This window comes from Salvelinus fontinalis, chromosome 40 (assembly GCF_029448725.1).
Source record: "Salvelinus fontinalis isolate EN_2023a chromosome 40, ASM2944872v1, whole genome shotgun sequence".
NCBI classification, from domain to species: domain Eukaryota; kingdom Metazoa; phylum Chordata; class Actinopteri; order Salmoniformes; family Salmonidae; genus Salvelinus; species Salvelinus fontinalis.
In genome coordinates, this window is record NC_074704.1 from 26,932,674 (window position 1) to 27,004,762 (window position 72,089).

The window sequence follows — 72,089 nt, forward strand, 5'->3', positions numbered from 1 at the left end:
GTGTGGTTCAATGCAAATATGTAGTGGGTGTAAAGTTTGTTTTAAATTCTCACTCATTAAAAACGAATCAATCAACACATGCTTCTCTTTGAACGACTTAATATAATATTAACCTTTTATGAAATAAATGAAAAATAAACTTTTGGTTCCTCAACTGCGTTGCCCACTCCAGTCAGCAGACGGCGATGTGCGTCTTTTAGGTTCAGGCGATGCTGCCAGTTTGAGGTCTAATCTAGTCGACGGGACGCTCCTTCAACAACAACAGCTAGTCAGACCCATCGGTAGCTTTCGAGCAAACATAGCTACAACATTCACGCTCTTTACAATGTTTTGGTGTATATTAGTCGCTGTGTATTAAACACACTTCTGTCGTATGTACTTGTTGGCCCATTTAATTATATATTTACGTTGTTTGTCAGCTATCTGGTTTGCTAAGTTATCTTAGAACTGGGCTAGTCGCTAATGCTAGCTAGCTAACATCCCCGACCATGAGTTCACTTAGCTACTCTCCTACTGCTAAAGAAGAGGCGGTCTGCTGGACGGAGAAAGAAGCACTCCCCAAAGAGGAGGAGGAAGAGAAAGATGTTACAATACAAAAACAAGTAGAGGGTGAGGCTGTTACAGTGAAAGAAGAAGAGAAAGACGTTTCAGTGAAAGAAGAGGAAGACGCGTTCAGAGTGAAAGAGAAGGAGGATGTTACAGTAAAAGAAGAGGTGGCAGAGAAAGAGGAGGAGGATGCCGTTTTTGGAGTGAAAGAGGAGGAGGGGGAGATTACTGTCACATTGGAGGAAGAAGAGGAGGTTGGAGATCCGTTTAACCCCAGTAAGTACCGTCTCTGCAGTCGTTGAACCAATATGCAGTAAAGGGGTTCTACACTTTAACGTTGTTCTGTAGGAATGGCTGAAGCTACACTGTAACGTGTAGAACATCAAGAGTGGACCATCAACAAAACGTTAACAATTGATCAAATGCATCCAATGACAATACCTGAAATACTGTAGTCCTCAATATCTCCTATTAGATTAGCCCAATATGTAGTCTTAAAGGGGCAATCAGCCGTTGTTACATCCATTTTGGGACTTATACATTAATGATATGTACCCATTGTTTCTTTAAGAAATCACTTAAAGTGACTCATAGATAATAAACAGAGTAGCAGCAGCGTAAAAGAGGGGTCTTCTACACTACCCACAATGCACTATTTCTCAACGTCATAATGGAGGATCTACTCTGTTCAACCGAGTTTGTATGTTAGCTTGGTAGCTAGCGAAAGCGTGCAAACGTTGGCCACACCTCATGCTTTTCATGCACTGTGTGGTTGTGTTATCTAGTGGGAACGCGTTAGCACGGTAGGTTCTGGTGCCTTCATCCCGTGGACTCAAAATGAAAGAGAAAGTCATACCTGCTTGCTCCTTTTATTCTGTGTTTATATCGAGTAAAAAAGTGTATATTGTAGCGACCCGCACAGACAGCTGTGTGGTATGTGTTAGGCTAGTAGGTGGTTGTGTTGTACTGACCAGTACCCAGTGTTCGCGGGGTCCGACATGTCAATCAACCTGCTATCTGCCAATCACGGGAATGGCTGGAATGTTCTGATGCCGGGCATCCTGGCGGTTGGCGGAGTGGCGTGGAGTGGGGTTGGGCAGGGGGATGGAGCATTGGAAGTTAAGACCAGGTTTCGCCTTTGTTCTCTCTCTTACGTCTGGGCTTCACAAGAGAAGGTCACGATTGGCTTGTGGGTTATCTGTCATTTATTTGGCGTGTGCTACGGCCCAAACAGTAGCCTGTGTAAAGTTGGTTTAATAAACCGTCAATTCGCAAACTCAAGCCTCTTTCTGGACAATTGTTCATTTATGATCTAGTCAGGTCATTACATTGGTGTCAGAAGTAAAAAAAAAAAAAAGTAAAAAAGTTAGCCAGCTAGCTAGCGGACTTATGTGGCTAGCTACCGTAGGTGAGAACGGTAGTTGAAAATGCTTCGAGGGAATCCGAAAGTGAAGGTGGAGGTAGGGGACGATTATGGCCAAGGAGGTGCGTGTGCATGGACGTCGGAGGTTCTGGCTGAGGAGATCGCCAGGGCGTCGGAGCGCAGAGGCCGCTTGAGGGAGGACGCTAGAGTGATGGCGGCTGAAGCGGGCATGAGCGCCTCGTCGACTGTGTTTCGCGCGGATTCTGGTGGGCGGGCCGAAGTGGTGACGTCGACGCGGCGGGACGAGGAATCTGGGGCTCAGGGTGTAAACAAACATGGAGGCGCCCAGTTCCCGGCTGCGTCCGTATCTGTTAAGACCCCGAAGTATTCCGGTAAGGCGGATTGGGAAGCTTTTCATGCTCAGTTTGAACTGTTAGCTCATTTTAGGGGGTGGTCGGATGAAGAAAGGGCACTGCAGTTGGCTTTATGCCTCACGGATGAAGCTCTGGCCTGTTTGATATTGATTAGCCCCGAGGACAGACATGATTATGGTGCTTTAGTGGGAGCACTGAGGAGGCGCTATGGACAGTGTGTACAGCCCGGGCTACTGCGCTCCGAACTGAGTAATAGACGCAGGCAGCCTGGAGAGCCTCTACGGGTGTTAGCTAATGACATTGAGAGCCTCTCTCGGCGGGCATATGCTCACATGCCCCCCTCCGTGCAGAGCGAGCTAGCACGGGACCAGTTCATACAGGCGCTCTCTCCTACGGAGCTGCGCATACAGACCCAGCTGGCTCATCCTGAGTCATTGCAGATAGCCTTGGAGATGGCTTTGGAGAGGGAGCTGGTGTGGGCTGGGGCTTCAGCTGGGGCTTTGGTGGGGGTGCAGGGAGACACACCCTCTGTGCGAGCTGGGGGGCAGAGCAGCCCGGAGCCGGAAAAGCCTGCATGGGTGGCTGAAATGACAGAACTCATTCGTGCTGTGTCGCTACAGGCGGCACGAAACACACACCCTGGTCCCAGGGTCTGCTGGGGTTGTGGCCAGCCAGGCCATCTGCGCCGAAATTGCCCCATGTCCCCCAGAGCTCAGGGAAACGGCTCGGGGTCCGCATAGACCGGGTAGTGCGGACCCCTGGCTTTCTATCCCAACCATCATCATCGTCAGGAGGAGCCCACCGGCACAGACGGGGAAGCAAGGCTCCACTTCCCCCAGAAGCAGACGAGAGCAAGCAGATGGAGCCTGTTGTTGTGGTGGGCCGGACCTGTGTTGGGGACTTTTGTCATGTCCCTGTCACTGTGGAGGGTGTGCCCTGCTCCGCCCTGGTGGACACTGGGTCCACAGTAACCCTGGTGAGGCCAGATATTGTGCCAGGTTGGACTCAGTGTGAGCCTACAACTGTGCAGCTCCGCACAGTCACAGGTGAGCTGGCACCCATGAAAGGGAAGGGAATAATGACTCTGACAGTAGGGGGCAGGACTGTGCGTTACCCTGTGTGGGTGGCGGCTGTGCAGGACCCTTGTATCACGGGGTTGGACTTTCTTAGGAGCACAGGCTGCCAGTTAGAACTAAATAGGGGCACACTGAGCTTCCAGGGAGGGCTGGAAGTCACCATGGCCCCCCCTAATGTCACAATCACTCAACCCAACAAACCCTTTACTCCAACAGTTAAAGCAGCAGAGACTCATGGCTGCCCCCCCTCCCCCACAGCTGTGTGTAACTTTTCCCCAGCTCCCCTGTCACCTACGGCGGTGTGTTACATTCCCCCAGCTACCTCCATGACACAGCCCTCTGTGAGCCCAGGCCGCGCCCCCCCAGCCCAGCTACCCCAGATGGGAGAGGAGAGGACACTGTCTGCAGTGAGGGAGATATGGGGGAGGAACTGTGTTGGTCTTGACCCCGAGCAGCAGGAACGGTTGTGGCAGTTGCTGTTTGAATTCAGAGACAGCTTTGCGCTGAGTGAGGAAGAGGTGGGTCAGACTCATCTGGTGCAGCATGAGATCGACACAGGTGATGCTCGACCCATCAAGGTGCGTCCCCGCCGTATCCCGCTGGCACGCCAGGAGGCGGCAGACAAGGCTGTGTTGGAGATGCAGCGGGCAGACTTCATTGAGCTCTCAGACAGCCCCTGGGCGGCGCCAGTCGTCATGGTTCCGAAGAAGGGGGGCAAGCTGAGGTTCTCTGCGGACTACAGGCGGCTGAATGAGGTAACCAGGAAGGACTCATACCCCATACCACGTATCAATGAGTCGCTGGACCTGGTTAGGGGGTCCTCCTGGTTCTCCTCACTAGACCTCCGCAGTGGCTACTGGCAGGTGCCCCTCTCCCCAGAGGCCAGAGCCAAAACTGCATTCTCCACTAACAGAGGACACTGGCAGTTCAAGGTCCTGTGCTTTGGCCTGTGCAACACTCCAGCTACTTTTGAGCGTTTGATGGACAGGGTGCTGGATGGCATCCCCAGACAGCAGTGTCTGGTATACCTCGATGACATCCTGGCCCATGGCAGCTCCTTCCAGTCAGCCCTGGGGGCGCTACAGCGTGTGCTGGAGAGGGTGGCTGCCGCAGGTCTGAAGCTCCACCCCGAGAAGTGCCACTTCATGAGGAGAGAGGTGTCCTTCTTGGGCCACCGAGTGGGGAAGGAGGGGATCAGCACCATGGAGGACAAGGTAGGGGCTGTCAGAGACTGGCCCACCCCCACCGACCAGCGTCAGCTGAAGAGCTTCCTGGGCCTGGCCTCGTACTACAGGAGGTTTGTACGGGGCTTCTCAAGCGTTGCTGCTCCACTGAACCGCCTGCTGCCGAAGGACAAAGCTTTCACTTGGACAGTGGAGTGTGAGGAGGCGTTCATCACCCTCAAACGTGCACTGATCGAGGCCCCCGTGCTCGCCCCCCCTGACCTCACCTTGCCCTTTATCCTGGACACAGACGCGAGCAATGTGGGCATGGGTGGGGTGCTGGCCCAGGTGGGGCCAGAGGGGGAGAGGGTGGTGGCGTACTTCAGCAAAACATTTGACAAACATGAGCGCCGCTACTGTGTCACCCGGCGGGAGCTCTTGGCTGTTGTGGCTTCCGTCAAACACTTCAAGTACTACCTGGGTGGTCTGCCCTTTACTGTAAGGACTGACCACTCTGCTCTCCAGTGGCTCATGTCTTTCAGAGAACCAGAGGGGCAGGTGGCACGCTGGTTGGAGGAGCTTCAGCCGTATGACTTCACGGTGGTGCACAGGGCAGGGGCACGCCACTCCAACGCCGACGCCATGTCCCGTCGGCCCTGTACTGCAGACGGCTGCCGCCACTGTGAACGGAGAGAGGGACGGGAGAGAGAGCTGTGTGCAGAGGGGGTCTGTGCCACAGTGTGTCGGGCGAGCGGGCCTGTCTGCTGTGAGCTGCAGACTGTCGACGTGGCTGAATGGCGGCAGCAGCAGGGACGGGACACAGACCTACAGCCAGTGCTACAGTGGGTAGAGGCGCAGGTGAGGCCACCATGGGAAGAGGTGACAGCGCTCTCACTCGCGACCAAAGGGTTGTGGTCAAAGTTTGAGAGACTGCGGCTGGCTGATGGCGTGCTACAGCGGGCATGGAAGGAGTCAGCTACGGGAGAGGAGAGGTGGTGGTCCCAAAAGCATTGCGGGAGGCTGTGCTCCAGAGTACTCATGGCGGGGTGGGGACTGGACACTTTGGGGTCACAAAAACACTGCGCCGTCTCCGTCAGGGCTTCTACTGGGGGCAGCACAAGAGGGATGTGGAGGACTTTTGTCGCCGCTGTGACAACTGCACAGCGAGAAAGGGCCCCCCAGGCAGCTCTCATGCTCAGCTCCAACAGTTCCCAGTGGGGGCTCCCATGGAGAGGGTGGGAGTGGATGTAGTTGGGCCGTTCCCCACCACAGACACTGGAAACCGCTGGGTGCTCACGGCCATGGACTATTTCACAAAATGGCCCGAGGCCTATGCTCTGCCTGACCAGGAGGCAGAGACCATCGTCGACGCCCTGACAGCAGGGATGTTCAGCAGGTTTGGAGCTGCAGAGTCCATCCACAGCGACCAGGGCAGAAACTTTGAGTCCCGTGTGTTCGCCACCATGTGTGAGAGGCTGGGTATGCACAAGACCCGCACTACTCCTCTCCATCCTCAAAGTGATGGCCTTGTGGAGCGCTTCAACAAAACGCTTGGACAGCAGCTGGCCATCGTCTCTTCCAAACACCAGTGTGACTGGGACAAGCACCTGCCTATGGTCCTCATGGCATGCCGCTCCGCTGTCCAAGACTCCACCTCCTGCACGCCTGCCCTCCTCATGCTGGGGAGAGAGATCCGCACCCCTGCGGAGATGGCGTTTGGTCGGCCCCTGGATAGCCGTCATGTTCCCCCGGGGCCGGAGTATGCCCGGAGACTCCAGGACCGCCTGGAGACAGCCCACACCTTCGCCAGAGAGCAGCTGGTGAATGCAGGTGTGAGGCAGAAGAGGAACTATGACGTGCACACCCGGGGAAGGCACTTTGTGGCTGGGGAGCTGGTCTGGGTCTACAGCCCGCTAAGGAAAAAAGGCAGATGCCCCAAGTTGGACAGTCACTGCGTGGGACCCTGCAGTGTCCTGGAGAGGGTAGGGGAGGGTGTTTACCGGGTGCAGCTTCCTCCCAGGGGGAGAAAGGTGGCACTGCACCGGGACAGGTTAGCCCCATACAGAGGGGCCTCTTCTCCCCAAACCCCAGGAACCCCCACAATTCCCCTCTCTGGCAATTCCATTCTCCAGGCACCCTCCCCCAGGTGCCGCAGACAAGGCTCCAGACAGCCCACTCCCCCTGTCTCCCCCCCTATGTCACCGCATGGTTCCCCAGAGCCACGGACTGTATTACCCGTTCCCGCTTCCTTGTCCCCCATATCCCTGCCTTCATCCCCTGGTTCCCAGAGGGGCACTCTGCGACCATCACGGCCACGCAGGCAAAGGAGACCTCCGGGTCGCTTCAGAGACTTTGTTTGTTCCCTCGGGGACGAGGGACTTTGTGGTGGGGGGGCTGTGTAGCGACCCGCACAGACAGCTGTGTGGTATGTGTTAGGCTAGTAGGTGGTTGTGTTGTACTGACCAGTACCCAGTGTTCGCGGGGCCCGACATGTCAATCAACCTGCTATCTGCCAATCACGGGAATGGCTGGAATGTTCTGATGCCGGGCATCCTGGCGGTTGGCGGAGTGGCGTGGAGGGGGGTTGGGCAGGGGGATGGAGCATTGGAAGTTAAGACCAGGTTTCGCCTTTGTTCTCTCTCTTACGTCTGGGCTTCACAAGAGAAGGTCACGATTGGCTTGTGGGTTATCTGTCATTTATTTTATCGTGTGCTACGGCCCAAACAGTAGCCTGTGTAAAGTTGGGTTAATAAACCGTCAATTCGCAAACTCAAGCCTCTGTCTGGACAATTGTTCATTTATGATCTAGTCAGGTCATTACAATATTTTGGGTTCTGATCGGGTACGACAGTTTAACATTTATAGGCATTTATAACTCTACCTACATGTACATGTTACCTCAATTACCTCGATTAACCAGTGCCCCCGCACATTGACTCTGTACCGGTACTCCCTGTATATAGCCTTGCTATTGTTATTTTACTGCTGCTGTTTATGTTACTTTTATTTTGTATTTTTTACTTAACACTCATTTTTCTTGACTTCTTTGTTGGTTAAGGGCTTGTAACTAAGTCTGTAGCCTTGAGCACCGAGATGCAGTGTCTTAGATATATAATATTCAGCCAATGTTTTTTTTAATGCAGTTATATTAAAGGCAAAACATACGTAGATTCAATTCCATTCATGAATTGGTTTGAAACTTTTGTTTTTGAACCTTCTCAAAGTTGGTTCCTTGACGGATTTGTAAAAAACGGTTTGTCAAAAAACACTTAATTATTTAAATGTAACCTTTATTTAACTAGGCAAGTCAGTTAACAACAAATTCTTATAGACAATGACTGCCTAACCCGGACGACACTGGGCCAATTGTGCGCCGCCCTATGGGACTCCCAATCACGGCCGGTTGTGATAGCTTGGTTCGAATCCAGGCTGTTTCTGTAGTGATGCCTTGAGCACTGAGATGCAGTGTCTTAGACCGCTGCGCCACTCAGGAGCCCCAAAATCATGTTCTTGTGCTGTCCCCAACTAAAATAAATCAACTATATGTACATAACTTGTCTGATGCTTTAAGCTCACTGTTTGATTAAATAATTACAGATAGACAAATTACTAGAGGGAGCCAGTCATCCATATAACCTAACCAGAAGAAGAAAATTATACAAATCTAAAATAAAATTGTATTGCCATTGCCAACTATGTAAAAATAACCTACATAAAGCCAACAAATAAAAACATTGCAGGTAGAAAATATCAGGATAAAAAATAAATACTCTATAAATCACATTGGCTGCACGAACTTGAAACATTCTATCAACTGGGTCAGCTGAAACCCGCGATAGCAAGCTTGCGACATTGTATAAAATATTCTGGGCCCTCAGTTTTCCAGTGAGTTCGGGACAGACACAGCTTTTGGCTATTTTTGCAAAGGATAAGAAGTCATCTTAAATATGGGATCTTGTTGTCAAACAATTTTTTATATTCGGATCTCTGAAATGCACTCGAACTACCTAACATTTAGTGTCTCCTTATGTTACACTGGGAAAACAGTTTTCATCAGAAATTATAAATCATTTCAGAGTTTGGATTTAGCAATGGTTTTAACCGAGAGTTATCTGAAGTTGATTGACAACAGAGAGAGAATAAAGTAGACGGCACACGTCAAACGTTTGATTTATGACCCTATGTCCGGATGACGTGTGCAGGCCCATATTTGGGCATCCGGTCAGGACATCCTGGCGGGAAGTTATCACGTGGTTATGCCCATATAGGGGCATCCTGCCAGGACATCTTTTCCTGTTCTCACGCCTTAGAGTGAGTGTTAATTTATGTATATAATGCATTTATTCCTTTTGAAGTAGTCATGATTGATGTCTAGGGACCTCGTTGAACAGGGGGGATGTGTTTGAACATTTCAAAGAGTATGGCCCCACACCCACCCTATTTTATTGCCCTTAGGGTTGTTGTCTATGAAGCAGGAATGTCTGCAAGGGGGATTGTGTGTGTGTGTGTGTGTGTGTGTGTGTGTGTGTCTCTACAGGGTTGTTAGAAACAAGGTCCCTTCTCATTGTGTACATTTCAAGCTTTCAACAACAATAAAACAATGTTTCTCGGCCTAACACACTGTTGAGTTTCCTATTTAGTTCTCTTATTTGTACATGCGCCGAGCTTCCAGGTGGCTCCAGCCTATGGATGTTCGGTGCATGTACACCGGGGGGGATCAATCATCATGACAACTTCAAAGGAATAGATGCATTATATACATAAATTAACACTCACTCTAAGGCGTGAGAACAGGAACAGGATGTCCTGACAGGATGCCCCTATATTGGCACTCCCTAGAGCACATATGTCAGAGTCAAGGCCCGCGGGCCACATCCGGCCCGCGAAAAGGTTTTTTACGGCCCCTGGGATGATCTTGATTTATTATTAGAACCGGCCCGCAGACCGCAGCAAGCCGGCAGCCCGCAGATCTTTTACACGCACCAATACTACATTTCCCACAATGCAACGGTGACGCACCGAGCAGTAGGCTGCTTCATTTCAATATTTATTGGCACAGCAGTCGTCAGCATCACAGTAAAATTAACTTTCAGATACCCATCAAAAATGGCAAAACGGAAGGTGGACACTGAGAACCGGGGGTTTCAAACAAGGTGGGAGTCGGAGTATATGTTCACGGAGGTAGCTGGAAAACCTGTGTGTCTTCTGTGTGGAGAAAGTGTGGCGGTACTGAAAGAGTATAATCTGAGACGACATTATGAAACGAAACACGCGGACAAAAACAAGAATATGGACATGGAACAAAGGCTACAAAAGGCAGAGGAATTAAAACGAGGCCTCAAATCTCGACAGGCTCTGTTCAAAAAAGCCAAATCACAAGGCCAGGCTGCTGTCAAGGCCAGTTTTATTTTGGCAGAAGAGATCGCTAAATCAGCCCGGCCATTTACGGAGGGGGATTTCATCAAAAACTGCATGATTAAAGTTTGTGACGAAGTTTGCCCAGAAAAAAGGCTACTCTTTTTAAATGTGAGTCTGAGCAGAAACACCATTGCCGAGAGAGTAGACCAGTTGTCCATCAATCTAAAAGAGCAGCTTGTGAAAAAGGGAAAAGATTTCATTGCATATTCCTTGGCTGTGGATGAGAGCACCGACATTTCTGACATTGCCCAGTTGTCAATTTTCATCCGCGGAGTGGACTCCAGCCTAAGCGTGACAGAGGAGTTTTTGGCTTTACGTCCTATGCATGGCACAACTACGGGGCATGATTTGTATGAAGAGGTGTCAAGATGTGTAAATGAGATGGAGCTGCCTTGGGAAAAACTCGTGGGTTTGACAACCGACGGAGCACCTGCGATGTGTGGACACAGGAGCGGACTGGTGGCGAAGATACGGGAAAAGATGCAAGAGGAAAACGCGACAGGTGAGCTGACAGCTTATCATTGTATCATACACCAGGAAGCGTTGTGCGGTAAAGCCTTGAAAATGGAGCATGTAATGAGCATCATCACGCGCACAGTTAACTTTATCAGAGCCAAAGGTTTGAATCACCGCCAGTTCAAGGCATTTCTGACGGAGTTAGAAACGGAGCATGGTGATTTGCCTTATCACACAGAGGTGCGATGGCTAAGCCAGGGAAAGGTGCTTCAAAGATGTTTCGAGCTTCGTGAGGAGATTTGTCTGTTCTTGGACAGCAAAGGGAAAGACACAACACAACTCCGAGACGAAATGTTTCTGTGTGAAATGGCTTTTCTGTGTGACATTACGAGTCATCTGAATGCAATGAACTTGCAGCTGCAGGGTCGGGATCATGTCATCTCTGATATGTACAGTACAGTGAAGGCATTTAAAACCAAACTGACTCTGTGGGAGACGCAGATGCGGAAAGAAAATTTGAGCCACTTTCCCAGCTGCCAGACCATGAAAGAGAAGCTCTCTACCAGTGCGTTCCCGAGCGCACAGTTGGCTGATAAAATAGGTATGCTTGCCGCTGACTTTCGACGCCGATTTGCTGACTTTGAAGCACAAAAAAGCAGGTTGGAACTGCTCGGTAACCCATTTGCTGTTGACGTGGAAAGCTCACCACCAAACCTCCAAATGGAGTTGATTGACCTCCAATGCAATGATGCACTGAGGGCAAAATATGCGGCAGTGGGTGCTGCGGAGTTCGCCCGTTTCCTCCCCGACACAATGCCCCAGCTGCGCATCCAGGCTGCTCAAACGTTGTCTATGTTTGGCAGCACATACCTGTGTGAACAACTGTTTTCTTTGATGAACCTGAACAAAACATCACACAGAAGTCGACTTACTGCTGAACACCTCCACTCAATTCTGAGGATTTCCTCAGCTCAGAGCCTTACCCCGAACATTGATGAACTTGTGGAAAAGATGGGACACCACCAAGTATCACCCTCAACCTCAAACAAGTGAACATTACTGTGCAATCACATATTTAGAGTTTTTACTCAGTTCAAGTTTAAAAGTTAAAGTTTAATATTTGTTTTCACTGCATGTTACTTCTCCTTAAACAAAGTGTTGTTTTTGATTAATAGATTTTTGCACTTTATTTTATTGTATTTCAATCCAATTATATTTTAAAAATATTTCAGTTGAGTGGATGATAGAAAATTGCTATTATTGTTTTTTTCTTTGAAGTAAATTTAGCCCACTTTTGCTAAAATAGAAAATAAAGGCTACTGATGGTGCCTTGAATACCGGTTTCTTTCATTTAATGTTCATGTTATGGGGATTTTTATATAAAGGAAATTTGTCTTTTGTGTCTGTTGAAAATTAAAGATTACTGACAGAGCCATAAGAAAATATTGCTTTATTTATCTGATCATATTGGAATATATTTGTTAGGTTTTCAGTAGGTTCAATTAGGTTCACTAGACTATATGCGTCATTTAAAAATTTTTCAATGAACATTCGAACAGTCCGGCCCTCGGCTTGTAGCTAAATTTTTTATTTGGCCCTCCGTCCATTTGACTTTGACACCCCTGCCCTAGAGCATGTGATAACTTCCCGCCAGGATGTCCTGACCGGATGCCCAAATATGGGCATGCACACGTCATCTGGACATAGGGTCATGAATCAAACGTGTGCCGTCTACTTTATTCTCTCTGACAGCACCAAATGGATACTGTCATTAACGTGCTTCTTCAATAATTACACATCATTCTTAATACTGTAGCTGTTTCGTTACAGTCACATGTTCAACTATTCACAGCTGATTCAAGAAATCATTTTCTGAATGACTATCAAATGACAAACATCACGGCATAGGTATATTTGTTGTTTGGTGGCCTTATGGGTCCTACAGTAGGTCTATGTTATTGTTAGGTGAAGTTATGGGCCAATTTGGCAAACACTTACAAACCCTTATTGTCAGGCTGATTGATGGCAAAGCTAGCCAAAGAGCATTTTTCTAGTTGAAGTATTTAACTATAAATCAGTTGATTTGCGACAATAACACAAACATATTAAGCAGGTGATTCAAGCCTTACAATTATAATCCAAAAGTAATGTGAAATGCACTCATAATCAACCTGTAAATGGAGGTTACTCCCCTGAGTTTTCCCCCACGTTGGTGAACTAGTGAATAGACAGAGCTTAACTTAGGGCTAGGCCCCTTTTTTCTCATTTTCCACCTGAATGACATGCCCAAAGTAAACTGCCTGTTGCTCAGGCCCTGATGCCAGGATATGCATATAATTGGTACCATTGGAAAGAAAACACTTTAAAGTTTGTAGAAATGTTAAAGAAAATCAAAAAAAAAATCTAAATATTTTTTTGTTGTTGGGAGACCATCCTCTTAGAATTGCAATAGAAAGGGCATACTGGAAGTTTGCTCCCATGATGCCTAATCCCTATGGCTTCACAGGGTGTCAGCAGTCTTTGTTCAAGGTTTCAGGCTTGTAACTTCCAAAACGAATAAGAAATATCAGTTTTAGTACAGGGACACAGTCTTGGAAATTCGTGTTTGCACGCACAACATGAAGACAGGACGCACCTGCTAAAATCGGTTTCCTATTGGACATACCTCTTTCCGTAAGAAATATTATAGTTTGATTACATTTAGGGTATCTGAGGATAGCTTTTTGGATTTCTTTGTCTGCATGTTGAGCGAGTGGATTACTCAACCAGTGGGTCAGAAGTTTACATACACTAAGTTGACTGTGCCTTTAAACAGCTTGGAAAATTCCAGAAAATTATGTCATGGCTTTAGAATCTTCTGATAGGCTAATTGACATAATTTGAGTCAATTGTAGGTGTACCTGTGGATGTATTTCAAGGCCTACCTTCAGACTCAGTGCCTCTTTGCTTGACATCATGGGAAAATCTAAAGAAATCAGCCAAGACCTCAGAAAAACAATTGTAGACCTCCACAAGTCTGGTTCATCCTTGGGAGCAATATCCAAATGCCTGAGGGTACCACGTTCATCTATACAAACAATAGTACGCAATTATAAACACCATGGGACCACGCAGCCATCATACCACTCAGGAAGGAGACGCGTTCTGTCTCCTAGAGATGAACGTACTTTGGTATGAAAAGTGCAAATCAATCCCAGAACAACAGCAAAGGACCTTGTGAAGATGCTGGAGAAAACCGATACAAAAGTATTTACATCAATCAATCAATCAAGTTTATTTCATATAGCCCTTCGTACATCAGCTAATATCTCAAAGTGCTGTACAGAAACCCAGCCTAAAACCCCAAACAGCAAGCAATGCAGGTGTAGAAGCACGGTGGCAAGGAAAAACTCCCTAGAAAGGCCAAAACCTAGGAAGAAACCTAGAGAGGAACCAGGCTATGAGGGGTGGCCAGTCCTCTTCTGGCTGGGCCGGGTGGAGATTATAACAGAACTATGCCAAGATGTTCATAAGTGACAAGCATGGTCAAATAATAATCATGAATAATTTTCAGTTGGCTTTTCATAGCTGATCATTAAGAGTTGAAACAGCAGGTCTGGGACAGGTGGCGGTTCCATAACCGCAGGCAGAACAGTTGAAACTGGAATAGCAGCAAGGCCAGGTGGACTGGGGACAGCAAGGAGTCATCATGCCTGGTAGTCCTGACGTATGGTCCTAGGGCTCAGGTCCCCCGAGAGAGAGAAAGAAAGAGAGAAGGAGAAAATTAGAGAGAGCCAAGATTTTCAAAATGTTCATAAATGACAAGCATGGTCAGATAATAATCAGGAATAAATGTCAGTTGGCTTTTCATAGCCGATCATTAAGAGTTGAAAACAGCAGGTCTGGGACAGGTAGGGGTTCCGTAACCGCAGGCAGAACAGTTGAAACTTGAATAGCAGCAAGGCCAGGCGGACTGGGGACAGCAAGGAGTCATCATGCCCGGTAGTCCTGACGTATGGTACTAGGGCTCAGATTCTCAGAGAGAGAGAAAGAAAGAGAGAACGAGAGAATCAGAGAGAGCATACTTAAATTCACACAGGACACTGGATAAGACAGGAGAAGTACTCCAGGTATAACCAACTGACCCTAGCCCCCCGACACCTAAACTACTGCAGCATAAATACTGGAGGCGGAGACAGGAGCGGTCAGGAGACACTGTGGCCCCATCCGAAGATAACCCCGGACAGGGCCAAACAGGAAGGAAAAACCCCACCCACTTTGCCAAAGCACAGCCCCCGCACCACTAGAGGGATATATCCACAGTAAAACGAGTATCGACAACCTAAAAGGCCGCTCAGCAATGAAGAAGCCACTGCTCCAAAAGCGCCATAAAAAAGCCAGACTACGGTTTGCAACTGCACATGGGGACAAAGATCGTTCTTTGTGGAGAAATGTCCTCTGGTCTGATGAAACAAAAATAGAACTGCTTGGCCATAATGACCATCGTTATGTTTGGAGGACAAAGGGGGAAGCTTGCAAGCCGAAGAACACCATCCCAACCGTGACGCATGGGGGTGGCAGCATCATGTTGTGGTGGTGCTTTGCTGCAGAAGGGACTGGTGCACTTCAAAAAATAGATGGCATCATGAGTGAGGAAAATTATGTGGATATATTGAAGCAACATCTCAAGACATCAGTCAGGAAGTTGAAGCTTGGTCGCAAATGGGTCTTCCAAATGGACAATGACCGCAAGCATACTTTCATAAGATGAGGCAAAATGGCTTAAGGACAACAAAGTCAAGGTATTGGAGTGGCCATCACAAAGCCCTGACCTCAATCCTATAGAAAATGTGTAGGCAGAACTGAAAAAGAGTGTGCGGGCAAGGAGGCCTACAAACCTGACTCAGTTACACCAACTCTGTCAGGAGGAATGGGCCAAAATTCACCCAACTTATTGTGGGAAGCTTGTGGAAGGCTACCCGAATTGTTTAACCGAAGTTAAACAGTTTAAAGGCAATGCTACCAAATACTAATTGAGTTTATGTAAACTTCTGACCCACTGGGAATGTGATGAACGAAATAAAAGCTGAAATAAATCATTCTCTCTACTATTAATCTGACATTTCATATTCTTAAAATAAAGTGGTGATCCTAACTGACCTAAGACAGGGAATTTTTACTAGGATTAAATATCAGGAATTGTGAAAAAACTGAGTTTTTAAATGTTTTGGGCTAAGGTGTATGTAAACTTCTAACTTCAACTGCATATGTACCTAAATGTATAATATCCATAATTTTTATGATTATACATTTGAATTGCGCGCCCTCCAGTTTCACTGGAAGTTTCAAGCTAGCGGGACACCTAGGCTTAAGAATGTGAGTTTAAATAGACTGAAGAAGTTCATGTGAGTTTCCTTGAGTAGCACTCCTGATCTTGCACTGATAGTGTGCTGTAATATTCAGAATACATTGTGAAAAACACATCTTCGCTCACCATTTTTGCTACAGGCAGAGATGCTACATCCAAACTAGCGGTTTCCTCATTAGCATGGAGGAGTTTCTGCAACCAAATTGTGTGTGTATCGCCCTCGTGGTGCAATGTTAGCAAACAACACAGAAAGGGGCCTATATTGGAAACCAAACGTTGTCTGGCACACTGCTTAGGATTTCAACAACTTAAATAACTTTTTTCTAGCCTACAATCATCAATGTTACTACTAATGTGAAAACAAGATGAAAATATTACTATTCTTTCTCATTTTAAGACATTTGTTAAATAATTTTAACATTCATTACAGACGTCAATTGTTGTACAACGTCATGGCTACGCTGTCGGCATCACCATTTACAGTGGAGTTCTGCTGTTGTGGACCTTTAACCATCTGTCTGACTTTGTTGTTCACACAGGAGAGAGACGTGACTATTGTGGATCCTCTGGGGAGCCTCAACAACCTCATGATGCTGACAAGGCAGAGAAGAGTCTCTCCACATTAGAACACCTCAAGAAACACCAGCAGAGATCGAAAGGGAAGAGAACTCACTGCTGCTCTGATTGTGGAAAGAGATTCACCTCATCAGGCATGACAATTCATCAGAGAATCCACACAGGAGAGAAACCTTTTAGCTGTGATCAATGTGGGAAGAGTTTTACTCAGTCAACCAGCCTGAAATCACACCAGAGAATACACACAGGAGAGAAACCTTATAGCTGTGATCATTGTGGGAAGAGTTTTACTCAGTCAACCATCCTGATATCACACCAGAGAATACACTCAGGAGTGAAACCTTATAGCTGTGCTCAATGTGGGAAGAGATTCACCTCCTCAAAAGTTGTTAAAGTACATCAGAAAATCCATACTGGAGAGAAACCTTTTAGCTGCTCTGACTGTGGAAAGAGTTTTCTTCTCTCAGGACAATTAAAATCACACCAGAGAACACACACAGGAGAGAAACCCTGTAGCTGTGATGAATGTGGGAAGAGTTACACTACATTTAACAATCTGATGGTACACCAGAGAACACACACAGGACAGAAACCTTACTGCTGTGGTCAATGTGGGAAGAGTTTTACTCAGCCACAGACCCTGATATCACACCAGAGAACACACACTGGAGAGAAATCTTATAGCTGTAGTCAATGTGAGAAGAGTTTTACTTGGCCACACACCCTGATAGCACACCAGAGAACACACACAGGAGAGAATCCTTATAGCTGTGATCAATGTGGGAAGAATTTTACTCAGTCAAGCCACTTGATATCACACCAGAGAACACACACAGGAGAGAAACCTCATAGCTGTGCTCAATGTGGGAAGAGTTTTACTACATCTAGCCAGCTAACTACTCACCAGAGAACACACACAGGAAATAATCCTTATAGCTGTACTCAATGTGGGAAAGGTTTTACTCAGTCAAGCCACCTGATATCACACCAGAGAACACATACAGGAGAGAAACCTTATAGCTGTGATCAATGTGACAAGAGATACTCTGATAAAAGATATCTGATTAAACATCAGAAAATACATGCATGAAGGAGTTTTTTTTATTATATCAAACATTGTAGAAGGAGTATTTGGTTGCTGATTGTCTCAGTGGGCAGTCAAAAGGTTTTGTGTTTTGCTTTTAGCCAGTGCATCACAATTTATTCTCGGTCCAAGGGGACGAGAGTTCTAGAAGCTAGTGGAGTTTTTTTCAAAATTTGTTTTAGGATTCTATAGAAAGAAAAAGGTGAGAAATAATACTATTGTATATTATTTAGAAATAAATGTTTTTTCTTGTTTTTAATTGTTGACAGCCAGTAGACACCATGTTAATATTGTAGAAGGTGAAGCATTGTAGTTGATTATAATGTGAAATGTAAGTTGTTTTCTGTTGGTGGTGCGCAAACTTTGCCAACAAAAGTATAGGATATATTTATTGTTGTCTTAAAGGGGGAAGGTGTTACTGGCTTTGGTTTTTCCATTTATGTTTTGAGGTTGAATTTTTAGCACGTATAGCTCGTTAGCACGTAGGACACACTGATTGGTGTCACCTCGTTAGTCAGTATGTGTTACACCAGTTCTTTTGTTTGCCTCTTCTTGGGCAGATTTAGTGGGTCTCATGGTGGGTGACTTTTATGTCCCAGTTGTTGTTACTAGTCAACTTTCAGTGGACACAGAGCAAAACTGCAACATTATGTTATAATACTTTTATTGCATCAAATGGTTGTTTTATGCAACAGAATAGAGGGTTCTTAGAACTATTGTGTCTGTGTGTTCTACTGAGGATGGGCCTCTGGGAGATAACACTGACAGGAGATTTACAATGTCTTTTGGGTGATGAAACATAAAGAGACCGCATTCCAGAGCATGAGTTAATGTTGCTGTTCTATATGGGAGCAGGGAGAGATGACCCCAGGGCCAGACCCTGGTCCCTACACAAAGAGTAGTGTTTTTACAGCAGATACTGTCTGCTGAGAATTATAAGTGTCTTTCATACAAATCTTAACCTTGTGACCCGTTCTATACATCTGTTGTTCGTCATGTAGGTTGAAAGGGGTGTATCTTGGCTATAAAATACCTTTGTACTTTTGTACACAGTTTCTCCTGTGATGGGAGGCAGTCTGTGCTGTGTTCCATGTAGGACTAAAGATCAAGACCACCCATCAAGATCAAGACCACACAACAACATGTGGGAATCATTATACATTCAGGATGCAACACAACAACATGTGGGAACCATTATACATTCAGGATGCACCACAACAACATGTGGGAACCATTATACATTCAGGATGTAACAACAATATGTGGGAACCATTATACATTCAGGATGTAACAACAATATGTGGGAACCATTATACATTCAGGTTGTAACACAACATGTGGGACAAGTCAAGGGGGAACCATTATAAATTCAGGATGTAACACAACATGTGGGACAAGTCAAGGGGGAACCATTATAAATTCAGGATGTAACACAAAATGTGGGAACACTTTCTGAATGCACTGTATATATGAAATTCCCCCACCCAGCAATCTAATAGCATCAGTCAGGCTGTAATTGTTAAGATTATCAATGGATTTTCCTTAGAATGCCGATTAGACTTTGTTGTTATTCTTCTGTTTTTTGTTGTTCCTTGTAGTAAATATTTCAGTTCATTTTCATTGTTTTTCATTAGTTTTTTCCTGTGAAGCCATTGTGTTGCATCCATGTCTGAAATGTGCTGTATAAATAAAGCTTCATTTGATTTGAACATATTGTAAAACAAATTAACCCAATGATTGACCAATCAACAGACTCTTGCAAAACCAATGAACAAATATGTGCAAAAGCAATACATATCTTGGTTCATCTTAGTATGAAAAACAGTATAAATTCAGTATATCTTCCACTATGTCAACATAGTGCATGGTATGTACGTTTAGTGTCACTTTTCAACCAACCCAGTGCATTTGTTGGAAATGAAAAATGTTGAAATCAACAATACGTCAAAGGATTCAACTACTGAAAACTGAAACAAACAGATCGATCCCACTTTTCCAGCCTGCTGAAGGCATGGTGGAGTGGTAAACACCACCCCCGGCTCTACCAGTGGCTTGAGGTGGTCTCCCACAGCTCTGCTTATGTCATGTTCTGTGGCCTTGCTGTTCCATTTCTTGATTGCCCCTGCAAAACAGAAATAAACACATTTAGTCATATTATATAAAACACTCAAAGTAATGGATATGGAGCATCTACAGCCTCAGTTACACTTGGCACCTAAATGTGACTTCTGTCATCTGATCACTTCAAGCTGCATTAGGTTCAGATCTACCAGGATGGTCCTTTGACATAGTCTGGATGCAGTCAGGCCACTGAATATAAATAAGCAATGTAAAGAGATGGGGTGAATGAGTGGAGAAAATAATATTTTACACATGACCTTATTTGTCACATACACTTGTTTAGCAGATGTTATTGCAGGTGTAGCGAAATGCTTGTGTTTCTAGTTCCAGTCCAGTAATATCTAACAATACAAAGGAATGGAATTAAGAATATATAAATCTTTGGCCGAGCGATGTCAGAGCGGCATAGACTAAGATACAGTAGAATAGGATAGAATACAGTATATACATATGAAATGAGTAATACATAGACTAAGATTCAATAGAATAGGATAGAATACAGTATATACATATGAGATGAGTAATACATAGACTAAGATACAGTAGAATACAGTATATACATATGAGATGAGTAATGCCAGATATGTAAACATTATTAAAGTGACTAGTGTTCCATTCATTAAAGTGGCCAATGATTTCAAGTCTGTGTATGTAGGCAGCAGCCTCTCTTTGTTAGTGATGGAAAAACAGCTTCTGTCTCTCGGTCCCAGCTTTGATGCACCTGTACTGACCTCGCCTTCTGGATGATAGCAGGCTGAACAGGCAGTGGCTCGGGTAATAACAAAGAACAAATGTGTGTGCCTGAGGGGAAATTAACTTTCATACAGCCAAAAGGAGTGAGAAATTACACCAATATCAGTGGACAATTTGCACTAATGTTAATAAACATAGATGGAACATATTCCTGTTTGCTGACGTGATGAACCGCTAAGGGGACATAAATATTTACCATCTAAACCATGTGTGACCTCTCACCTCTCTGGCTGTAAAAGTGTTCTTCCTAACCAGTCCCTCAACAGCTCCCTGACTGAGCTCCACCCTGACTGGGTCTTCAGAGGAGAGGAAGGCTGAGGAGGGATGGGAGGATCAGTCAGTCAATAAAGTGTAGAGCTGCTGTCTGACAAAATCACTATTTTAGTAGTTCATTAAAGTAAATTAGGCTTTATGACTGCTGAATACCAACTATCAATCACTTAGATCATGTATTTTCAGGTAGAGATACATCCTTGGGACGTCCCTAGCCCATTGAGTTGACATTTAAAATGGTTATGCAGGGTTTAGGGTAGGGATGTCCCAAGGATCCCGGATAGCATTGACCATTGTGCATTCTTCTGTCTCTTTTACATAGCAGGTGATGGGTTCTGACTTCTGAACTTGAAAATATGAAATATCCTTATTATGTGAAATTGAATGAAACAATAATGTATGTTGATGCTAATTTGATGTACAATATTCCATGATGTTTCTATATGATAACAATAGAGTAATATATTTAATATGCCATATACTAATGTTTAACAGTTTCACTAATTCATTTTAATTAACCTAATCATTATGATTCAACGTCAGTTCATCGTCTCACCTCATACTGTATTGGAGGAGCAGCAGCAGCTGACTGCCCAGTTCAACGTCAGTTCACCGTCTCACCTCATATTGTATTGGAGCAGCAGCAGCTGACTTGATCCTTGATGCTAATCATCATGTTTTGAATCTGAGAGTAAATAGAGCGACTACAACTCTAAAAATGAAGGGTTCAACTGGAATTGTTCTCAGATCCCCTAAGAACCGTAGGGTTCTTGGTCAATGAAAAACATTCCCAAAAGGTTCTTCAAAGAACATGTTAGAAGTTGGGTTCATCGAGGAACCTCCGTTGTTGCTGGACTTCCTCCGGGAACTTCGCAATTACAACTGAAAACGATAATGGCAAGTTTGGATGCGACAACAAGTTAAAAAGGTTAAGTTTGGGTTGATGTTTGGCTCTGAATACGTCTCGAAATGATTTATATAATAATATAACATACTAATAATGAATAACGAAGACAATGATGGTTTTCTGTGAATAGCTTCCATAACGTTACGATAGTTAATTACCGTAAATATTAGAAAGCCGGGTTTGACCGTCGGCGTTGTATGAGCTACAGTACAGTACCGTTATCTAGCTAGCTAACGTTATGTCCTAACTAGGCACAACTAGGTTTGGATTATTTCGTCAACTATAATCTTTCCCATATATTATATATCGTTTCCATAAAGCCAACGTGGCTTTACACTCATTAACGTAAGTTTCTAATACAGAGCAGTTCTCACTTTTGTGAGAATTAACTAGCTAACTTTAGTTTCGTTAACTAACTAACTAACTAAGGACGGTGACCTCTCCAGACGAGATGTTACAACGAACTGAATCGTCAATGGAGGGCTTCCTCTTTATATAGCCTGCTACAGCATGCAATACTATTCCATTTTGGAAACGTTACATGGACAATATTATCCCATTTTGGAAACGTTACATGTACAATATTATCCCATTTTGGAAACGTTACATGTACAATACTATCCCATTTTGGAAACGTTACCTGTACAATACTATCCCATTTTGGAAACGTTACCTGTACAATACTATCCCATTTTGGAAACGTTACATGGACAATACTATCCCATTTTGGAAACGTTACCTGTACAATACCATCCCATTTTGGAAACGTTACATGGACAATACTATCCCATTTTGGAAACGTTACATGTACGCCCCCTTGTGGAGGGAAATTAATATCTTAGATGGTATCTGTAGATGGGATTCAAATGCATAATGGTATTAATACAGTGTCTAGACTACCTGTTTTGTATAAATGCACTTCAGAATCCAAACACAGTATTTCCACGCAGCAAAATGTTGCGTATAATCTTTCAAGTCAGTCTGATGAAATATTGAACAATTTGTGTACAAAGATATCTTGAAATGTGATATTAGGCCTGTATGGCAGTACTGTTACTGTATGGCAGTACTGTATTGGCTAGTGCTTTCTCCAATATGTTCTTCTATTTTGCATGCAATTGTATGTCGATGCCATTTATCTTTCAATATTTATTTAATATACACTGCTCAAAAAAATAAAGGGAACACTTAAACAACACAATGTAACTCCAAGTCAATCACACTTCTGTGAAATCAAACTGTCCACTTAGGAAGCAACACTGATTGACAATACATTTCACATGCTGTTGTGCAAATGGAATAGACAAAAGGTGGAAATTATAGGCAATTATCAAGACACCCCCAAAAAAGGAGTGATTCTGCAGGTGGTGACCAAAGACCACTTCTCAGTTCCTATGCTTCCTGGCTGATGTTTTGGTCACTTTTGAATGCTGGCGGTGCTCTCACTCTAGTGGTAGCATGAGACGGAGTCTACAACCCACACAAGTGGCTCAGGTAGTGCAGTTCATCCAGGATGGCACATCAATGCGAGCTGTGGCAAGAAGGTTTGCTGTGTCTGTCAGCGTAGTGTCCAGAGCATGGAGGCGCTACCAGGAGACAGGCCAGTACATCAGGAGACGTGGAGGAGGCCGTAGGAGGGCAACAACCCAGCAGCAGGACCGCTACCTCCGCCTTTGTGCAAGCAGGTGCACTGCTAGCGCCCTGCAAAATGATCTCCAGCAGGCCACAAATGTGGCAAAACAGCTGCATTTGAAGTGTACATTTAACCTACATAGCAGTCAATACAAACTGAAATCTATTAGCATACAAATGTGTACAAATTATCTTTTCAGGTCTTGTCAGAAATGAATCAAGTCCATGGAATGGATATAGACAAAAAGATAATTCAAGGACTATCAGAGATAGAGATGCAAGGCAGGGGTGAGGACATGTAAATGTCTCTCGTGCTAATTTGGCGCTATTTTGACAGTCCCTGAAGGACAATACAGAAGAGGTATTTGCTCTTATTCCTTCCCTTTCTCTAATGTATTTTGTAATAAAATGATCAAGTGTAGTAAGATCATTGCTTTACTTTACTGGGACTGGAGACCACAGCAGCGATTCTGCTCTTGCCCTACCTCTTCAATGAGGACCCGAGTGGCCTTTATGTCCGTGACAAGGTATGTCTATGCACCAATCATCTGTTTCTTCATAAACATAGGTGTGCATGCTTATATAAAACTACAGCTGAACATTTATGTTCTTTGTTAATTGTATGTGTATTAATATTTTCTTACTTTTGTTGACACAGATTTCACTGCTCTTCACTCCTTTACTGCACATCAGCGGAAATCCATTTCACCATGAGAGTGAAATCCCGCTGGCCTTTGATGGGGTGAATATCCACGCCCTCGAGGACGTCCCCATGGGACTTGGGGCTCTGCTAGGGCTGTATATTTTATTTTCCCTTCAATTTCCCCAAAATGTCAGAAAAACACATATGTTCTTAAGTTACTGCGTTCTGGGGATAAGAGAAGTTAGGGTGAAGTTACCAGGGCCGGAAATAAAGATGGCGAACTTCCGAACATAACTAAGTGGATACGATATACACACTAAAGCTGAAAAATCTGTATTTAGCATCAAGTCTACAATATTGTTAGTTTACCAATGATTCATTTTTAATGTATGTTATTTTTATTGTACATCATTATTTGTATATATTTTTTAAATATCATGAAAAGCACTATACAAAGTAAATGTATTATTTATTATGGTCTGACATGTCTGCAGAAATGTTGCAATTTTGTAATGTGTTTTGTTTGGTCAATTGTTTTGTAAATATGAATTCACATTTGTTGTGCCACTAAATAAACAATTAATTATTTAAATCAATATTGTCAATATTATTATTTAAATATGTTTTTATAATGCAGGGAGGGTGGACAGAGAGTTTAAAAAATGAACCCCAAAAGGTTTTTTGAGGAACCATGATAAAGGGTTCTTCAAAGAACTTATAGGGGTTCCCACAAAACGTTCTTCAAATAACTTTTAGGGGTTCCCCCACAGTTTCAATTTGAAGAAGCCCTAAAGGACAATCCAGGAACCAGGTACAAAATAATCCAGGAACCAGGTACAAAATAATAAAACGCAGTACTACAGGATATTTCTTAACGTAGCTCTTTATTAGCTAGCTATAAATAAATAAACGTTCGTCTACATATGGGTAATCGATTATAGACACATACAATTCATCATATTTTCACAGAATCCATATAAAACGTAAGAAATTCTCAGGTACTCACAACAACCATTCCATTTGCTTTTTCAATGACTTTCCATAGCTACGAAGCAGCTCTCCAAACATACTCCCAGCAGAACAAAAAATAAACTTTTGTTTCCCGGACAATGACCATGGGATCTCCAACAGTTTTCTAACCTCCCAGAGACCACGGCAAAATCAAGCCTCCCAGGAACTATAGACCTTCCGCTGCTTTCTAAAATATCATCTCGCTTATTTTCCAAATTTCAATCATCTGATTAAGCATATTTCTATATGTTACTATCCAAACGTCAGATTAAGACTCATTTCCATATTCACACAACTCATATCACAGTCACACAATGCTATTCTCAAACATACCTAATCAATTAGTTGTTTTCAACAATATTTTAACCTGCAGGAATATTTTCACATTTCTATCTCATGGTTAGCTCCTAGGATAATGCAACTCTTACATTTACATCTTTCAATACTTCTAAAATTGGGTCCAGGTTTAAAACAATTACAGGCGCAGCTTACTATTATACTATATCATAAATGGTCTTAACTAGTAATCACAGATTCTAGTTTTGATCCAGTTCACACAGATAGCTAACTCAGCCTCAGAGCCTCCTGACAGGGCCCTGTTTACACCTCCACACAGGAATACACACTCAGAGCCTCCTGACTGGGCCCTGTTTACACCTCCACACAGGAATACACACTCAGAGCCTACGAGGCTTAACTCCACTTTGCGAGTTTCCTCTTAATTTAAAAAAAAACACTTTTGAGATGTGCTATTCACTCGGCTCGCTGCCTCTCAGATCAAAGGTGGGTCCATCTGCTCCGTTCCCAAAGTGTGGTCTCCCTGAGATCCCAAGTTTGAGCGATCCCTTGTGCACCATTTACCCAGGTCGTCAGGAGCCAGGTCATTTACTCAGGTCGTCAGGAGCCAGGTCATTTACCGAGGTTGTCAGGAGCGGTCAACAAGTGAAGATTCACATCCCCATCGCCAAATGTGGTGGTTAACTTCTTTAATATCAAATGAGGAGAGATACTTATCACACAAGTCAGAGTTATTCTTAAACTAAATCTTTATTCACGTATTAATTAGGGAGCAGGTCAATACAACACACAAACATAAAGTTAATCAATTAAGTGCTCTACGATAAAGACGGCTGGTCGGCAAATCACCCCCAGATGATTCGTTGAGAGCCCAGAGACAAAAGTACAAATGTCTTTTATAACCAAGATACTCTCCTTTCAACCTACATGACGAACAATAGATGTATAGAACAGCAGATGTTATAGAACGGGTCACAAGATTAAGATTTGTATGAAAGATACCTATAATTCTCAGCAGACAGTATCTGTAAAAACAGTACTCTTTGTGTAGAGACCAGGGTCTGGCCCTGAGGTCATCTCTCCCTGGTACCATATAGAACAGAAACATTAACTCATGCTCTGGAATGCGGTCTCTTTAGGTTTTATCACCCAAAAGACATTGTAAATCTCCTGTCAGTGTTATCTCCCAGAGGCCCATCCTAAGTAGAACACACAGACACAATAGTTCTAAGAACTCTCTATTATGTTGCATAAAACAACCAGTTGATGCAACAAAAGTATTATAACATAATCTTGCAGTTTTGCTCTCAGTCTCCACTGAAAGTTGACTAGTAACAACAACTGGGACATAAGTCACCCACCAAATCTGCCAAAGAAGAGGAAAACAAAAGAAAAACCCACATCAAACTTAAAGACAGGAAGCAAACCAAAACGGTAGCGCAACTAAAGGTGTTGACTCACCACATCTATCAAGACAACTAGAGCACTGGGCCAGACACTCTTAAATAGAATCTGGACCAGCTCAGGTGAAACACCTTCCCACTAACGAGATGGACAAGCCAGCACAGGTGTAACACATACTGACTAATGAGGTGACACCAATCAGTGCGTCCTACGTGCTAACGAGCTATACGTGCTAAATGTAAGATGTATATACGTGCTAAATGCAAGATGCTATACGTGCTAAATGTAAGATGTAAGATTGTTAATACAATTGATTATATACCAATTTATTATACTGCGTCCATGTGTTTAGGCTGCAAGTATGTTGAAATTAAGTAATTGAAAAAACATCCCGAAAACTACAACCGAACATATATTGGAAGTCGGGCAAAGTCTTATTTTCAACGTCTTTTCAATGACATTTGCTAAACTGGAATAGCGCAATGTCAAAACACAGTTTTAACGTGTCCAAATCAATAACCAATATGCAGAAACAGTTTGGGATATACTGAAAACCTAAACATGTTGAAGTGTTGCGTTTTGATTCAAGTCGGTCACCAACGTGGTAAGTGTAACACAATTTTTTTTGTCACTTTTTGTTAAATAAATAGTACTCTTTCAATTCAGGGTCTAGATTTTTCCTGCTGTGCCTAATATCAACTGAACAGGGGACAAACGTTTAGGGTTCTACATTTTGACATTCATTCAAATACTCCTTCTACAATGTTAAAACATTCTACATTGTGACATTATTTCATTGATATCATGAAACAAATCCTTCATGTATGTATTTTCTGATGTTTAATCAGAGATCTTTTATCAGAGTATCTCTTCCCACATTGATCACAGCTATGAGGTTTCTCTCCTGTGTGTGTTCTCTGGTGAATAGTTAGATAGCAAGATGTAGAAAAACTCTTCCCACACTGATCACAGCTATAAGGTTTCTCTCCTGTGTGTGTCCGCTGGTGTACTATCAGGCTGCTTGGGTGAGAAAAACTCTTCCCACATTGATCACAGCCAAAAGATTTCTCTCCCGTGTGTGTTCTCTGGTGTTTAGTGAGACAGCTAGACGTAGTAAAACTCTTCCCACATCGATTACAGCTATAAGGTTTCTCTCCCGTGTGTATTCTCTGGTGTGATTTCAGGGTTTGTAGCCCAATAAAACTCTTCCCACAGTGATCACAGCCATAAGGTTTCTCTCCTGTGTGTATTCTCTGGTGTATAGTTAGACAGCTAGATGTAGTAAAACTCTTCCCACATTGATCACAGCTATAAGGTTTCTCTCCTGTGTGTGTTCTCTGGTGTACTACCAGGTTGCTTAGCTGAGTAAAACTCTTCCCACATTGATCACAGCCATAAGGTTTCTCTCCAGTGTGTGTTCTCTGGTGTATAGTTAGACAGCTAGATGTAGTAAAACCCTTCTCACATTGATCACAGCTAAAAGGTTTCTCTCCTGTGTGTCCGCGCTGGTGTACTATCAGGATGCTTAGCTGAGTAAATCTCTTCCCACATTGATAACAGCCAAAAGGTTTCTCTCCAGAGTGTATTCTCTGGTGTGATTTCAGGGTTTGTAGCAGAATAAATCTCTTCCCACATTGATCACAGCCGTAAGGTTTCTCTCCTGTGTGTGTTCTCTGGTGTATAGTTAGATAGCTAGATGTATTAAAACTCTTCCCACATTGATCACAGCTATATGGTTTCTCTCCTGTGTGTGTTCTCTGGTGTATAGTTAGATTGCTAGATGTAGTAAAACTCTTCCCACATTGAACACAGCTATAAGGTTTCTCTCCTGTGTGTGTTCTCTGGTGTGATTTCAGGGTTTGTAGCAGAGTAAAACTCTTCCCACATTGATCACAGCCGTAAGATTTCTCTCCTGTGTGAATTTTTTGATGCATTTTAAGTTTTACTGAAGAGTTGAATTTTTCCCCACAGTCAGAGCAGCAGTGAGATTTCTTCCCTGTGGGTCTCTGCTGGTGTTTCTTGAGGTGTTCTGATATGGAGAGACTTTTCTCTGCCTCATCAGCATCATGATGTTGTTGAGGCTCCCCAGCTGATCCACAATAGTCCCGTCTCTCTCCTGTGTGAACAACAAAGTCAGACAGATGGTTAAATCCCACAACAGCAGAAATCCATTGTATATTTGAGGTAAAGGGTGATGCCCAGAGCGTACCCATGAAGGTGTACAACAATTGACATCTGTTGTATTTAACAATTAAGACAGTCAAGATAGCAACAATAGCCAGATTTAGTCTTGTTTTCACATTAGTATTAACATCGATGATTGTAGGCTAGAAATAAGTTATTCAAGTTGTTGAAATCCTAAGCAGTGTGCCAGATGACTTTTGGTCTCCAATATAGGCCCCTTTCTGTGTTTGCTAAAATTGCAGCAATTTGGTTGCAGAAACTCCTCCCTGCTAATGAGGAAACCGCTAGTTATGTATGTAGTATATTTTTTTTGCCTGGAGCAAAAATAGTGAGCTTAGATTTTAACAATGTATTCTGAACATTACAGTGCAAGATCAGGAGTGCTACTCAAGGAAACTCACATTAAGCTCTGTGTCTATTCGCGGCAGGGTAGCCTAGTGGTTAGAGCGTTGGACTAGTAACCGGAAGGTTGCAAGTTCAAATCCCCGAGCTGACAAGGTACAAATCTGTCGTTCTGCCCCTGAACAGGCAGTTAACCCACTGTTCCTAGGCCGTCATTGAAAATAAGAATTTGTTCTTAACTGACTTGCCTAGTTAAATAAAGGTAAAAAAAATAATAATAATAAATAAATAAAAATCACCATCGTGGGGGAAAACTCAGACAGCAATAATATCCACCATTTCCAGGTTGCTTATAAGTGCATTTCACATTAAATATGGATTATAATTGTAGGGCTTGAATCACCTGCTTCAATTTATTTATACTTAAACACTTCAACCAGGAAAATGCTCTTTGGCTAGCTTTGCCATCAGCCTGACAATGAGGGTTTGTACACTAAGTGTTCAACAAATTGGCACATAACTTCACCAAACAACAACATAGACCTACTGTAGGACCCATAACTTCACCTTAGCAATCTCACTAGGATAAAGACCTCCATTCCTGCCATTATTGAAAGAGATCGTGATACCTCACATCTCAAAATAGGGCTATTTAATGTTAGATCCCTCACTTCAAAGGCAGTCATAGTCAATGAACTAATCACTGATCATAATCTTGATGTGATTGGCCTGACTGAAACATGGCTTAAGCCTGATTAATTCCTTGTGTTAAATGAGGCCTCACCTCCTGGTTACACTAGTGACCATATCCCCCGTGCATCCCGCAAAGGCGGAGGTGTTGCTAACATTTACTATAGCAAATTTCAATTTACCCCCCCCAAAAATGACGTTTTCGTCTTTTGAGCTTCTAGTCATGAAATCTATGCAGCATACTCAATCACTTTTTATAGCTACTGTTTACAGGCCTCCTGGGCCATATACAGCGTTCCTCACTGAGTTCCTATCGGACCTTGTAGTCATAGCAGATAATATTCAAATTTTTGGTGATTTTAATATTCACATGGAAAAGTCCACAGACCCACTCCAAAAGGCTTTCGGAGCCATCATCGACTCAGTGGGTTTTGTCCGACATGTCTCTGGAACTACTCACTGCCAGTCATACTCTGGACCTAGTTTTGTCCCATGGAATAAATGTTGTAGATCTTAAATGTTTTTCCTCATAATCCTGGACAATCAGACCACCATTTTATTACGTTTGCAATCGCAACAAATAATCTGCTCAGACCCCAACCAAGGAACATCAAAAGTCGTGCTATAAATTCTCAGACAACACAAAGATTCCTTGATGCCCTTCCAGACTCTTTCTGCCTACCCAAGGACGTCAGAGGACAAAAATCAGTTAATCACCTAACTGAGGAACTCAATTTAACCTTGCGCAATACCCTAGATACAGTTGCACCCCTAAAAACTAAAAACATTTGTCATAAGAAACTAGCTCCCTGGTACACAGAAAATACCCGAGCTCTGAAGCAAGCTTCCAGAAAATTGGAACGGAAATGGCGCCACACCAAACTGGAAGTCTTCCGACTAGCTTGGAAAGACAGTACCATGCAGTATCGAAAAGCCCTCACTGCTGCTCGATCATCCTATTTTTCCAACTTAATTGAGGAAAATAAGAACAAACCAAAATGTTTTTTTTTCCTTAAATTTTACCCCCTTTTCTCCCCAATTTTCGTGGTATCCAATCGCTAATAATTACTATCTTGTCTCATCGCTACAACTCCCGTACGGGCTCGGGAGAGACGAAGGTCGAAAGCCATGCGTCCTCCGAAGCACAACCCAACCAAGCCGCACTGCTTCTTAACCTCTACTTCCTCACAATCCCGGATCCGGGAGCACCCCCATCAGTAAAAAAGCTGACTAGCATAGCCTAGCATAGCGTCACAAGTAAATACTAGCATCTAAATATCATTAATTCACAAGTCCAAGACACCAGATGAAAGATACACATCTTGTGAATCCAGCCATCATTTCTGATTTTTTAAATGTTTTACAGGGAAGACACAATATGTAAATCTATTAGCTAACCACGATAGCAAAAGACACCACTTTTTTTCCCCACTATTTATTTCCTGCATAGGTAGCTATCACAATTTCGACCAAATAAAGATATAAATAGCCACTAACCAAGAAACAACTTAATCAGATGACAGTCTGATAACATATTTATTGTATAGCATATGTTTTGTTAGTAAAATGTGCATATTTCAGGTATAAATCATAGTTTACCATTGCAGCCACCATTACAACTCTCACCAAAGCAACTCGAATAACTACAGAGACCATCTTGTATTACCTAAATACTCATGATAAAACATTTCTGAAAAATACACAGCGTACAGCAAATGAAAGACAAAGATCTTGTGAATCCAGCCAATATTTCAGATTTTTTAAGTGTTTTACAGCAAAAACACAATATAGCATTATATTAGCTTACTATAAAAGCCAACCACACAGCAGCATTGATTCATGCACGTTAGCGATAGCGAATAAACCAGCAAAAGATATTACATTTTTGACTAACCTTCTCAAAACTTCATCAGATGACAGTCCTATAACATCATATTACACAATACATATAGAGTTTGTTCAAAAATGTGCATATTTAGCGGCACAAATCGTGGTTATACAATGAGAAAAGTAGCCAGGCTGCCAACAATATGTCGGGAGAAATCTTGGGAGAGGCACCTAGTCTAATCAGTAACTAATCCTAAACTTGACTAAAAAATACAGGTTGGACAGCAAATGAAAGATACATTAGTTCTTAATGCAATCGCTGTGTTAGATTTGTACAATTAACGTTACTACAACATACAGCGTGCGTTAAAGCGAGACCGCACCGAAATTAATGGCGGAATATGAGTTATACATTTTTCAACAGAACAACGAATTAACATCATATATAGTTCTTACTTTTTGATGAACTCCCATCAGAATCTTGGGCAAGGTGTCCTTAGTCCAAAAGAATCGTTGCTCGGTTGTAGATTGTCGCCTTCAACGTTGGAATTAGCAGTAAACATTAGCCATGTGGCAAAGACGTGTCCGACTCACTAAAACGCAGCACAAATAAATATCCGAAAATCGCAATATACCGATATAAACTGATATAACTCGGTTTAATATAACAACATTATGATGTCTTTAACACCTATATCGAATAAAAACAGAGCCGGATATATCTAAGGGCTATACCTGGAGCATTCTAGAACGACAGCCAGAGGTCCTTTCTGCGTCCTGGCCAGGAGAACAAAGGCCGGTCCTCACGTTCCCAGCCCATTTATAAGCTCTCAGATCTGCCTAGCAACACCATTTCAATTCTCACTATTCGCTGACATCCAGGGGAAGACGTATGCAGTGCATCTCAACCAATAGAAGACAGGTAGATTTATAAACCGACCACAGAACAGCCAGCAGATTTCAGCATTCTCACATCCTCAATTGCTCTAACTCCAGTTCTGTTTTACTCACAGATATAATTCAAACGGTTTTAGAAACTAGAGAGTGTTTTCTATCCAATAGTAATAATAATATGCATGATGTACGAGCAAGAATTGAGTACGAGGCAGTTTAATTTGGGAACGAAATTATTACAAAGTGCAAACAGCACCCCCTATTGAGAAGAAGTAACACTTAACACAGCGCGCCTCCAACCCGGAAGCCAGCCGCACCAATGTGTCGGAGGAAACACCGTGCACCTGGCCCCCTTGGCTAGCGCGCACTGCGCCCAGCCCGCCACAGGAGTCGCTGGAGGGCGATGAGACAAGGATATCCCTACCGGCCAAACCCTCCCTAACCCGGACGACGCTAGGCCAATTGTGCGTCGCCCCACGGACCTCCCAGTCGTGGCCGGCTGCGACAGAGCCTGGGCGCGAACCGAGAGACTCTGGTGGCGCAGCTAGCGCTGCGATGCAGTGCCCTAGACCACTGCGCCACCCGGGAGGCCCCAAAATGTATTTTTGATACTGTCGCAAAGCTAACTAAAAAGCAGCATTCCCCAAGTGAGGATGGCTTTCACTTCAGCAGTAATAAATTCATGAACTTCTTTGAGGAAAAGATCATGATCATTAAAAAGCAAATTACGGACTCCTCTTTGAATTTGCGTATTCCTCCAAAGCTCAGCTGTCCTGAGTCTGCACAACTCTGCCAGGACCTAGGATCAAGAGAGACACTTAAGTGTTTTAGTACTATATCTCTTGACACAATGATGAAAATAATCATGGCCTCTAAACCTTCAAGCTGCATACTGGACCCTATTCCAACTAAACTACTTAAAGAGCTGCTTCATGTGCTTGGCCCTCCTATGTTGAACATAATAAACGGCTCTCTATCCACCGGATGTGTACCAAACTCACTAAAAGTGGCAGTAATAAAGCCTCTCTTCAAATAGCCAAACCTTGACCCAGAAAATATAAAAAACTATCGGCCTATATCGAATCTTCAATTCCTCTCATTTTTTCCCGAAAAAGCTGTTGCGCAGCAACTCACTGCCTTCCTGAAGACAAACAATGTATACAAAATGCTTCAGTCTGGTTTTAGACCCCATCATAGCACTGAGACTGCACTTGTGAAGGTGGTAAATTACCTTTTAATGGCGTCAGACCGAGGCTCTGCATCTGTCCTCGTGCTACTAGACCTTAGTGCTGCCTTTGATACCATCGATCACCACATTATTTTAGAGAGATTGGAAACCCAAATTGGTCTACACGGACAAGTTCTGGCCGTGGTTTAGATCTTATCTGTCGGAAAGATATCAACTTGTCTCTGAATGGTTTGTCCTCTGACAAATCAACTGTAAACTTCGGTGTTCCTCAAGGTTCCGTTTTAGGACCACTATTGTTTTCACTATATACACTGCTCAAAAAAATAAAGGCGGAGGTAGCGGTCCTGCTGCTGGGTTGTTGCCCTCCTACGGCCTCCTCCACGTCTCCTGATGTACTGGCCTGTCTCCTGGTAGCGCCTCCATGCTCTGGACACTATGCTGACAGACACAGCAAACCTTCTTGCCACAGCTCGCATTGATGTGCCATCCTGGATGAGCTGCACTACCTGAGCCACTTGTGTGGGTTGTAGACTCCGTCTCATGCTACCACTAGAGAAAGCACCGCCAGCATTCAAAAGTGACCAAAACATCAGCCAGGAAACATAGGAACTGAGAAGTGGTCTGTGGTCACCACCTGCAGAACCACTCCTTTATTGGGGGTGTCTTGCTAATTGCCTATAATTTCCACCTTTTGTCTATTCCATTTGCACAACAGCATGTGACATTTATTGTCAATCAGTGTTGCTTCCTAAGTGGACAGTTTGATTTCACAGAAGTGTAATCGACTTGGAGTTACATCGTGTGGTTTAAGTGTTCCCTTTTTTTTTTTGAGCAGTGTATTTTACCTCTTGGGGATGTCATTCGAAAACATAATGTTAACTTTCACTGCTATGCAGATGACACACAGCTGTACATTTCAATGAAACATGGTTAACCTCTACTTCCTCAGAATCCCGGGTCCGGGAGCACCCCCACTAGTAAAAAAGCTGACTAGCATAGGCTAGCATAGCATCACAAGTAAATAGTAGCATCTAAATATCATTAAATCACAAGTCCAAGACACCAGATGAAAGATAAACATCTTGGTAATCAAGCCATCATTTCTGATTTTTAAAATGTTTTACAGGGAAGACACAATATGTAAATCTATTAGCTAACCACGTTAGCAAAAGACTCCACTTTTATTACTCCATCAGTTTGACTCCATCAGTAGCTATCACAAATTCGGCCAAATAAAGATATAAATAGCCACTAACCAAGAAACAACCTCACCAGATGACAGTCTGATAACGTATTTATTGTATAGCATATGTTTTGTTAGAAAAATGTGCATATTTCAGGTATAAATCATAGTTTACCATTGCAGCCACCATCACAAATCGATTAGAATAACTACAGAGAGCAACGTGTATTACCTAATTACTCATCATAAAACATTTCTTAAAAATACACAGCGTACAGCAATGGAAAGACACAGATCTTGTGAATCCAGACAATATTTCAGATTTTCTAAGTGTTTTACAGCGAAAACACAATATAGCATTATATTAGCTTAGCACAGTAGCAAACCAAACAACAGCATTGATTCCAGCCAAACATAGCGATAACGTATTCACCACCAAAATATATTAATTTTCACTAACCTTCTCAGAATTCTTCAGATGACAGTCCTGTAACATCATATTACACAATGCATATAGAGTTTGTTCGAAAATGTGCATATTTAGCGGCACAAATCGTGCTTATACAATGAGAAAAGTTGCCAAGCTCCCCAGAAAATTTTGGGCGCCATCTTGGAGAGTCACCTAGTCTAATCAATAAATAATCATAAACTTGACTAAAAAATACAGGGTGGACAGCATATGAAAGACAAATTAGTTCTTAATGCAATCGCTGAATTACATTTTTAAAATTAACCTTACTGCGCAATACTGGGTGCAATACAGGGTGCGATAGCGCAAGGCCACACGGAAAATAATTGCGTCTTATGCATTTTACTTTTTCAACAGAACAACGAATTATCAGCATAAATAGTACTTACTATTAGCTGAACTCCCATCAGAATCTTGGGAAAGGTGTCCGTTGGCCAAAAGAATCGTTGCTGGGTTGGAGAATGTTTCCTTCGACGTTGCAATTAGCAGTACACAATGGTATTCGAGAGAGAGATACCCAACTCAATACAACGTCAGAAAATGAAATGCCCGAAAATCGCAATATACTGACATAAACTGATATAAATCGGTTTAAAATAACAAGATTATGATGTCTTTAAAGCCTATATCTAATAAAAACAGAGCCGGATATATCTAGTTTCTAAAACCAGAGCTTCTAAAAAGACATTCCAAGACCCTTTCTGCGTCAGCGCGAAGGTCCAAAAGGCTGGACACCTCGATTCCAACCAATTTATCAACTCTCTGAACTGCGTAGAGACTCCATTTCAACTCTCCCTATTCGCTAACAACCAGGGGAAGGCGTATGCAGTGCATCTCAACCAATAGAAGACAGTCAGGGTTATCTACAGGTCTGGGAACAGCAAGCAGATTTCACCATTTTCAAATCCTCATAGGAGAATTGCTCTAAGTCGAGTTCTGTTTCACTTACAGACATAATTCAAACGGTTTTAGAAACTAGAGAGTGTTTTCTATCCAATAGTATAATAATATGCATATTGTACGAGCAAGAATTGAGTACGAGGCAGTTTAATTTGGATACGAATTTGTGCTATGTCGAAATGGCACCCCCCTAGTGGCAAGAATTAAGCCCTAAAATTGCCCTCGCTAGAAGCCTGTGTTTCAGACATAAGGAAGTGGATGGCTGAAAACGTTCTACTTTTAAACTCGGACAAAACAGAGATGCTTGTTCTAGGTCCCAAGAAACAAAGAGATCTTCTGTTGAATCTGACAATTAATCTTGATGGTTGTAAAGTCGTCTCAAATAAAACTGTAAAGGACCTCGGCGTTACTCTGGACCCTCTCTTTTGACGAACATATCAAGATTGTTTCAAGGACAGATTTTTTCCATCTACGTAACATTGCAAAAATCTGAAATTTTCTGTCCAAAAATGATGCAAAAAAATTCATCCATGCTTTTGTTACTTCTAGGTTAGACTACTGCAATGCTCTACTTTCCGGCTGCCCGGATAAAGCACTAAATAAACTTCAGTTAGTGCTAAATACGGCTGCTAGAATCATGACTAGAACCCCAAAATTGTATCATATTAATCCAGTGCTAGCCTCCCTACACTGGCTTCCTGTTAAGGCAAGGGCGGATTTCAAGGTTTTACTGTAACCTACAAAGCGTTACATGGGCTTGCTCCTACCCATCTTTCCGAGTTGGTCCTGCCGTACATACCTACAAGTACGCTACGGTCACAAGACGCAGGCCTCCTAATTGTCCCTAGAATTTCTAAGCAAACAGCCGGAGGCAGGGCTTTCTCCTATAGATCTCCATTTTTATGGAATGGTCTGCCTACCCATGCCTACCCATTTACTGAAGACTCATCTCTTCAGTGGGTCAAATGATTGAGTGTAGTCTGGCCCAGGAGTGTGAAGGGGAACGGAAAGGCTCTGGAGCAACAAACCGCCCTTGCTGTCTCTGCCTGGCCGGTTCCCCTCTCTCCACTGCGATTCTCTGCCTCTAACCCTATTACAGGGGCTGAGTCACTGGCTTACTGGTGCTCTTTCATGCCGTCCCTAGGAGGTGTGCGTCACTTAAGTGGGTTGAGTCACTGACGTGATCTTCCTGTCTGGGTTGGTGCCCCTCCTTGGTTTGTGCCGTGGCAGAGATCTTTGTGGGCTATACTCGGCCTTGTCTCAGGATGGTAAGTTGGTGGTTGAAGATATCCCTCTAGTGGTGTGGGGGCTGTGCTTTGGCAAAGTGGGTGGGGTTATATCCTTCCTGTTTGGCCCTGTCCGGGGGTATCATCGGATGGGGCCACAGTGTCTCCTGACCCCTCCTGTCTCAGCCTCCAGTATTTATGCTGCAGTAGTTTATGTGTCTTATCCGGTGTCCTGTGTGAATTTAAGTATGCTCTCTCTAATTCTCTCTTTCTTTCTCTCTCTCGGAGGACCTGAGCCCTAGGACCATGCGTCAGGACTACCTGGCACAATGACTCCTTGCTGTCCCCAGTCCACCTGGCCGTGCTGCTGCTTCAGTTTCAACTGTTCTGCCTGCGCCTATGGAACCCTGACCTGTTCACAGGATGTGCTACCTGTCCCAGACCTGCTGTTTTCAACTCTCTAGAGACTGCAGGAGCGGTAGAGATACTCTTAATGATCAGCAATGAAAAGCCAACTGACATTTACTCCTGAGGTGCTGACTTGCTGCACCCTTGACAACTACTGTGATTATTATTATTTGACCATGCTGGTCATTTATGAACATTTGAACATCTTGGCCATGTTCTGTTATAATCTCCACCCGGCACAGCCAGAAGAGGACTGGCCACCCCTCATAGCCTGGTTCCTCTCTAGGTTTCTTCCTAGGTTTTGGCCTTCCTAGGTTGTTTTTCCTAGCCACCGTGCTTCTACACCTGCATTGCTTGCTGTTTGGGGTTTTAGACAGAGTTTCTGTACAGCACTTTGAGATATCAGCTGATGTACGAAGGGCTATATAAATAATTTTTTGATTTTATTTGATTCACCTAACAACAACATAGACCTTGGACTATAAACAATTTAATATTTCAGGTGAAACATGGAAACTAAAAATAATTTGTCATAACATTTCATAACCAGATAATTTAGTGAATAATCCCACTACGCTACTCTGTAATGGGTTTTTATTCTAAATGTCCTGAATAAAGGAAAATAGCTCTGTGTGTTGTACAATAGCCTATGTAACGGATGTGAAACGGCTAGCTAGTTAGCGGTGGTGCGCGCTAATAGCCTTTCAATCGGTGACGTCACTTGCTCTGAGGGCCACGGCTTTTGTGGAGCGATGGGTAACGATGCTTTGTGGGTGACTGTTGTTGATGTGTGCAGAGGGTCCCTGGTTCGCGCCCGGGTCGGGGCGACGGACTAAAGTTATAGGCCTTACTATGACATCAATCACTCCTTCTAGTTTGCAGTTGTCTAAAAAAACACTATTTAGCTCAAAACATTTAGTTTCCCTTTAGTGTGTTTATACTTTACTGTATTTATATATCACTTTTCAACAGGAAAAGTGTTTTAAAAAATCACTGGAGGACGTCATGAACAATTCCGACAGTACAAAAACATATTCAAGTGTAGAATTCCCTTTTAAAAATCACACATTAGTTCAACAACTGCAGAGTTTGTGTCCCTGTTAAGATAGTACTCACTGTATTTACTGGTGTTAATCAGATCAATGTCCCGGTTTTATAAGATAGTACTCACTGTATTTACTGGTGTTAATCAGTTCTCCAGTCTTCTCTTCTTCCTCTAACGTGACAGTAATCTCCCCCTTTTCATCATCCACTCCAAAAACGGCATCTTCCTCCTTTTCCTTCACAGTAACACCTTCCTCCTCTTTCACTCTGAATGCGTCTTTCTCTTCTTTCACGGTAACAGCCTCAACCTCTACTTGTTTTTGTATTGTGACATCCTCCTCATCCTCTTTCACGACAACGTTCAGCCACAGACCCTCTTTCTCCGTAAAGCAGATTTCCTCTTCTTTAACAAGAGGAGAGTAGCTTAGTGAGCTCATGGTCGGGGATAATAGCTAGTTAGCATTAGCGACTAGACTAGTGCTAACTTAACCAGCCAGGTAGTTGACTTACAACGTAAATATTACATCAAATGGGGTAGCTAGTTGTTTCCACATAAGTATGTTTAAATCATAGTGGCAATTAAACCACGAAATTGTCTAAATAACTTGAATGTTCCGACTTTGTTGGCTAGCGAGCTACCGAGATGGCTGCAGTTGTTGAAGAAGCGTTCCGTCCACTAGATCATACGACACACTACAAACCTCGCCTGAAAGACACATATCGCCGTCTGCTGTCTGGAGGGAGTAAACGCAGTTGAAGAGGGAACACTTTTTATCTTCTTCATTGAATTATAATATTATAAAGCAGTTTAGGGAAACGTTTTTTTCCCTCTCCATTAAATATGAATATTATATCAACACGTACAAAGAGCAACAAGTGTTGTTGGATTAGTTCAGATTTTTTATGAGATTTTAAAACAAACTCTACATCTACTCCACATCTGTATTTTTGATTCAGTTAAATAACTAGATATCAAAATAAGCACCTAGTCATTGATACCCTTGATAAAGATGAGCAAAAATGACTGTATGAAATAAATAAATAAACTTTACCCACTACCAGGATATTTTATCCCAAAACCTGGTTACCTCTGAAAGGAGGCTGAAACTTGGCCATAAGTGGATCTTCCAGCAAGACACATCAACATCCACGAATAAATTGTTATTTGCCCACAAAATCAACATTTTCAATGGCCATCTCAGTCTTCGGTGTGAACTCCATTGAAAACCTGTGGTTTGAAATGAACAGGGCAGTCCACAAGCGCAGACAAAACAAATCAAGGACCTGGAGAGATTCTGTATGGAGGAATGGTCTAAGATCCCACCCAATGTGTTCTCTAATCTCATAAAACATTTCAGTGTCGTTAACCTCCCAAGGGGAAGGTGCTAAAGTATTGAAAACATGGGTAGCAATAATTCAGACACCTTCCTTTTGAGAATTACATGTTAAACTAAATCTCTTTCTCTGAGCAATTGTATCAGTATACAATAATCTAATTCCCCCTTATTTTTTTACATACAAGTATTTGAATTCTTTATTTTATAGAGTTGATTTTGCTCATCTTTATCAAGGGTGTCAACAATTTGTCCCCCACTACCTCCATACTGCTGCTACATTGTGTAACAATACATCATGTAGATGTATATAATGAACAGACTAGGTCTATACTGCTCCTACATGGTGTAACAATACTTCATGTAGATGTATATAATGAACAGACTAGGTCTATACTGCTCCTACATTGTGTAACAATACATCATGTAGATGTATATAATGAACAGACTAGGTCTATACTGCTCCTACATGGTGTAACAATACATCATGTAGATGTATATAATGAACAGACTAGGTCTATACTGCTCCTACACGTAGATGTATATAATGAACAGACTAGGTCTATACTGCTCCTACATGTTGTAACAATACATCATGTAGATGTATATAATGAACAGACTAGGTCTATACTGCTCCTACATGGTGTAACAATACATCATGTAGATGTATATAATGAACAGACTAGGTCTATACTGCTCCTACATGTAGATGTATATAATGAACAGACTAGGTCTATACTGCTCCTACACGGTGTAACAATACATCATGTAGTTGTATATAATGAACAGACTAGGTCTATACTGTTCCTACACGGTGTAACAATACATCATGTAGATGTATATAATGAACAGACTAGGTCTATACTGCTCCTACATGGTGTAACAACACATCATGTAGATGTATATAATGAACAGACTAGGTCTATACTGCTCCTACATGGTGTAACAATATTTCATGTAGATGTATATAATGAACAGACTAGGTCTATACTGCTCCTACATTGTGTAACAATACATCATGTAGATGTATATAATGAACAGACTAGGTCTATACTGCTCCTACATGGTGTAACAATACATCATGTAGATGTATATAATGAACAGACTAGGTCTATACTGCTCCTACACGTAGATGTATATAATGAACAGACTAGGTCTATACTGCTCCTACACGTAGATGTATATAATGAACAGACTAGGTCTATACTGCTCCTACATGTTGTAACAATACATCATGTAGATGTATATAATGAACAGACTAGGTCTATACTGCTCCTACATGGTGTAACAATACATCATGTAGATGTATATAATGAACAGACTAGGTCTATACTGCTCCTACATGTAGATGTATATAATGAACAGACTAGGTCTATACTGCTCCTACACGGTGTAACAATACATCATGTAGTTGTATATAATGAACAGACTAGGTCTTGACTGTTCCTACACGGTGTAACAATACATCATGTAGATGTATATAATGAACAGACTAGGTCTATACTGCTCCTACACGGTGTAACAATACATCATGTAGATGTATACTACTGTTCAAAAGTTTGGGGTCACTTAGAAATGTCCTTGTTTTTGAAAGAAAAGCAATTTTTTTTGTAAACAGTCTGCTGGTTTTCTTGTTCTTTAATAACGCTTTTGTAAACAGTGCTTTTGAATGCAGCAATTCAACCACGAAGGCCTGATTCACGTAGCCTCTGAACAGTTGATGTTGAGATGTGTCTGTTACTTGAACTCTGTGAAGCATTTATTTGGCTGCAATCTGAGGTACAGTTAACTCCAATGAACGTATCTTCTGCAGCAGAGGTCTACACATCTGTAACCACGCAGAAACAGACTAAGACAGTGTTCTATGTGAGAACATTGCACACCGTTTAGCTTTGTCTTCTCCTTTTTGTTCATTTCAGCGATCCTAAAGTCCACATCATCGTGGAGAGAGCTGTGAGGAGCATTCTGGGCGAGCAGTCCAATGAGCCCCGTAGCAACCTGCTCAGCCCATCTCAGGTGGTGGTAGAGGTGGTTCCCAGGCTTCTCCTGGCCCTGTGGCTTCAGCCAGAGGAAGGCCATTCAGAGCACCCAATCCTTATGAGCGGGATGGCCGTGGGCATGGTGGCGGCCGTGGTGGAGAAGCTCTCTTGCATGTTAAAGAACCCTTCCCCTCACATCCCTTTCTCCCGGGCTGCTGCTTTAGACTCTGTGCGGTCGATCCTCGGGAGAATAAGTCAGTCCTTCTCCACGGATGACCTCCAGAGCCCTTTTTATATGAGCTCTGCCTGTGCCTTTGTGGCGGACGAGGTGCAGAGCTGCTTCCAGCCCCCTGCAGCCACCCTACCAGTCCCCCCTGTCCTCGCGGTGGCCGTTTCCACCACACTACCAGCTGACATCCAAGCAGGTGAGTAGCAATGATAGAGAGCACTCTGACAGATGCCTGTTGTGGTGACATCTTGGCGCCTTGTAGTATTAGAGCTCATCAGGATTGTTGTTGTCACCCATAACACAGACGCAGACCCGGCTTCCTCCCACCTGGAGGTTGTGGACATCACCCCTAACACAGAGGTAGACCAGGCTTCTTCCCACCTGGAGGTTGTGGACATCACCACTTACACAGAGGCAGACCAGGCTTCTTCCCACCTGGAGGTTAAAGACATCACCCCTAACACAGTGGCAGACCCGGCATCTTCCCACCTGGAGGTTGTGGACATCACCATTTACACAGAGGCAGAGCCCATCGCTTCCCTCTTGGAGGTTGTGGACGTCACACCTGAAGAAAGGACTCTCACGATGGCCGTCTTCATCACTCTGCCAGCTGACATCCAGGCAGGTGAGTAACACTTAGAGAGCATTCTGACAGGTGCCGTTTGTCATGACATCTTAGCAGAACATTTCAACTGGCCAGTGTTTAGAAGCTATGGTTTGCATTTGTTTACATTCTGTTCCTCTTTTTTCCCTTTCCAGAGGATGTTGCTGTGGTCATCCCGGATGTCACCAAGGACGTGACACTGGATGTTCCATGCAGAGCTAGGAAAGGGTGTCACACTGGCGTGTATAAGTGGCAGAGGAAGTCAGGCGCAGGAGAGTCAAAATAGAGTGTAGCATGGAGTACTTTAATTGAAGTCCCAGTAATTTGCTCCATAACACTCACGGAAAAATATAATACACATCTGGGTACGAAGACCCATCGCACACCTATACACAAAACACACAACACTTGACAACGAACAATCTCTGACAAACACATGAAGGGAAACAGAGGGTTAAATACACAACAGGTAATGAATGGGATTGACAACAGGTGTGTGGGAAGACAAGACAAAACCAATGGAAAATGAAAAGTGGATCGATGATGGCTAGAAGGCCGGTGAAGTCGACCGCCGAACACCGCCCGGACAAGGAGAGGTAACGACTTCGGTAGAAGTCGTGACATTACCCCCCCCCTGACGCGCGGCTCCAGCAGCGCGTCGACACCGACCTCGGGGACGACCCGGAGGGCGAGGTGCAGGGCGATCCGGATGGAGGCGGTGGAATTCTTTTAACATAGAAGGATCTAAAACGTCCTCCACCGGAACCCAGCATCTCTCCTCCGGCCCGTACCCCTCCCAGTCCACGAGGTACTGAAGGCCCCTCGCCCGACGTCTCGAATCCAAAATGGATCGAACAGAGTACGCCGGGACCCCCTCGATGTCTAGAGGAGGCGGAGGAACTTCACGCACTTCAGCCTCCTGGAGCGGGCCAGCCACCACCGGCCTGAGGAGAGACACATGGAACGAGGGGTTAATACGGTAATTAGTGGGCAGTTGTAACCTATAACATACCTCGTTCACTCTCCTCAGGACTTTAAACGGCCCCACAAACCGCGGACCCAGCTTCCGGCAGAGCAGGCGGAGGGGCAGGTTTCGGGTCGAGAGCCAGACTCTTTCCCCTGGTGCGAACACCGGGGCCTCACTGCGGCGACGGTCTGCGCCAATTTTCTGGCGCCTTATGGCACGCTGAAGGTGGACGTGGGCTGCCTCCCAGGTTTCCTCAGCGTGCCGAAACCAATTGTCCACCGCAGGAGCCTCGGTCTGACTCTGATGCCAAGGAGCCAGAACCGGCTGATACCCTAATACACATTGAAAAGGAGTAAGGTTAGTGGAGGAGTGACGTAGCGAGTTCTGGGCCATCTCTGCCCAGGGCACGAACTTCGCCCACTCCCCCGGCCGGTCCTGGCAATAGGACCGCAGAAACCTGCCCACATCCTGGTTAACTCTCTCCACCTGCCCATTACTCTCGGGGTGAAAACCTGAGGTAAGACTAACCGAGATCCCCAGACGTTCCATGAACGCCTTCCAGACCCTTGATGTGAACTGGGGACCCCGATCAGACACTATATCCTCAGGCACCCCATAGTGCCGGAAAACGTGTGTAAACAGGGCCTCTGCAGTTTGTAAGGCCGTAGGGAGACCGGGCAAAGGGAGGAGACGACAGGACTTCGAAAACCGATCCACAACGACCAAGATCGTGGTGTAACCCTGTGAAGGTGGAAGATCAGTCAAAAAATCCACCGACAGGTGCGACCACGGCCGTTGAGGAACAGGTAAAGGTTGAAGCTTACCTCTAGGCAGGTGTCTAGGAGCCTTGCACTGGGCGCACACCGAGCAGGAGGAAACATAAATCCTCACGTCCTTAGCTAAAGTGGGCCACCAGTACCTCCCATCAAGACAGCGCATCGTCCGACCTATCCCAGGATGACCAGAGGAGGGTGACGTGTGAGCCCAATAGATCAATCGGTCGCGGACAGCAGACGGAACGTACAGACGACCAGCTGGACACTCAGGAGGAGAGGGCTCTGCACGTGACGCCCGCTCAATGTCCGCGTCCAGCTCCCACACTACTGGCGCCACCAAACACGAAGCTGGGAGTATGGGAGTGGGATCCATGGACCGCTCCTCTGTGTCATACAGCCGAGACAATGCGTCTGCCTTGACGTTCTGGGAGCCTGGTCTGTAAGTAAGAGTAAACACAAAACGAGTGAAAAACATGGCCCACCTTGCCTGGCGAGGATTCATTCTCTTCGCCTGCCGGATGTACTCCAGATTGCGGTGGTCAGTCCAGATGAGAAAAGGGTGTTTAGCCCCCTCAAGCCAGTGCCTCCACACCTTCAAGGCCTCTACGACAGCTAACAGCTCTCGGTCCCCCACATCATAGTTTCGCTCCGCCGGGCTGAGCTTCTTCGAAAAAAAAGCACAGGGGCGAAGCTTCAGTGGCACACCCGAACGCTGAGAGAGCACTGCTCCTATCCCAGCTTCGGATGCGTCCACCTCTACCATGAATGGCAAAGAGGGATCCGGATGAGCCAACACAGGCGCCGAGGTAAACAGAGTCTTCAGGTGTCCAAAAGCCCTGTTCGCCTCAGCCGACCACTGCAAGCGCACCGGGCCCCCCTTTAGCAGTGAGGTAATGGGAGCCGCAACCTGACCAAAACCCCGGATAAATCTCCGGTAGTAATTGGCAAACCCCAAAAAACGCTGCACCTCCTTTACCGTGGTTGGAGTCGGCCAATTACGCACGGCTGTAATGCGGTCGCTCTCCATTTCCACTCCTGAAGTGGAAATCCGATGCCCTAGGAAGGAGATGGATTGTTGGAAGAACAAGCATTTCTCAGCCTTGACATATAGATCATGCTCCAACAGGCAACCAAGCACCCTGCGCACCAGGGACACATGCTCGGCGCGGGTAGCGGAGTATATCAGAATATCATCTATATACACCACTACACCCTGCCCGTGCAGGTCCCTGAAGATCTCATCTACAAATGATTGGAAGACTGATGGAGCATTCATCAACCCATATGGCATGACCAGGTACTCATAATGACCTGAGGTGGTGCTAAATGCCGTCTTCCACTCATCACCCTTCCGAATACGCACCAGATTATACGCACTCCTGAGATCCAATTTTGTGAAGAATCGTGCCCTGCGCATTGATTCCATAACTGTATTTATCAGAGGTAGCGGGTAACTATATTTCACCGTGATTTTATTGAGACCTCGATAATCAATGCACGGGCGTAAACCACCATCCTTCTTCTTCACAAAAAAGAAACTCGAAGAAGCGGGTGAAATGGATGGCTGAATGAACCCCTGACGCAGGGATTCAGAGATATATGAATCCATAGCCACCGTCTCCGCTTGCGACAGGGGATACACGTGACTCCTGGGATATGCAGCGTCTACCAGGAGATCTATCGCACAATCCCCCTGTCGATGGAGTGGTAATTGAGTCGCCTTCTTTTTACAGAAGGCGAGTGCCAAATCGGCATATTCAGGGGGAATGCGCACGGTGGAGACCTGGTCTGGACTTTCCACTGTAGTAGCACCAACGGAAACCCCTAAACACCTACCTGAGCACTCTCGCGACCACCCCGTGAGAGCCCTCTGTGGCCAAGAAACAGTGGGGTTATGACACGCTAACCAGGGTAGACCTAGCACCACAGAATACGCAGGGGAATCAATAAGGAAAAGACTAATCTTCTCCTTGTGACCCTCCTGCGTTATCATATTCAACGGTGCGGTGACCTCCCTGATAAAACCTGACCCTAATGGTCGACTATCTAAGGCATGAATAGGAACAGGCATATCCACAGACACAATAGGAAGCCCTAAACTATGAGCTAAATTTTTATTAATGAAATTTCCAGCCGCGCCTGAATCTACTAGCGCCTTATACTGGGACTGCAGGGAAAAATCCGGAAAAGTGACAGAGACAAACATAAGTGCAACAGAGGGCTCTGGATGAGAATGGTGCCTACTCACCTGGGGTGATGCCAGAGTGCCCTGCCTGCCTTCTCTATTCCCAGAGGAACCAACCCGGCACCGACCAGCAGTGTGATCTCTGCGACCATAGATGGTGCTCGAGCGGGAACCCCCTCCGGTCTCCCGGCGCACCGTCCCTCCCAATTCCATTGGTTCGGGAGAGAGGGTGCGGGAGGATGGAACAACCAGACCCCGATCTAGACGTCCACGAGTAGCCAGCATGTTGTCCAGCCTGATGGACATGTCCACCAGCTGGTCGAAGTTAAGGGTGGTGTCTCTACAGGCCAGCTCCCGACGGACGTCCTCGCGTAGGCTACAATGGTAATGGTCGAGCAGGGCTCTGTCGCTCCATCCAGCGCCGGCAGCCAAGGTCCTAAACTCCAAAGCAAACTCCTGGGCACTCCTCGTCCCCTGCCTCAGATGATAGAGGAGCTCACCCGCCGTTTTTCCTTCGGGAGGATGGTCGAATACTCTCCTGAAATAAAGGGTGAACTCCTCAAAATGGTCCAACGCCGCATTCTCCTCTCTACACACAGCGCTGGCCCACTCCCGGGCTTTCCCGGTGAGGCATGAGACGAGGGCGGAACTCTTCTCCCGGTCGGATGGTACTGGGGAGACCGTGGCCAGATATAAGTTCAGTTTAAGGAGGAAACCCTGGCAGCCAGCAGTATCTCCGTTGTAACCCGTGGGTAGGGGTAAACGGATTTTGTTAGGTTCGGGTGGGGAAAACGCGTTAACGGTAAATCCCAGTTGTGGCAGTGGAGGCGCTGGAGAAACTCCCTGTCTCTCCCAGCGATCCATATTCTGGACAATACGATCCATGAGGGCGCTCAAACAGTCAATCTCCTTTGCTTGTTCCATAACGCGCTTTTCCACCTCCATGGCCGTCGTGTCCTCTCCTGCTGACTTCATATATTATTTGGTCAGAGATTCTGTCACACTGGCGTGTATAAGTGGCAGAGGAAGTCAGGCGCAGGAGAGTCAAAATAGAGTGTAGCATGGAGTACTTTAATTGAAGTCCCAGTAATTTGCTCCATAACACTCACGGAAAAATATAATACACATCTGGGTACGAAGACCCATCGCACACCTATACACAAAACACACAACACTTGACAACGAACAATCTCTGACAAACACATGAAGGGAAACAGAGGGTTAAATACACAACAGGTAATGAATGGGATTGACAACAGGTGTGTGGGAAGACAAGACAAAACCAATGGAAAATGAAAAGTGGATCGATGATGGCTAGAAGGCCGGTGAAGTCGACCGCCGAACACCGCCCGGACAAGGAGAGGTAACGACTTCGGTAGAAGTCGTGACAAAGGGGCAGTCTGGCGATTTTTCTGCAGGCTTTGGAGGGCAGTGTGCTGCTGCGCCTGCCACAAGGAAGAGGAGGAACAATATTAATTATTCATCAGACCTTCAGAAATGGGATTGAACCAGATACCATTAAATGATTTGCATTATGATTGGATTAAATTCTGCTTTTCTTCTGTTTACTACTTAATTTCAGAACTTTTCTATAAACTTTCACTTTGCAAGTGTGGAGTAGGTTGTGTAAATACCCAATTTTAATGCTTTTAATAATTTACTTAGTACATTTAAAAAGAAAAAACGGAGGGCGCTCATCCAACGTTGAGGTGAAACAAATTTTTATCATCATAGAAAAGGAGAAAGCACAACTCTTGCTCACTATTTAAAAAAAGCACTGTTTTATTCAGGCAAGTTTAAAAGATTAACGTTTCGGCCTAGTCTATGACGATATGCAAGTTATGTTTGCCCAGTAAAAGGGTGACCCAGACTCACCCTGGTTCTTGGGGGTTGAAGACAGTGAGAAATGATCATTAAGTAAATGGGACTTTTCAAATCTTGAATAAAAATCTTTAATGAACATGAATTTAAATACAATTGACTTGAGGATCAGAGTAGGCAGGCTGACTGGCTAGCCCTGAAGGCTCTCTGACTCTACCTCTGTGTGGTTCATCTCAACCAAGAGGTTGTGTGGGTTGTCTTTCTCTCTGTGGGTGTGAATCACTATGACCTCTCCCTCTGCCTGCCATTTGGCTGATCAGAAGCCTTCTGCTCTTTCTTGCTCACATGAACAGGAGGAATGGCCTCTGGGGTAACCTCCTCCTCTATCTAACGCCTCTTCCACCTCCTCTTTCTGACTGCGTTCGGCTGAGGTCACTCGTCCTCTCTCCCTGGGTGTTGGATAGTCCCTCCTCCTCTGTGTCTTTGTGAGTTTGGAGGGAGTTATCCTGTTCCGGCTCCCTCTAAGGGTGTGCACCGTAACCTCTTTCGGTGTGTTGAGGGGTTCAGTGGTTTTGGAGGGAGTCTGAAGTTCAATCTCTAGCGATGAGTGTGGGGTCTGTCCCATGGTGCTGTCCCCCTCCCTGCTAAGGAGGAGCCACTGAGACATGTGATGAGGCCAAGGAAGATCACTCTGCAAGGACGGGATAGGACACATCACAACACTGCTGCTCATATTCAAATGCACCTCAGAGTACGGACACAAACATGGACGCTAACCGCCCCACACACACAATGAACTTACCTGTACATATCAGAATCATACATTCGACAGCCACCTCTACCCCTAAAGGTATTGATCCGTGACAGTCAATCACGTATTACAAAAAGAAAACCAGCCCCGTCGCGGAGCAGGATGTTTTGCTCCCAGACAGACTCAATAACTTTTTTGCTCGCTTTGAGGACAATACAGTGCCACTGTCACGGCCCGCTTCCAAAACCTGCGGGCTCTCCTTCACTGCAGCCGAGGTGAGTAAAACATTTAAACGTGTTAACCCTTGCAAGGCTGCAGGCCCAGACGGCATTCCCAGCCGCGTCTTCAGAGCATGTGCAGACCAGCTGGCTGTTGTGTTTACGGACATATTCAATCAATCCTTATCCCAGTCTGCTGTTCCCACATGCTTCAAGAGGGTCAACATTGTTCCTGTTCCCAAGAAAGCTAAGGTAACTGAGCTAAACGACTACCGCCCCGTAGCGCTCACTTCCGTCATCATGAAGTGCTTTGAGAGACTAGTCAAGGACCATATCACCTCCACCCTACCTGACACCCTAGACCCACTCCAATTTGCTTACCGACCCAATATGTCCACAGATGACGCAATCGCAACCACACTGCCCTAACCCATCTGGACAAGAGGAATACCTATGTGAGAATGCTGTTCATCGACTACAGCTCAGCATTTAGCTCAGCATTTAACACCATAGTACCCTCCAAACTCGTCATCAAGCTCGAGACCCTGGGTCTCGACCCCGCCCTGTGCAACTGGGTACTGGACTTCCTGACGGGCCGCCCCCAGGTGGTGAGGGTAGGTAACAACATCTCCACCCCGCTGATCCTCAACACTGGGGCCCCACAAGGGTGCGTTCTGAGCCCTCTCCTGTACTCCCTGTTCACCCACGACTGCGTGGCCATGCACGCCTCCAACTCAATCATCAAGTTTGCGGACGACACTACAGTGGTAGGCTTGATTACCAACAACGACGAGACGGCCTACAGGGAGGAGGTGAGGGCCCTCAGAGTGTGGTGTCAGGAAAATAACCTCACACTCAACATCAACAAAACAAAGGAGATGATTGTGGACTTCAGGAAACAGCAGAGGGAGCATCCCCCTATCCGCATCGACGGGACAGTAGTGGAGAGGGTAGTAAGTTTTAAGTTCCTCGGCGTACACATCACGGACAAACTGAATTGGTCCACCCACACAGACAGCGTTGTGAAGAAGGCGCAGCAGGAGGCTGAAGAAATTTGGCTTGTCACCAAAAGCACTCACAAACTTCTACAGATGCACAATCGAGAGCATCCTGTTGGGCTGTATCACCGCCTGGTACGGCAACTGCTCCGCCCACAACTGTAAGGCTCTCCAGAGGGTAGTGAGGTCTGCACAACGCATCACTGGGGGCAAACTACCTGCCCTCCAGGACACCTACACCACCCAATGTCACAGGAAGGCCATAAAGATCCTCAAGGACAACAACCACCCGAGCCACTGCCTGTTCACCCCGCTATCATCCAGAAGGCGAGGTCAGTACAGGTGCATAAAAGCAGGGGCCGAGAGACTGAAAAACAGTTTCTATCACAAGGCCATCAGACTGTTAAACAGCCACCACTAACATCGAGTGGCTGCTGCCAACATACTGACTCAACTCCAGCTCACTTTAATAATGGAATTGATGGAAATTGATCAAAAATCTATCACTAGCCACTTTAAACAATGCCACTTAATATAATGTATATGTATATACTGTACTCTATATCATCTACTGCATCTTGCCATCTTTATGTAATACATGCATCACTAGCCACTTTAAACTATGCACTTTTATGTTTACATACCCTACATTACTCATTTCATATGTATATACTGTACTCGATACCATCTACTGCATCTCGCCTATGCCGTTCTGTACCATCACTCATTCATATATCTTTATGTACATATTCTTTATCCCTTTGTTTCTATAAGGTAGTAGTTGTGGAATTGTTAGGTTAGATTACTCGTTGGTTATTACTGCATTGTCGGAACTAGAAGCACAAGCATTTCGCTACACTCGCATTAACATCTGCTAACCATGTGTATGTGACAAATAAAAATTGATTTGATTTGACTGCGTCATTGGTCTTCACCGTAACCGAACACCCTCCTGCGGGCGTGTCACCAAAGTGTGCTGCGATGACAATATCTCCAGCGCGAATCTTAGGTGTATCCATGAAAGAGCTAATCTGCTCTTCAGAGACCGAGCCCCACCAGCGCTCACCCAGCCATTCTAAAAATGAAAGCCGTGATCTGTTCAATAGTGACCAATTAAGCTTACATTGCATCTGCTATCTTTGTCTCGCATCTTCCTCAGCACTAACCGTGTCGTCAACCTCGTCGTTGTCGTAAACCTCGTCATTGTCGTAAACCTTGTCGTCGTCCAGACGGTTGTTGTTGGAATTGTATTGGTGACGAGTTTCGGCTTCGTGGTCCCTGGTATCCTCCGAGTCATCACCCGGAGTTTCGTGTTCATGCTCATCGTCCTCTTGCCAGTATCCGGGATCATCCTCACACATTCAATCATTGTATTCACTGGACCTTGTTGCTCGCCAAGCTCTCTCAGAATCGGGCGAGTTGGAGGCTGAAGACTTGAATATTTGTGGTGTAACATTGTTCCCACTTGCATCTACTTTGCAGTAACCATAATTTATTTATTTTTTATTTTACCGTTATTTTACCAGGTAAATTGACTGAGAACACGTTCTCATTTGCAGCAACGACCTGGGGAATAGTTACAGGGGAGAGGAGGGGGATGAATGAGCCAATTGTAAACTGGGGATTATTAGGTGACCATGATGGTTTGAGGGCCAGATTGGGAATTTAGCCAGGACACCGGGGTTAACACCCCTACTCTTACGATAAGTGCCATGGGATCTTTTAATGACCTCAGAGAGTCAGGACACCCGTTTAACGTCCCATCCGAAAGACGGCACCCTACACAGGGCAGTGTCCCCAATCACTGCCCTGGGGCATTGGGATATTTTTTAGACCAGAGACCAAAGGAAAGAGTGCCTCCTACTGGCCCTCCAACACCACAACGCCCTCCAACACCACTTCCAGCAGCATCTGGTCTCCCATCCAGGGACTGACCAGGGCCAACCCTGCTTAGCTTCAGAAGCAAGCCTGCAGTGGTATGCAGGGTGGTATGCTGCTGTAACAAGACGGCATCTGAGGCCTCTTGACGCAAACAACTGTCTCATAATGGTTCCCACGATTCTCCAAATAAATCCCCATGTTAGACACCTGTAAACCGTTACAACTGTATTCAAGCCAACGGTCGGTGTAGTATGTATATATGCTTACACCCAAACAATCTGTTGCTGCTTGAAACTCCACTTTGGTCGCTCAACTACCTAGAGATCTCATTTTGGATTTGATAATATATTCTGACACTGAACGGTAACCCATTCTCAAAATGCTCCTATATGTATCATCGTTGCTTTCTAGCTGCTTCACCACGACATTTCGAATTGTTCCATGATACTCATCTGTACCACACACCGCTTCACTGACCGCTCTGAAGAAACAATTTCCGTCTCATTTTATTTTTACATTCTTACAAGGAGCCCCTAACTCACCACTAGCTGTAAGAATTACAGACTGCTGCTTGCACTGCACCTTGAGCCTCTTGCACAGAAGTTGCGCAACTGCAGCTTTAACAGGGTTGAGCTGCAGCTCTCTACATGCATTGCCACTAACAAACTCAACGTCTGAGTCATCGCTACTGTCATTCCCCTTTCTCGTATCATAATACCTGAGTGTATCGAAACACGCTGATGTAACATGTGCCATTATTCACTCTATTCTGCGTTGGAGTGCCTTTGCTACTGTCATTAATATATTGTGTTGGGCCCCTATCGCCAAGGACCCCTGCATCCTGTACAAAATGTCTCCACATTACCTGAGTTGTGGACTGTGTGCGATTTTAAAACGCCCCCGCTCCAAGACTAACTTCCCTAGTTGTGAACAGTTGTTCATTAAGCCATTTTGCTACAACTTTGGAAGTATTACTTGGGGTCATTGTCCATTTGGAAGACGCATTTGTGACCAAGCTTTAACTTCCTGACTGATGTCTTCAGATTTTGCTTCAACATATCCACATAATTTTCATATCCACTACCTCATGATGCCATCTATTTTGTGAAGTGCACCAGTCCCTCCAGCAGCAAAGCACCCCCACAACATGATGCTGCCACACACGTTCTTCGCTGTTGGATGGTGTCCTTCACCTTGCAAGCCTCCCCCTTTTTCCTCCAAACATAACGATGGTCATTATGGCCAAACAGTTTTATTTTTGTTTCATCAGACCAGAGTACAATTCTCCAAAAAGTACAATCTTTGTCCATATGTGCAGTTGCAAACTGTATTCTAGATTTGTTATGACGGTTTTGGACCAGTGGCTTCTTCCTTGCTGAGCAGCCTTTCAGGTTATGTCTATATAGGACTTGTTTTACTGTGGATATAGATACTTTTGTACCTGTTTCCTCCAGCATCTTCACAGGGTCCTTTGCTGTTGTTCTGGGATTGATTTGCACTTTTCGCACCAAAGTACATTCATGTCTAGGAGACAGAAGGCTTCTCCGTCCTGAGCGGTATGGCGGCTGCATGGTCCCATGGTGTTTATACATGTAACGGCAGCCTTCCCTCTCTTCACGGGAAGAGAGGGTGTAACAGGGATCGGACCAACACGCAGCGTAGCCAATGCTCAACATGTTTAACAAAACGATAAACAGTGAACACTTAACACGATACAAAATAACAAAATGTGGCAAAACCGATACAGCCCTATCTGGTGCAGAGAAAACACAAAGACAGGAAACAACCACCCACAAACCCCAACACAAAACAAGCCACCTATATATTGATCCCAACACAAAACATCTGCCTCTGATTGAGAACCATATTAGGCCAAACATAGAAACAGACAAGCTAGACACACAACATAGAATGCCCACCCAGCTCACGTCCTGACCACGACATTTCGAATTGTTCCATGATACTCATCTGCATTATCTATTATTATCATTATTATCTTATGAACTAACCATGACATAGAAATGGGAAAATATTCCTGCAGATTAAAATATTGTTGAAAACAACTAATTGATTAGGTATGTTTGAGAATAGCATTGTGTGACTGTGATATGAGAGTTGTGTGAATATGGAAATGAGTCTTAATCTGACGTTTGGATAGTAACATATAGAAATATGCTTAATCAGATGATTGAAATTTGGAAAATAAGCGGGATGATATTTTCGAAAGCAGCGGAAGGTCTATAGTTCCTGGGAGGCTTGATTTTGTCGTGGTCTCTGGGAGGTTAGAGAACTGTTGGGGATCCCATGGTCATTGTCCGGGAAACAAAAGTTTATTTTTTGTTCTGCTGGGAGTATGTTTGGAGAGCTGCTTCGTAGCTATGGAAAGTCCTTGAAAAAGCAAATGGAATGGTTGTCGTGAGTACCTGAGAATTTCTTACGTTTCATATGAATTCTGTGAAAATATGATGAATTGTATGTGTCTATAATCGATTACTAGAGATTTGATAAAGTAATACTGGGAATATAATTAGATACAATTTAAACAACCCATATGTAGACACGTTTATTTATTTATAGCTAGCTAATAAAGAGCTACGTTAAGAAATATCCTGTAGTACTGCGTTTTATTATTTTGTACAAAGCGTGCAAAACAAGACAATACCCACTCAGCCCGTGACGTCCAAGGACGTTGAATTACGGGCGATATCAGGTCTGTCTGTTGTGGCCGCTATTTCTCCCCAAAATAGTAATCACAAATTGGGCTGTGTATAACTATGTAAATGTCTCTCGGACAAGGAGACTTTTATCCATATACACTCTAAAAGTAGAGGTTCCTGGATTATCCTTTAGGGGTTCTTCAAATTGAAACTGTGGGGGAACCCCTAAAAGTTATTTGAAGAACGTTTTGTGGGAACCCCTATAAGTTCTTTGAAGAACCCTTTATCATGGTTCCTCAAAAAACCCTTTGGGGTTCATTTTTTAAACTCTCTGTCCACCCTACCTGCATTATAAAAACATATTTAAATAATAATATTGACAATATTGATTTAAATAATTAATTGTTTATTTAGTGGCACCACAAATGTGAATTCATATTTACAAAACAATTGACCAAACAAAACACATTACAAAATTGCAACATTTCTGCAGACATGTCATACCATAACAAATAATACATATACTTTGTATAGTGCTTTTCATGACATTTAAAAAATATATACAAATAATGATGTACAATAAAAACAACATACATTAAAAATGAATCATTGGTAAACTAACAATATTGTAGACTTGATGCTAAATACAGATTTTTCAGCTTTAGTTCGTATATCGTATCCACTTAGTTATGTTCGGAAGTTCGCCATCTTTATTTCCGGCCCTGGTAACTTCACCCTAACTTCTCTTATCCCCAGAACGCAGTAACTTAAGAACATATATGTTTTTCTGACATTTTGGGGAAATTGAAGGGAAAATAAAAAATACAGCCCTAGCAGAGCCCCAAGTCCCATGGGGACGTCCTCGAGGGCGTGGATGTCCTCCCCATCAAAGGCAAGTAGGATTTCACTCTCATGGTGAAATGGATTTCCGCTGATGTGCAGTAAAGGAGTGAAGAGCGGTGAAATCTGTGTCAACAAAAGTAAGAAAAGATTAATACACACACAATTAACAAAGAACATAACAAATGTTCAGCTGTAATTTTATATAAGCATGCACACCTATGTTTATGAAGAAAGAGATGATTGGTGCATAGACATACCTTGTCACAGACATAGAGGCCACTCGGGTCCTCATTGAAGAGATAGGGCAAGAGCAGAATCGCTGCTGTGGTCTCCAGTCCCAGTAAAGTAAAGCAATGATCTTACTACACTTGATCATTTTATTACAAAACACATTAGAGAAAGGGAAGGAATAAGAGCAAATACCTCTTCTGTATTGTCCTTCAGGAACTGTCAAAATAGCAGGATGATGTCCTCACCCTGCCTCGCCTCTCTACCTCCGCTAGTCCTTGAATTATCTTTTTGTCTATATCCATTCCATGGACTTGATTCATTTCTGACAAGAACTGAAAATATAATTTGTACACATTTGTATGCTAATAGATTTCAATTTGTATTGACTGCTATGTAGGTTAAATGTACACTTCAAATGCAGCTGTCCTACAACAGATCTGTACCTTCTTATTGATCCCAATTGCATTGTGTCCATGTTCTGTCCTATAAGAATTTAAAAGGAAGAGAAAATGTGTCAAAGAATCACCTTACAAGCATTAAAACATACATATATATAAATAAATATTGAAAAATAAATGGCATCAACATACAATTGAATGCAAAATAGAAGAACATATTGGAGAAAGCACTAGCCAATACAGTACTGCCATACAGTAACAGTACTGCCATACAGGCCTAATATCACATTTCAAGATATCTTTGTACGCAAATTGTTTAATATTTTATCGGGCTGACTTGAAAGATTATACGCAACATTTTGCTGCGTGGCAATACTGTGTTTAGATTCTGAGGGGCATTTATACAATAGTGTCACGATCGTCGTTAGGTGAAAGAGAGGACCAAGGCGCAGCGTGATATAAATACATCTTCTTTTTAATAGAAGAAGAAACGAACACTAATACTAATACAAACTAGACAAAACAACAAACGACCGTGAACCTATCAAACGAAAGTGCAGACACAAGCAACTAACGTCAAGACATAGACAATTACCCACAACCTACCTGAATATAGCTCCCAATCAGAGACGACGATAGACAGCTGTCTCTAATTGAGAACCAATCCAGGCAACCATAGACTTACATAAACACCTACACTGAACAAAAACCCATGAACTCTACAAAACCCCCTAGACAATACAAACACCCTAGACTAGACAAAACACACAAACATCCCCCATGTCACACCCTGACCTAACTAAAATAATAAAGAAAACAAAGATAACTAAGGCCAGGGCGTGACAAATAGAGGTAGTCTAGACACTGTATTAATACTATTATGCATTTGAATCCCATCTACAGCTACCATCTAAGCTATTAATTTCCCTCCACAAGGGGGCGGACATGTAACGTTTCCAAAATGGGATAGTATTGTCCATGTAACGTTTCCAAAATGGGATAGTATGTAACGTTTCCAAAATGGGATAGTATGTAACGTTTCCAAAATGGGATAGTATTGTACATGTAACGTTTCCAAAATGGGATAGTATGTAACGTTTCCAAAATGGGATAGTATTGTTGTAAGGGCTGTCGCTCTCCTCATCCTCGGACGAGGAGAGGAGAGAAGGATCATCAGACCAAAATGCAGCATTAGGGAAATAAGCCATCTTTTATTTAACACGACGGCACACGAAAACAAACACTTTTACAAACTTAGAAAACAAGAAAACGACGTAGACGAAAACCTGAACATGAACTTAACTAACTAACGTAAAACTCACGGACAGGAACAGACTACATCGAAAACGAACGAACAACCAAACAGTCCCGTATGGTGCAAACATAACACAGATACGGAAGACAATCACCCACAAACAAACAGTGAGAACACCCTACCTAAATATGACTCTTAATTAGAGGAAAACGCAAACCACCTGCCTCTAATTAAGAGCCATACCAGGCAACCCAAAACCAACATAGAAACAGAAAACATAGACTGCCCACCCAAAACACACGCCCTGACCATAAACACATACAAAAACAACAGAAAACAGGTCAGGACCGTTACAGAACCCCCCCCCCCCCCCCTCAAGGTGCGAACGCCGGGCGCACCAGCACAAAGTCCAGGGGAGGGTCTGGGTGGGCAGTTGACCACGGTGGTGGCTCAGGCTCTGGACGCTGTCCCCACACCACCATAGTCACTCCCCGCTTCTGTCTTCCCCTCCCAATGACCACCCTAAAACTAACATCCCCTAAATGAACGGCCAGCACCGGGAGAAGGGGCAGCACCGGGACAAGGGGCAGCACCGGGACAAGGGGCAGCACCGGGACAAGGGGCAGCACCGGGACAAGGGGCAGCACCGGGACAAGGGGCAGCACCGGGACAAGGGGTAGCACCAGGACAAGGGGCAGCACCGGGACAAGGGGCAGCACCGGGACAAGGGGCAGCACCAGGATAAGGGGCAGCACCAGGATAAGGACCAGCACCGGGACAAGGGGCAGGTCCCGGCTGATATACTCATGCAGATCCTGACTGAACGGCTCTCGACGCTCATGGCTGGCTGACGGCTCTCGACGCTCATGGCTGGCTGACGGCTCTCGACGCTCATGGCAGGCTGACGGCTCTCGACGCTCATGGCAGGCTGACGGCTCTCGACGCTCATGGCTCGCTGGCGGCTCTGGCAGATCCTGTCTGGTTGGCGGCTCTGGCAGATCCTGTCTGGTTGGCGGCTCTGGCAGATCCTGTCTGGTTGGCGGCTCTGGCAGATCCTGTCTGGTTGGCGGCTCTGGCAGATCCTGTCTGGTTGGCGGCTCTGGCAGATCCTGTCTGGTTAGCGGCTCTGGCAGATCCTGTCTGGTTGGCGGCTCTGGCAGATCCTGTCTGGCGGGCGGCTCTAGCGGCTCCTGTCTGGCGTGCGGCCCTAGCGGCTCCTGTCTGGCAGACGGCTCTGTAGGCTCATGGCAGACGGGCGGCTTAGCAGGCTCATGGCAGACGGGCGGCTTTGCAGGCTCATTGCAGACGGATGGCTCAGACGGCGCTGGGGAGACGGATGGCTCAGATGGCGCTGGGGAGACGGATGGCTCAGATGGCGCTGGGGAGACGGATGGCTCAGATGGCGCTGGGGAGACGGATGGCTCAGATGGCGCTGGGGAGACGGATGGCTCAGATGGCGCTGGGGAGACGGATGGCTCTGGCCGGATACGGCGCACTGTAGACCTGGTGCGTGGTGCCGGAACTGGAGGCACCGGGCTAAGGATAAGCACCTTCCTACTAGTGCGGGGAGCAGGAACAGGACACACTGTACTCTCAAAGCCCACTCTATAACTGATGCGAGGTACCGGCACTGGTGACACCGGGCTGAGGACAAGCACATCAGGATTAGTAGGGGGAGAAGATACAGTGTGTACAGGGCTCTGGAGACGCACAGGAGGCTTAGTGCGTGGTGCCGGAACTGGAGGCACCGAACTGGATACACGCACTACAGAGAGAGTGCGTGGGGGAGGAACTGGGCTCAGGAGACGCACTGGTAGCCTAGTGCGTAGTGTAGGCACTGTAGGTACTAGGCTAGGGCGGGGAGGTGGCGCCGGAAATACCGGACCGTGGAGGCGTACTGGCACTCTTGAGCATTGAGCCTGCCCAACCTTACCTGGTTGAATGCTCCCGGTCGCCCAACCAGTGCGGGGAGGTGGAATAACCCGCACCGGCCTATGTAGACGAACCGGGGAAACCATGCATAAGGCAGGTGCCATGTATGCCGGCCCGAGGAGACGCACTGGAGACCAGACGCGTTGAGCCGGCCTCATGACACCTGGCTCAATACCCAATCTAGCCCTGCCAGTGCGGGGAGGTGGAATAACCCGCACTGGCTTATGCACTCGTACAGGAGACACCGTGCGCTCTACTGCGTAACACGGCGCCTGACCGTACTCCCGCTCTCCACGGTAAGCCTGGGAAGTGGGCGCAGGTCTCCTACCTGCCCTTGGCCCACTACCTCTTAGGCCCACTACCTCTTAGCCACCCCCCAAGAAATTTTTGGGTGTTACTTACGGGCTTTTTGGACTTCCGTGCCAGACGCGTTCCCTCATAACTCCGGTTCCTCTCTCCGGTAGCCTCTGCTCTCCTCAGTGCCTCCAGCTGTTCCCATGGGAGGCGATCCCTACCAGCCAGGATCTCCTCCCATGTGTAGCAACCCTTTCCGTCCAATATATCGTCCCATGTCCATTGCTCCTTCTTTTCCTGTCCCTTATTCCGTTGAGTTTTCCCTTGCCGCTTGGTCCTAGCGTGGTGGGTGATTCTGTAAGGGCTGTCGCTCTCCTCATCCTCGGACGAGGAGAAGAGAGAAGGATCATCAGACCAAAATGCAGCATTAGGGAAATAAGCCATCTTTTATTTAACACGACGGCACACGAAAACAAACACTTTTACAAACTTAGAAAACAAGAAAACGACGTAGACGAAAACCTGAACATGAACTTAACTAACTAACGTAAAACTCACGGACAGGAACAGACTACATCGAAAACGAACGAACAACCAAACAGTCCCGTATGGTGCAAACATAACACAGATACGGAAGACAATCACCCACAAACAAACAGTGAGAACACCCTACCTAAATATGACTCTTAATTAGAGGAAAACGCAAACCACCTGCCTCTAATTAAGAGCCATACCAGGCAACCCAAAACCAACATAGAAACCGAAAACATAGACTGCCCACCCAAAACACAAGCCCTGACCATAAACAAATACAAAAACAACAGAAAACAGGTCAGGACCGTTACAATTGTACATGTAACGTTTCCGAAATGGGATAGTATTGTACATGTAACGTTTCCAAAATGGGATAGTATTGTCCATGTAACGTTTCCAAAATGGGATAGTATTGTCCATGTAACGTTTCCAAAATGGGATAGTATTGTCCATGTAACGTTTCCAAAATGGGATAGTATTGTACATGTAACGTTTCAGAAATGGGATAGTATTGTACATGTAACGTTTCCAAAATGGGATAGTATTGTACATGTAACGTTTCCAAAATGGGATAGTATTGTACATGTAACGTTTCCAAAATGGGATAGTATTGTACATGTAACGTTTCAGAAATGGGATAGTATTGTACATGTAACGTTTCCAAAATGGGATAGTATGTAACGTTTCCAAAATGGGATAGTATTGTACATGTAACGTTTCAGAAATGGGATACTATTGTACATGTAACGTTTCCAAAATGGGATAGTATTGTACATGTAACGTTTCCAAAATGGGATAGTATTGTCCATGTAACGTTTCCAAAATGGGATAGTATTCTACATGTAACGTTAACTCAATGGGATAGTATTATACATGTAACTTCTCCAAAATGGGACAGTATTGTCCATGTAACGTTATGCCTCCTTGTGAGTTAATAGTATTGCATGCAGTAGCAGGCTATATAAAGAGGAAGACCTCCATTGACGATTCAGTTCTTTGTAACATCTCGTCTGGACAGGTCACCATCCAGTTATTTAGTTAACGTTAGCTAGTTCATTATCACAAAAGTGAGAACTGCTCTAGATTGGAAACTTACGTTAATGACTGTAAAGCCATATTGGCTTTATGGAAACGATATATAATATATGGGAAAGATTATAGTTGACGAAATAATCCAAACCTAGTTGTGCCTAGTTAGGACATAACGTTAGCTAGCTAGATAACGGTACTGTACTGTAGCTCATACAACGCCGACGGTCAAACCCGGCTTTCTAATATTTACCTTAATTAGCTATAGTAACATTATGGAAGCTATTCACAGAAACCATCATTGTCTTCGTTATTCATTATTAGTATGTTATATTATTATATAAATCATTTCGAGACATATTCAGAGCCAAACATCAAACCCAACTTAACATTTTTAACTGTTGTCGCATCCAAACTTGTCACCATCGTTTTCAGTTGTAATTGCGAAGTTCCCGGACGAAGTCCAGCAACAACGGAGGTTCCTCGATGAACCCACCTTCTAACAAGTTCTTTGAAGAACCCTTTGGGGCTGTTTTTCATTGACCAAGAACCCTACGGTTCTTAGGGGATCTGAGAACAACTCCAGTTGAACCCTTCATTTTTAGAGTGTAGTCGGCTTTATTTACTCTCAGATTCAAACATGCTGATTAGCATCAACGATCAAGTCAGCTGCTGCTGCTCCAATACAATATGAGGTGAGACGGTGAACTGATGTTGAACTGGGCAGTCAGTCATTCCTTCTGTACTATGAGTCTATCAAATCAAATTGTATCTTACAGTGAAATTCTTACTTACAAGCCCCTAACCAACAACGCAGTTTTAAAAAGTACAAATAAGAATAGAAAATAAAAGGAACAAGTAATTAAAGAGCAGAAGTTAAATAACAATATCTAGACTATATACAGGGGGTACTGGTACAGAGTCAATGTGCGGGGGCACCGGTTAGTGGAGGTAATTGAGGTAATATGTACATGTAGGTAGAGTTATTAAAGTGACTATGCATAGACGATAACAGAGAGTGGGGCGGAGCCTTCCTCTGACACCGCCTGGGATAGAGGTCCTGGATGGCATGAAGTTTGGCCTCAGTGATGTACTGGGCTGTTCGCACTACCCTCTGTAGTGCCTTGCGGTCGGAGGCAGATCAGTTGCCATACCAGGCACGGATGCAACCAGTCAGGATGCACTCGATGGTGCAGCTGTAGAACCTTTTGAGGATTTAAGGATCCATACTAAATCTTTTCAGTCTTCTGAGGGGGAATAGGTTTTGTCGTGCCCTCTTCACGACTGTCTTGGTGTGCTTGGACCATGATAGTTTGTTAGTGATGTGGACACCAACGAACTTGAAGCTCTCAACCTGCTCCACTACAGCCCCGTCGATGAGAATGGGTGCATGCTCAGTCATCCTTTTCCTGTAGTCCACAATCATCTCCTTTATCTTAATCCCCTGAGGGAGAGGTTGTTTTCCTGGCACCACACAGCCAGGTCTCTGACCTCCTCCCTATAGGCTGTCTCGTAGTTGTTGGTGATCAGGCCTACCACTGTTGTGGCATCGGCAAACTTAATGATGGTGTTGGAGTCGTGCCTGGCCGTGCAGGCATGAGTGAACAGGGAGTACAGAAGGGGACTGAGCACGCACCCCTGAGGGGCCCCTGTGTTGAGGATCAGCATGGCGGATGTGTTGTTACCTACCCTTAAAAATCATGAGCTGGCGCACACCCAGAAAAATAGTTTGTGTGGAGGTGCTGACTAACGGCGAATAAACTATCAAAATGAAGTCGCACACTCCATGTATAAACTCCCAGTAATTTAATGGGTATTTACCAACGTTTCGGCATCACTGTGCCTTCCTCGGGGTGATGTCATGAATACTTGAACCAGGTTATGTAGATAAACAGTGCAATTAGTGTAACCAATGACAATAGTGAGGTGTGTGTCATAATGATTAATGAAATAATGAAAAGAATGGAAATTAATTAGTGAAACTGTTAAAAAATAATATATGACATTAAATATTTTACGCTATTATCATATAGAAACATCATGGAATATTATACATCATATTAAATATATTACTCTGTTATCATATAGAAACATCATGGAATATTTTACATCATATTAAATATATTACTCTATTGTTATCATATAGAAACGTCATGGAATATTGTACATCATATTAACATCAACATACATTATTGTTTCATTCAATTTCACATAATAAGGATATTTCATATATTTTCAAGTTCAGAAGTCAGAACCCATCACCTGCTGTGTAAAAGAGACAGAAAAAGAATGCACAATGGTCAATGCTATCTGGGATCTTTGGGACATCCCTACCCTAAACCCTAACCCCTAACCATTTTAATTGTCAACTTCAACTGGCTAGGGACGTCCCAAGGATGTATCTCTACCTGAAAATACATGATCTAAGTGATTGATAGTTGGTATTCTGCAGTCATAAAGCCTAATTTACTTTAACAAACTACTAAAATAGTGATTTTGTCAGACAGCATAGACAGCAGCTCTACGCTTTATTGACTGACTGATTCATTCATCCTTCCATCCCTCCTCAGCCTTCCTCTCCTCTGAAGACCCAGTGAGGGTGGAGCTCAGTCAGAGAGCTGTTGAGGGACTGGTTAGGAAGAACACTTCTACAGCCAGAGAGGTCACGTGGTTAAGATGGTAAATATTTATGTCCCCTTAACGGTTCATCACATAAGCAAAAGGGAATATGTTCCATAATCCATGTATATTTACATTACTGCAAATTGTCCACTGATATCTGTGTAATTTCTCACCCCTTTTGGCTGTATGAAAGTTAATTTCCTCTCAGGCACACACATTTGTTATTTGATATTATAAAGGTAATTTGTGTAAAATGTACTTTCCCCCACCTCTTTACATTGCTGATGCATATTTGGTGGCCTGACTGCATCCAGACTAAGTCACATTTAGGTGCCAGGTATAGCTGAGGCCATAGATGCTCCATATCCATTGCTTTGAGTGTTTTATATAATATGACTAAATGTGGTTCTTTCTGTGTTGAGGGGGCAGTCGGGAAATGGAACGGCAAGGCCACAGAACATGACATAAGCAGAGCTGTTTGATAATTTTGCTTGTTTTTAATAGTTTAATCCTTTGACGTAATGTTGATTAGTTTTTCAAGTGAGATGAAACATACATACCATACCGCTGTGTCAGATTTAAAAGAAACTTTATGTAAAAAGCACACCATGCAATAATCTGAGACGGCGCTCAGATTTAACAACATTTCTCCGCCATATTGGAGTCAACAGAAATACGAAATTACATCATAAATATTCCCTTACCTTTGATTATCTTCATCAGAATGCAGTGCAATGAATCCTAGTTCCATAATAAATCATTGTCTTGTTCGATAATGTCCATTACTTATGTCCAATTAGCTACTTTTGCTAGCATGTGTAGTACACATGTCCAAACGCTCGCGTAGATGCAGGCAAACGTCGGACGAAAACTTCAAAAGTTATATTACAAGTCGAATAAACTGGTCAAACTTAGTAGAGAATCAATCTTCAGGATGTTGTTATCATATATATCCAATAACGTTCTAACCGGAGCATTTTTTTTCAGTCTCTATAAGTAATGGAACGCATGGCAATATCATGAGGAAAGCGCGTGAGCAAAAACTGGCAATATGCCAGACCAATGACTGAAACACCTCCCATCAGGCCCCACATCACGCTAGAGGCTTCATTCCACGTTTTACAGACTGTTGACATCTAGTGGAAGGCGTAGGAAGTGCAAACAGATCCATATCTTACAGGGAATTGAATAGGCGATGAGTTGAACGATGACCATTTTCAGAATTCTCACTTCCTGTTTGGATTTTTCTCAGGTTTTTGCCTGCCATATGAGTTCTGTTATACTCACAGACATCATTCAAACAGTTTTAGAAACTTCAGAGTGTTTTATATCAAATAGTAATAGTAATATGCATATATTAGTATCTGGGACAGAGGAGGAGGCAGTTCACTATGGGCACGCAATTCATCCAAAAGTGAAAATGCTGCCCCCTATATCAAAGAAGTTAACGGGATTTCAGCCATAAGAAGTTTATGAGTCCGACGAGCCCAACGTGAACGATATACCGTTTTCCCGGGAACAGATCCCCGTCAATTGCGTGAAGAGAAGGCGGAGAAATAGGGGCCAAAGGGCAGGCTGCCTTCTGAGAATTTGTAGGCGATTGAATAAACTCCCACTTCCTTCCATTCTGATAGCAATCTTTGAAGAAAAAACCCCAAAGACTAAACTACCAACGGAACAATCAAAACTGTAATATCTTATGCTTCACGGAGTCGTGGCTAAACGACGACATTGTCAACATACAGCTGGCTGGCTATACGCTGCACCGGCAGGATAGAACAGCGGCTTCTGGTAAGACAAGGGACGGCGGACTGTGTATTTTGTAAATAACAGATGGTGCACGATATCTATGGAAGCCTGGAGGTTTGCTCGCCTGAGGTAGAGTATCTCATGATAAGCTGTAGACCACACTATCTACCTAGAGAGTTTATCTGTATTTTTTGTAGCTGTTTACATACCACCACAGACTGAGGCTGGCACTAAGACCGCATTGAATGAGCTGTATTCCGCCATAAACAAACAGGAATACGCTCACCCAGAGGCAGTGTTCCTAGTAGCCGGGGACTTTAAACAGATCAACATTCACAAGGCCAGACGGATTACCAGGATGTGTACTGCGAGCATGCGCTGAGTGTCTTCACTGGCAAGTGTCTTCACTGATATTTTCAACCCCTCCCTGTCCGAGTCTGTAATACCAACATGTTTTAAGCAGACCACAATAGTCCCTGTGCCCAAGAACACTAAGGTAACCTGCCTAAATGACTACCAACCCATAGCACTTACACCTGTGGCCATGAAGTGTTTTGAAAGTCTGGTCACGGCTCACATCAACAACATTATCCCCGAAACCCTAGACCCACTCCAATTTGCATACCGCCCTAACAGATCCACAGATGATGCAATCTCTATTGCACTCCACACTGCCCTTTCCCACCTGGACAAAAGGAACACCAATGTCAGAATGCTATTCATTGACTATAGCTCAGCGTTCAACAGCATCTTGCCCTCAAAGCTCATCAATAAACTAAGGAACCTAAACACCTCCCTCTGCAACTGGATCCTGGACTTCCTGACGGGCCGCCCCAAAGTTGTAAGCGTATGTAACAACACATCAACACATCCGCCATGCTGATGCTCAACACAGGGGCCCTTAAGGGATGCGTGCTCAGTCCCATCCTGTACTCCCTGTTCACGCATGACTACACAGCCAGGCACGACTCCAACACCGTCATTAATTTTTCCGATGGCACAACAGCGGTAGGCCTGATCAATGATGAGACAGCCTATAGGGAGGTCCGAGACCTGGCCGTGTGGTGCAAGAACAACAACCTCTCCCTCAACGTGATCAAGACTAAGGAGATGATTGTGGACTACAGGAAAAAGAGGACCAAGCACGACCCCATTCTCATTGACGCGGCTGTAGTGGGGCATGACAAAACTTTTTTATCCTCAGGAGACTGAAAAGATTTGGCATGGGTCCTCAGATCCTCAAAAGGTTCTATAGCTGCACCATCGATAGCATCCCGACTGGTTGCATCACTGCCTGGTATGGCAACTGCTCGGCCTCTGACCGCAAGGCACTACAGAGGGTAGTGCGAATGGCCCAGTACATCACTGGGGCCAAGCTTCCTGCCATCCAGGACCTCTATACCAGGCTGTGTCAGAGGAAGGCCCTAAAATTTGTCAAAGACTCCAGCCACCCTAGACATAGACTGCTCTCCCTGCTACCGCATGGCAAGCGGCTTCTAAACAGCTTCTACCCCAAGCCATAACATCTAATCAAATGGCTACCCAGACTATTTGCATTGCCCCCCCCCCCCCATTTTTACACAGCTGCTACTATCTGTTGTTATCATCTATGCATAGTCACTTTAACTCTACCTACATGTACATATTACCTCAACTAACCGGTGCACCCGCACATTGACTCTGTACAGTTGGTGAGACTGAGTGGAGGATGGTGAAGAACAGTGGAGTGAAAAGGGCTAAAGTTGGTAATGAACAGCAGTTTAGGGTCGGAGTGGGAATCATCAGCAAGGACGCTTTTGTGGGTGACCTGTTAACGGTCTCAAAATGGTGAAGGATGAATTGGGTAAAGTGGAATCGGTTCGAGTGACCAGGAGCGGTATGATGCTGATTGTGTGTCAACAGCGCAAAAGGAGAAAGCTTTGTGTGGTTTAGGTTAAACATTTCAGGTAGACGTACATTGATTAAAATTAATGATAGACGGAAGATTGTACTGTGGTTTGGTGAAGTGGTTCTCCCATCTTATGTAAAACCTGGGTAAGTGAGATTTACAGAATCCGATGCAGTTTGGACATGTGGCAAGTGTTTGTCGAAGGAATAAATATGTCGTAGTCAGATGAAGCATGTTGTAATTGTGATGGGAATCACGTTCCAGAGTTCCCTGTACAGATGAAGGATGTCACAGTAGCTAGGATGATCAGGCCCATCCAGCAGGTGTCCTATGTGGAGGCAGTGAAAACAGCTGAAGGAGTAGAGAGGAGAAGGTAGTTCATGTCCCAAAGTTTGCAGTAAAGCCATGCAGAAGAAGGATCCCAATACACTAATAGTGAACAAGGTGGACTTTGTTGTGTTTATAGAGCAAGTGAGAAATTGCAATAATAAATTATTAGTAACCTTCGTCCAAAACTAGCAGTTTCCGTCGTCAAACTGTTTATTTTTTATTATATATTTTAATTAGTATGATATGTTCTTTCCAAAACAAATGTTTTGGGGGTATTTTTTACAACCCCATACAGTAGGTGGCAGCAATACACCTGATGAGTGTAGTCTGACAATAAACCTTAGAGAAGAAGAAGACATGGTAGGTGTTGGTAAGTGTTTCCAGGTGACCCTAATTAGATGTTACATTACACGTTTTCTTACTTCATGTAGCATGTTAGCTAGCCAACATATTCATACTTCGCTTACTCCTCTCTGATAAGATACCGCTGCACAAACATGCTTATCTAGGCCTACACCAGCACTGGTACCAGGCAGTATTATCTAGCTACGTTTGCTCTGACTCTTAATACATTTAGCAAGCTAGCTAGCCTGCTAACTAGCGAATAGAATTAGCGGCTAACATTATTTTAGCAACACCTTGCTAAGAAAAGACACATTTTCGCCTTCAATGTAATGGCATGAAAAGATTTGCCAGAATATTATACAATGACTTATCAACAGCTCTAACAATTTGACCCCCACAGGAAATTTTCACTGGCAGTTATAGAAAGACCCATTTACTATATAACCATTGATTCTTGAAGAATATAACTTATATATGACTCAAATGTTTCAACTGTATTAACCCCCCAGAAACCAAAATAGTGCAGTTAGTATGAGTATTCTAACACAGCCCAGGTCTTTGGGCAGCCATTTTGTTTCTGTTTAAAAACTAGGTTGCCCCTTTAAAAAAGCCACACAACAATAAACCAATCTGCAGTTCATACAATAACAAATCTGTAATTCCACCACTGTTTTGCTAATAAGATGATGATGGGGCTGGAGAAATGTAACTAGTCTCAAATTCATAGACAGACCTATGGATGAAAGGACTGACCATCCATGATATCAACATTATATTTTTTAACCATGTTGAGGCTATACAGTGTTGGTTTACATTGTTTCTAAACATTGGAGTAAAAAAAGCTTATTTGGGGTTCTGATAGGGTACAACAGTTGAACTAAGCTCATGAGGCATGTAAGCCAGCAGCATACCACCCTGCATACCACTGCTGGCTTGCTTCTGAAGCTAAGCAGGGTTGGTCCTGGTCAGTCCCTGGATGGGAGACCAGATGCTGCTGGAGGTGGTGTTGGAGGGCCAGTAGGAGGCACTCTTTCCTCTGGTCTAAAAAAAATATCCCAATGCCCCAGGGCAGTGATTGGGGACACTGTCCTGTATAGGGTGCCGTCTTTCGGATGGGACGTTAAACGGGTGTCCTGACTCTCTGAGGTCATTAAAGATCCCATGGCACTTATCGTAAGAGTAGGGGTGTTAACCCCGGTGTCCTGGCTAAATTCCCAATCTGGCCCTCAAACCATCATGGTCACCTAATAATCCCCAGTTTACAATTGGCTCATTCATCCCCTGTAACTATTCCCCAGGTCGTTGCTGCAAATGAGAACGTGTTCTCAGTCAACTTACCTGGTAAAATAACGGTAAAATAAAAAATAAAAAAATAAATGTGTTATATTCTTCAAGAATCAATGGCTATAAATAAATCATTTAAAAGTCAAAATATGGATGTTGTAATTACAGATTTCCCCTTTAACATCACACATCACACATCAGTTCAATAGCTGCAGAGTTTGTGACTGTTTTTAAGACAGTACTTACTAGTGTTAACCAGGGTCCGTTCATCATTAGAATCATTGGATGCCATAAGATGCCTTTGGGAAACTGGGCCCAGATATCCAGTTTCCACCTCTTTTTCGATGTGACAGTCATCTCCCCCTCCTCCTCTTTCACTCCAAAAACGGCATCCTCCTCTATCTCTTCCTCCTCTTCTTTTACTGTAACATCCTCCTCATCTTTCACTCTGAACGCATCTTCTTCTTCTTTCACGGTAACAGCCTCACCCTCTACTCGTTTTTGTATTGAATCAACCTCCTCTTCCTCCTCCTCTTTGACAAGAGCTTCATTCTCCGTCCAGCAGACCTCCTCTTCTTCAGCAGGAAGAGAGTAACTTAGTGATCTCATGGTCGGAGATGTCAGCTAGCTAGGCTAATGATAACTTAACCAGCCCGCTAGCTGACTAGTAACAACAACACGTAAATATGAAATTAAAACGGATAACTAACTAGACGACAGCAGTGGCTTTAAAGCACAGTGGCTAATATACACGAAAGCGTCTAAAGAGCTTTATTGGTTCAGCTATTTTATCTAGCAAGCTTCGGAGGTGTCTAACAAACTGTTGCTGATGTTGAAAGAAGCGTTCCGTCCACTAGATTTTACGTCACACTGGCAGCATCGCCTTAAAGTCGCAGACCGTCATCTGCTGACAGATGTATTGTTACACCATGTAGGAGCAGTATAGACCTAGTCTGTTCATTATATACATCTACGTGATGTATTGTTACACCATGTAGGAGCAGTATAGACCTAGTCTGTTCATTATATACATCTACATGATGTATTGTTACACCATGTAGGAGCAGTATAGACCTAGTCTGTTCATTATAAACATCTACATGAAGTATTGTTACACCATGTAGGAGCAGTATGGACCTAGTCTGTTCATTATATACATCTACATGATGTATTGTTACACCATGTAGGAGCAGTATGGACCTACAGTAGCTGGCTACTTACTTAGATTTAGTTCGAGTTAATGAAACTGCCTTAAATGTGCTGTAGTAAACATTTTTTATTCTCACTAATCAATCAACACTTTCCTGTCTTTGTATATCTCAGTATAATAGTATTATTTAATTAAATCCATTTAAAATAATCTTTGTCTGAAAATAAAATATGATCCTCAACTGCGTTTCCCACTCCAGTCAGCAGACGGCGATGTGCGTCTTTCAGGCGATGCTGCCAGCGTGACGTATAATCTAGTCGACGGTTCTTCAGAAACAGCTCGTCAACCACCTCGGTAGCTTGCTAGCCAACATAGCCGAAAGATTCAAGCTATTTATACGCTTTCGGTGTATATTACCTACTGTGTTTTAGCCACACTTCTGTCGTATCAACTTGTTAACCTATTTAATTGAATTGTACGTTATTTTGTATTAGTCAGCTATAGTAGCTTGCTGGTTAAGTTAGCACTATCCTAGTCGCTAATGATAGCTCCCAGCTATTATCCCCGAACATGAGCTCCCTAAACTACCCCCCTCCTGCTAAAGAAGAGGAGGTCTACTGGACGGAGAAAGAAGCTCTGGCGCTGATCATTGACGTGAAAGAGGAGGAAGAAGAGGATATCAAGCAAAAAATAGAAGTAGAGGGTGAGGCTGTTACAGTGAAAGAAGAAGAGAAAGACGTTTCAGTGAAAGAAGAGGATGAAGGGTTCAGAGTGAAAGAGGAGGAGGATGTTACAGTAAAAGACGAGGAGGCAGAGAAAGAGGAGGATGCGGTTTTTGGAGTGAAAGAGGAGGAGGGGGAGATTACTGTCACATTGGAGGAAGAAGAGGAGGTTGGAGATCTGTTTAACACCAGTAAGTACCGTCTCTGCGGTCGTTGAACCAATATGCAGTAAAGGGGTTCTACACTTTAATGTTGTTCTGTAGGAATGGCTGAAGCTACACTG

The 72,089-nt window shown here is 44.2% G+C and overlaps 3 protein-coding genes across 3 annotated transcripts in view; 2 read left to right on the top strand and 1 right to left on the bottom strand.

Moving 5' to 3' along the window:
- The first annotated feature begins 246 nt into the window (after positions 1 to 246).
- On the top strand, positions 247 to 19,112 carry LOC129838995 (zinc finger protein 436-like). Its single transcript, XM_055906261.1, has 2 exons — positions 247 to 822; positions 16,283 to 19,112. The coding sequence occupies exons 1-2, from the start codon at positions 489 to 491 to the stop codon at positions 17,407 to 17,409; spliced, it is 1,461 nt and encodes a 486-aa protein (XP_055762236.1). The 5' UTR covers positions 247 to 488; the 3' UTR covers positions 17,410 to 19,112.
- Positions 19,113 to 25,771: 6,659 nt separating this feature from the next.
- On the bottom strand, positions 25,772 to 39,582 carry LOC129838989 (zinc finger protein ZFP2-like). Its single transcript, XM_055906255.1, has 2 exons — positions 38,928 to 39,582; positions 25,772 to 28,560 (listed from the first exon to the last, which is right to left on the bottom strand). The coding sequence occupies exons 1-2, from the start codon at positions 39,235 to 39,237 to the stop codon at positions 27,263 to 27,265; spliced, it is 1,608 nt and encodes a 535-aa protein (XP_055762230.1). The 5' UTR covers positions 39,238 to 39,582; the 3' UTR covers positions 25,772 to 27,262.
- Positions 39,583 to 71,410: 31,828 nt separating this feature from the next.
- LOC129839000 (zinc finger protein 501-like) overlaps positions 71,411 to 72,089 on the top strand; it is an 8,193-nt gene continuing 7,514 nt past the window's right edge. The window contains exon 1 of the mRNA XM_055906266.1: positions 71,411 to 71,997. Within this exon, the coding sequence (XP_055762241.1) occupies positions 71,655 to 71,997 (343 nt within the window). The 5' untranslated portion in view covers positions 71,411 to 71,654. The remainder of the gene's footprint in view (positions 71,998 to 72,089) is intronic.

Bases quoted from the DNA above. Each gene is read 5' to 3' on its own strand.
- LOC129838995 (XM_055906261.1), top strand. From the start codon at position 489: ATGAGTTCACTTAGCTACTCTCCTACTGCTAAAGAAGAGGCGGTCTGC. The intron at 823-16,282 runs GTAAGTACCGTC...TTGTTCACACAG, and splicing joins TGGAGATCCGTTTAACCCCA to GAGAGAGACGTGACTATTGT.
- LOC129838989 (XM_055906255.1), bottom strand. From the start codon at position 39,237: ATGAGCTCACTAAGCTACTCTCCTCTTGTTAAAGAAGAGGAAATCTGC. The intron at 28,561-38,927 runs GTGAGTACTATC...TTGTTCACACAG, and splicing joins GATTAACACCAGTAAATACA to GAGAGAGACGGGACTATTGT.